At 39.0% G+C, this 72089-nt stretch overlaps 1 protein-coding gene across 1 annotated transcript; it reads right to left on the bottom strand.

Moving 5' to 3' along the window:
• Nucleotides 1-37984: 37984 nt before the first annotated feature.
• On the bottom strand, nt 37985-42183 carry LOC111906380 (leucine-rich repeat receptor-like serine/threonine-protein kinase BAM1). The gene is made up of 2 exons (XM_023902141.3): nt 39478-42183; nt 37985-38671 (listed from the first exon to the last, which is right to left on the bottom strand). Exons 1-2 carry the CDS (start codon nt 42062-42064, stop codon nt 38250-38252), a joined length of 3009 nt encoding a protein of 1002 aa, XP_023757909.1. The 5' UTR covers nt 42065-42183; the 3' UTR covers nt 37985-38249.
• Between the last annotated feature and the right edge of the window lie 29906 nt (nt 42184-72089).

The raw sequence follows: 72089 nt of genomic DNA, 5'->3' as shown, positions 1-72089 counted from the left end.
AATATTAGTCAAGAATTAATAAGAATTAAGTTTGTGACTAAAAGAGATTAATTAAACTTAAGGGACTAGAATTGTAATTATAAGATAATTGCAATTGGGCTATGGATTGACTTATATTATAAGGTTGGACGAATTCTATGGGGAAACCCATTAGAAATTGTCCAAGGCCTTTAAGGAAAGGAGTCCATGGGTTGCTTAGGGCTTAAGCATCCAAATTAGGGATTCCTTGTTAGATAACCCTAATAGCCTCACTATATATAGAGCCCTTATGCTCCAAAAACGTGGTGAACTAAATGTCTAGGGTTTCCACACGTTTTTTAGAGCCTCATTCTTTTTTCTTCTTCATCCTCTTGCTCTTGGTGTTTGTGAACCATTAGAGGAGTGACATTTGTGACTCTAAGCTTTCTAAAGTCAATACAAGGAAGATTTGAGATTGTTATTACTACATAACAATCAAGGTATGATCTAAACCCTAATTATATGTTATATTGATTATCATATGCTAGATATAGGGTTTATAGTCTTGGATAAATTGCATTTACAATAGATAAACATAGATTCAAGCATTAGGGTTTGTATAAGCACATAGAATGTTCTTATGGCTAAAACCCATCACTTACAACTCATTTTTATAGAAAATATCGGATTTTCTAGAAATATACAAACCATTTTTAAACAAAGTAGATACAAATCTTTTCATAAAAATATGCTTTTGAACTCACCAACATTCAATGCTGATGCTTTTCAAAATCACTTGTATTTTCAGGGAACCAGTAAGCAGCCTACGTAAGTCTTTAAGAATTGGATTGCTGCATTTCGGAATTCTTACTTTTTAGTCCTGGTTGTGTAATTTTGAACAAATACAGTTTGGAAACTATGTAAGATTGTATTCTTAATGTATGTTGTTTGGGTTGCTATGGTTCATTTATATTTAATTGTTATGATACTATACAATGACGTCATCCGCCCTTGGACGTTTCCGCCTTCCTGGTTCGGGGGTGTGACCGATTGGTATCAGAGCATTGTTTATAGTGAACTAGTATATCTAACCATACAAGATATACACCTATAAATACAATGGGACTAAAAACACTCTGACTAAAAGTATAATTTAAAAATATAAGTATTTTATAAAATGTATACTAGGGATGAAATTAAGAATCGGAAAACCGAACCGGAACCGGAATCGGACCAGAACCGGAACCGTTAGAACCGGAATATATAGAACCGGTTCCGGTTCCGGGTTTAAAAATTGGCTTTATCCAGGTTTGGGTCCATCGGGTCTGGGTAAACCGGGTCTAAAAACTGGAACCGATGTTTGGAACCGCAACCACTTTTAGGGTCGGAATCGGTTTTTGTGAAACGTTTAAAAGATACATATCTCATCCGTTTCAACTCCGATTGACATGCGGTTTTTTCCAACATGTAGTTTCGAGTTTGTACATGATTTTAGACTCTAAATTTTCCATTTTTAGTATTATATTCGTTGACTTATAGTCCTCCAAAATCGAGATATCAAAGCTGGAGTTTTTAGTTTTTCAGTTTTTTTGTATTCGGTAAAAGTTTTAAAATATGCATATCTAATTCGTTTGAAGTCGGATTGACATGTGGTTTTTTCCAACTTGAAGTTTACAGTTTGTACATGAGTTTAGACTATAATTTTGTCATTTTTGGTTTAACATTCAATGATTTACAACCCTCCGAAGTCGGGATACCAAAACTGAAAATTTTCAACTTTTCGGCTATTTGTTTTTGTACTTTGTATTATGTGAAAATGTTAGCACATGAAAATATCATTCGTTTAAAGTCGGATTGACATGCGGTTATTTCCAGAGTGTATTTTAGAGTTCGTACATGATTGTAGACTGTAATTTTGTTAATTTTGGTTTCATATTCAATGAGTTACAGTCACCCAAAGTCAGGATATCAATATGAAAATTTTCAAAGTTGAACGCACTAAGTAGTAAGTAATTACCAAAAAAATTTGGTTTTTCCGGGTTTTCCTATTATAAACCCACTTTATCCGGTTCCAACCTACCCACTTTGATGTTTCCGGGTTTTCCGGTTCTAGACCAACTTTACTCGGAACCATACCCGGAACCGAACCGGAATCAGTTTCTATATACCGGTCTGGTTTCTGGTTCTACAAAATCCCGTTAACCGGTTCCGGGTTTTCTGGGTCCGGGTCCATCCGGTCCGGGTTTGGACCCACTTTCATCCCTAATGTATACCTACATGTATGCATATTAAGAGTAGTTCCCTAACAAGAAACAAATAAAAAGTATTTAGAAGAGCTAGACATTGTGGCTAAACTTAGACATTTATGTAATCATATCTAGGGTAAATATAGCCTGGTCAACTATATTTATTCAAGATATGACCAACATGTGTTTAAGAGAGTTCGAGGTGGACAACAAATCTAAAACTTACCAACTTTAAACCAAAAGGATCTAAGAACAAAACAAAAAGAAATAAAATAATATAGGGGTATTTTGGCATTTTACGAATTTTTCATATATTTTATTGTGCTTATAATCTCGTACAGACGCCAAGCCAGGTTTACACCATCCGAGAGATCCTTACTTCCCTGAGCAGGGGAACGTAGGATGGATTGAGGAGGATCCTGAGGTTATCCTAGAGGAAGAGGAGGAGGAGGAGGAGGAGGATGAGTCGGACGCGGAGTCTGAAGTCATCGATCCTCCCTACATGGCTAGAGTACCGGAACATCGTTGGGGCTATAATGGCCCTACGCCCCGTTGGGCAGATAACCTCGAGAGGTAGAGCCGACATCAGAGACATCGCCCACCTTATGGTATGGATCGAGGTTTTTACGACCTCTGCCATGGAGGACCCACAGACCGAGCCCTTCCCATTATGATCCGTCGGATCTCAGACATTGGAGATCAGGCTCAGATGACAGCGAATCTAGTTATGGAGATGAGAGTTGTTGTAGAGGTCACAGACACGCGCACTCGAGATCTCGAGAGGGATTACTATCTCATGGACTGACTCATCGAGGACCTTACTACCACGCAAGAGGAGGTAAAGGAATATCAACAGAGGCATGCAGTGCTCGAGGAGAGAGTGCTCGCCGCCAAGCGGAAGTAAGGGAATACCAACTGCAAGCCCAAGCCCTTCAATCGAAGTGAAGGGTTTTGAGAATTCTAATACTCCTATAGTGTACACCTTAGGAGTGTATAATACAGAAAACATAGATCCAAGGTATTTAGGGTTGCATGTACACCTTAGGATTGTTAGAATGCTCAAAACCCAATAGTGGTATCAGAGCCTAGGTTTGTTTTCAATTATAGTTGATGCTACTTGCTTTGAAATGCCTTAAAAATTGATTTTATGTTGTTCTGGACAGTGGACTCGCCGAGTCCAAGTACAAAACATCCCAAATCACCAAGTTTGTTTATACACTCGACGAGTTGGAGCCGCTGACAACAAATTTTTGATGTTTTTGGTTAGAATTGGACTAGGATCATTACCCTAAGTTGTTTTTGAACTTATAAACCTGTTTTTGATGTGGTAATGATCATGCTTATCCAATTTAAAAGATAATTCTCAAAGTTTCATGTTTTGTATTAGTTTATATGGTTAGCCTAACTACATGAAATTTGTTTGATATGAATTGTCTTGTTCTTATGAGTTTAATTTAGATCATAGACAAATTGTTTGATTTTCTTGTTAGAATGTTTTGATCTAAATTATTTTGATGAATTCCATAATTTGTCCTCAAGTTATAGAGAATGAAAGTTTTTCTTTTAAAGAGATCATTAAACTTATAGGTTATGAACTTGAAGAGTCCTTTTCCTATAAATGGTTTTATGATTTCATAACTTGTTCTCTAGTTATGGATTTTCAAGAGCCTTTTCTTTTTAACCTATATTAAACTCATAAGTTATGGATTCCAAAAGTTTTGAAAGTTTCAAAAAATTGCCCTAGTTTTGGAATTTATAAATGTAAAAGTCTAACTTTTGAAACATTTAGTTCCAAATCCTAGAATTTTAAAAGTTTAAATTCAACCCTTATACTATTATAGGTTTAATTTTTATATATATGTATAAGAGTAAAGTCAGTCTTACCGTTAGTATGCCTCATTCACGAAGCCGGTCTATAAGGGGGTATAAGGTTACTACCTAAAAATGGCAGTTTAATGGGTGTCCACTCTCACTCACCGTTTCCTTGACTGGTGGAGGGTCATTAGCCGAACGGGTAGGATAGGACTCTAATTCTCCCTTCATTAAAAGTATAATGATAAATATAAAGTAACTAAACACTTATAAATTCCCAAATCTTAGTTACTTAGGAAAATGTGAATATAGTGCTAACCCATGAAATTGCACTTTGCACCTTGTTAAGCCGTTAGTGGAGCGTGTGTGGTTAACCGGCACACTAATATGGACTAACAGTGTGTGGAAAATGGTAGCTTGATGTTAATCATACATTAATGGAGTGCGTGTGGTTAACCAACACATTGATTAGGTGGTTGTAACATTTGGTGTACCAAGATAATTTACATGGTTATTCACACCTTGTTTGTGATCTTCGACATCTTAGTCACAAACATGAAGGGCACAATCAAGATTTAAACATGCCATTGAATTGTTAAATGAATCTCAAAGGATCTAGGAGTTTCAATTCACTTAAAACCTAAAAAAAATCTTTTTCGTTTTTCATGGTGGAAAATAGTAAATCGTCATTTACCTACCTTCAAATATTTTGCAGTTTGGATTACGGCATCCCTCTTCCAAATGGTAAAATATTGTGTTGGGTCCTAGCCTTAATATTTCATTTGGGTGTTATATTAAGGATTAAATCAACTAACTTGAATTTCTCTCATAGTATATGTCTTGTTCAGAAAACTGTGGTCTTCCCAAATCCTTTGGAACAAGCTTTCCTCTTGAAGATGATGTCCCGCGGTTGGATTGTGGAAATCATACTTCACTTCCTCCACCTCCTCCAATAATTCTCCCTAACCCATAAGTTCAAATACTTGAAAAATTCAAGGTCACTCAAGCGCTACTTGCAATAAAACATCAAGATGGAAGGCATGTGTGTACTCACGTCTTGGAGATGAAGTCGCATATTGACAGGCTGGGAGTATTAGGTGTCGAAGTCTTAAGGAAGTTGGCGGTTGACTTGGTTCTTCAATCACTTCCTGAGTCATATGGGGAGTTCATTAAGGACTACTATATGAAAAACCATGACATGACCCTTATTGATCTTACTTATTTGCTTGTTGTTGCGTAATCAACAATGATTTGGCGCACTGGAAAAGCAAATTTGATTGGAAGATCTACTCCCCAAACTTCCATGGACATTGACAATGGAAACATTGGAAGTCCATAAAAGATTTCTCCTTCCAAGGAAAAGAGAAAGGCTAAGTCTGAGATAGTCCCATGTACCATTCCCAAAGAGTCTATATGTTTCTATTTCCAAGAGAATGGGCATTGGTTGCGAAACTGGCCTGACTACCTAAAAGATCTGACAAAAGGTAGAATCGAAAAGTTTGACTTTGCTTTAGGTAAGTCTACTATCTAACTCTATTAAGTTCCTAATTTTTTTTATTCTTAATATATGATGTTACATGGTTGCATTTTGATGTTTTGTAGGATCATGCAAAGGGAAGGAAGCTTAAAGGAAGAGTATGTTGAATCTGATCGTGAAGATGGATTTCAATCGCATGGTTCGAAGATCGGATTTTTGATCTGCTGCTTAGGAGTTATGATAGATTGTTAGGAAATATGTAATAACATAGTTTTCATTCGTAATTATTGTAAGGAAAAGTTTTTTCAGCATTTTATAAATAAATAAAAATTTTGTTTTATTTTATTATATCTCCTTACAATGACATTTATGAAAAATTGATGTTTGTATGTTTCTATGTTAGCAATATGAATTTGATTCTTTCGTTTGTGGTAGTATCGAGGATTTGCCATATAAGGAAAGATTCTCATCACCCAAGTTTCAATTGGACAGAAACTTGGAATCATGCAAGTTGTATTTCATGATGAATGAGAATTTTCATATTCGGTAAAATAAGACTGATTCCTTGTTCACATCTATATGTGAGTCAATTGAAGGACAAGGGGATTGGGTACATTGGGTGTGTGCTGGTCAAGATCCACCACAAAGATCGATAAGACTATTCGTCATGATTTACTAAAGTTTAGTAAACATGGTTATACTTACAAGATTAAGTATAATTCTGAAACATTGGAAAAGTTTCAATGTATGGCAGAACGAATGAGAAGAATAAAATTAGGTAGGAAGATAAAAGTTTCTTTAATCTGAAAAGATAGGAGACTACTTTAGTATCATGTTTTATGATCGTCTTAATGATTATGGAAAAACCTTATCACAATTGATTCTCTAAAGATGCCTTAGTGCACTTGTATGGATAAGAAGAGCAATCTTGAATTGTTGAAATGGTTAAATCAAGAAGATTAGTCATACTTCGTACCAGAAACAAGTCTTAGAGTCATACTCCAAGATTATGTGTTAAGTGACATTAAATTAGAAAGGTTTAGAACACTTATCAAATGTAGAGTAAAAGTTTTATACTCTTGTACTTTTGAAATTGGTAAGTTGTGATGTTTTGGATAAAACAAAGACCAACTAAGGCCAATTATGTGAAATGTTTGTCTTGATAAGAATTCGCACTAACTCTTGAATATTTTTTTGTCAAGGAATGGATCATGACAAAAGAATCTTATATGTCAAGAGGTCAGCGGGAGTCTTAAAGATCTTGAAAGGTTCAAGAACTAATCAAGAATAAAGCCTATTATTTATCACTAGCACACAAATTGTGGTTTGTAACCTATCGTGTTAACATATTCGTATTTCTGTGCTCAATTCCAGTTAAAATTTGGTTATGTATGTAAGTTCTATGAGTTCTCAGTTGTTTGCGTAACTACTTGGAAGCAATGGTAGGCCCTTGTGCTGCCAAGTGGCAAGAAATTAAGATTGAACAAGTTCAGTCCATATAAGTTTGGATTTGTCACTAACCATGTCTTGTGATTATAGTTATGATAAATTCACATGGATATAAACATATACATCATAAAATCTAAGTGTCATAAGGTTTCCCTCCGATTCATGAAAATGATGGCGAGAAAACGCTTTCACTAAGTAGATTTTAAGGAGATAGAATTATTTGCATTCTCAAATTCAATTATGATTACGACATCCCTTTCATAATTTGAATTATGAGAAATGGAAAAGGGTCTAAACATTACAGATTTATGGTTGTAAATTTTGAAATTGTTTAGACACACATTGAGATATCTAAGGAAAGGTGAATGATTTTGAGAAGCCTAGATAAAGTCTTATTGAACTATCTCGTATCAGAAACTGAACTTTGGTAAGAAATTCAATAAGTATTGATTTCTAGAAGTCCAGCTGATTTCTGAATACATGTCAAAGCTAGTGGGAGCATAAATGTTATGCTATTAATAAAATAATTGTTATGCTAGTGGGAGCATAATTATTATTATTGCAAGTTAGCAATGTTAATTATAGAAAACAGAAGTTTCAATTTCCAAAGATCTATGGTTTCAAAAAGTTGTTTTGCTATAATTAAGGGAGAGGAATTCATAGTTCATTTCAAATCTAAAAGCTTAGATTGAGATTTTAATCAATTTTAGTTATATATATATATATATATATATATATATATATATATATATATATATATATATATATATATACATACATACATATATACATACATATATATATATATATATATATATATATATATATATATGAATGTTATGTTGGAATGGTTCAACATAAGGAAAATTCTATATACGAAAAGGTTAATTGTGTTCTCAAAAAAACTTGGTTATGATTACGGCATCCCTCTTTATAATCTAATTTTTTAGAACATGGCAAATAGAAATATTATAGAAAAAGACTTATTAAAGAATCATGTCTTTATGTTAGACATTATGAATTGTATCCCATATGCTTCGGGTATAGGATCGATTGCATACGCTATAATATTCTCATGTTCTAAATTTTCGAAATGCCTAGCGCATTAAGAGGGGAAAGGAAATAGAACTGGATTTGACTAAAGTGGTTAAACAACTGTTAAGGACAATCTAAGGTTCACTAAAGATTGGTTGCTTAAGGACAGTTAGTAGTATAAAAATGGATGGACCATATTGACATATTCTGAAGAAATGAAACTCTTATTTAGAAGTGAGAGTCAAAATGGGAATATGGAATGTTTTCATATTTGGAGTTGAAGAATAGATGAAAAAGTTAGAAACTTTCATGCAAGAAGTATATTCAAAGGAATGTACTTTGAATTTGAGACTTCAGTTCCATGGAATTGTCTTGTTACAATCTCCCAAAAGAATATTTTGTAATATCATTGGTCAAGTCTCTGTGACTTTTGGCACCTAGACATTACAAAAGAATCATTGCATGATAAGTCTAGAATCTTACACTTGCAATAAGGATTTGGAATTGTGAAATGAGCATCATTGAATGTTTTCAATTGATCTATTTCACAAAGTCAGGACCATAAGAAAAAACATAGTGTGCATGTTTGGTGCATGGCATAACTATTGTTTAAACAAACATAGTGTGCATGCTTGGAGTATGGCATAACTATTATTTTAATTCAAGTATTAAGTTGATTATTCGAAACATTATACAATAAATGATGAGTAATCAATATGGCTCAATAGTTTTGGGGCCATATAGGATTGGTATTATTCTTGTATTTCACTTTGCATGTTTTGACTTCCGGAATAACTAGGTTATTCAAACCATCCATGGTTGATCATACTTTGGAAGTAGGTATTGAGGCTAGACTATCATGAATGGGTCTATAGTTTGTCTGGGGCAAGGTGGCTGCAGTGTTCATGAGTACTCATGTAATAAAATTCGAGTATTGGATCCAACCCACGCTCATTTGAATCACTTCGTGGATTTTATCACGAGTGATCATGAGACGATAATATCTTATATTCTTCAGACAGAGACGTGTGAGTTGTAGTTGCGAGTCGGTTGCACTTTGACATATGTAAACACACCAGTAACTTGGTTGTTATAAAACATATCGTTGTGTGTAATTTGATGAGTAAGTACAAGCGAGCATTTGGGTCGAAGTTTATCCGTTCCTTTTACCCCATGTGGATAAAAGTCATATATGTGGGCCCCTCAATGATTTAGTGATGACATCAGGCCTGGACTGTTTTGATTTGTTTAATTAGTCAGTCGTCATAAATCGGAAATCAGGAAACAACAGATGGACAGAGAGAATGATTATAATCCATGTCTCAGTCCATATGATATCTAGAATGGAGGAATATATGATCCCTTGTCTAATAGGCATGTCATTGACTAGATCAGAGTTCGACAGCGGCTTTTAAGAGCTATGATTGTTAGTCGGGTTGGAGTCATGCTTGCAATAATAGTTATTATACTTATCTAAGTGGGAGACTGTTGGATTAGGTGTCTAAGCCCATAACTATTATTGGTATGTACTTGACCCGAGAGTAGCATGGTCCATTTGGGTTGCATGACATGGGAACAATTTGGATAGACTTTTGTGAGAAGAGGATATTTATGATTTATTAATATATTATAAGTTCTAATATATTAATACGAAATCATATTATTTAATTAGTATCGATCAAGAATTAGTTTGGAATTAATTTTGTGATCAAAAGAGACTAATTAAATAAATGGGGATTGATTTGGTAAATCATTAATTATTATATAGTGGGATTATGATCCATAGTTCTTCATGTTAGGCTAAACCCATTTAGTGACCCATGGATACTCCATGGAGGTTAATGTTGGATAAGGTGTCTAAGTCCATAACTATATTTGGTATGTACTTGACCTGGCTTGGCATGTTCCATTTGGGTTGCATGGCATCTCAACATTTGGATAGACATAAATGAGAATAAGGACACTTATGATTTGTTAATATATTCTAATATATTAATATAAGATCATATTGTTTAATTAGTATTGATCAAGAATTAATTTGGAATTAATTTTGTGATCAAAAGAGACTAATTAAATATATGAGGATTGATTATGTAAATCTTTCATTCTTATATAGTGGGCTTAAGGTCCATGATTCATTAGATTGGCCTTGGACCCATTGGGTGCTCCATGGAGGTTAAAAACCCATGGATCATGGGGGAAATGAAAAGCCATGCACATTAGGGTTTACCCTACATGTGACACACTATATACTGAACCTCATATGGAGCAAAATGGGCACTAAGACAATAAGAGTGAGGGCTAGCCGATTTTGTGATCAAAGTGTTCTTCTCTCAAGTTATTCCAAGTGTTGTGGTGTTGTGTGAAACATTTGATGCATCATATTTGGGGTTCTAGGCTCACAAAGTCTTTAGGAATCCAAGCAACACACAAAGGTATGTAATTCTACTAGTTTTGTTGCAAGTTCCCCATAACATGCTAGTTAGGATGAGAACCTTGGAAAAATCAAATTTCCATGTATAAAAGAGAAAACATAGATCCAAGGTTTCTAGCATTGCATGTACACCCTAGAAGTGTTAGAATGCTCAAAACACATCAGTGGTATCAGAGACTAGGCTTGTTTTCTATATACTTGATGGAAATTGCTTGAAAAAGTCAAATTTCTACTATCTGCACAGTGAACTCGCTGAGTCCATGGGGGGACTCGACGAGTCCAAGTGAAAATGCATCATACTCATCGAGTAGGTTCTTGCACTCAACGAGTAGGAGGCCATGTGTACAGATTTTTGAGTTTTGCTGCTGGAAATGGACTAGGATCATTACCCTAAACTGTTTTGGACTTATAAAACCTGTTTTTGATGTGGTAATGATTATGCTAATCCATTTACAATGGTTATTATCAAAATTTCAAGTTTTATATATGTTTATGTGATTCTTGAAATTGTTGATTTGAATATTCATGCTTATGAGCTTTAGAAGATCATAGGAATTATTTTCAAATTGTTTGTTAGTGTAATTCTTGATCTTAATGCAAATTAATGGACTCCATAACTTGTCCTCAACTTATGGAATTCCAAAAGTCTTTTCTTTAAAGTTATTAAAAACTCATAAGTTATTGAATATGAAAGGTTTTGAATAGTTTCAAAACTTGCCCTCAAGTTTTGGAATTTATAAAGTCACTTTAGAAACTTTAATTCCAAACCCTAGAGTTTTAAAAGTTAAAATCCAACCCTTATACTTTATAGCATTATAAGTTTATATATATATATATATATATATATATATATATATATATATATATATATATATATATATATGTGTGTATATATATATATATATATATATATATATATATATATATAAGAGCAAGTCAGTTTTACCGTTAGTAGCCTCATTCACGAAGCCGGTCTATAAGGAGGGTATAAGGTTGTTGCCTATAAAATGGCAGCTTAGTGGGTGTCCACTCTCACCCACCGCTTCCTTGACTGGTGGAGGGTCGTTAGCCGAATGGGTAGGACAAAGACTATACTTCTCATTAAAAGTATAATGATAAATATAAAGTAACTAAACCTTTTATAAATTCCCAATCTTAGTTACTTTAGGAAAATGTGAATTTAGTGCTAACCCATGAAATTACACTTTGTACCTTACCAAGTCGTTGGTGCAGCGTGTGTGGGTAACCGGCACACTAACATGGACTGGTAAGAGTGGCAAAGGGTGACTTAATGTTTATCATATATCGGTGGAGCGCGTTTGGGTAACCGGCACATCGATTAGGTGATAAAGATTAAGGGTACCAAGTTAATTTGCATGGTTATTCACATCTTGTAAGTGGTCCTCAGCATCCCAGTCACAAACTTGAGAGGGCACAATCGAGATTTAAACATGCCATTGAAAATTTCAATGAATCTCAAAAGATCTAGGAGTTTGAATCCAATTAAAACCTAATATTTTATTTCGTTTTTCATGGTGGAAATTGGTGAATCGTCATTCGCCTACCTTCAAATATTTTATAGTTTGGATTACGACATCCCTCTTCCAAGTTATAAAGTATTGTGTTGGGTCCTAGCCTTAATATTACATTTGGGTGTCTTATTAAGGATTTCATATCTAATCTAAACTTGTCTTTCTTCTTTTCAGATGTCTTCCAACAATGTTGCTTCTAGCTCAAACCCTACCGGCTTCTTCTCTTTCATGAACCTTTTTGGGAGAGTAATCTTTGATGGTTCCAATGTTATGGATTGGATCAGGAACATCGGGATGGTCATGCGTTACGAGGACAAGGAATATATCTTCGAAAAGGAGCTGAAAGAAATTGATGAGTCTACTGCTACTCCTGAGGAGATCGCTGACTTTAGGGCACACGAGAGAGATGCTACCAAAGTGGCATGTATCATGTTAGCCACAATGACAGCTGAACTCCGAAAGTCCTGTGATGACTTTTACCCTTTTGAGACACACATGGATCTGATGGACCGCTACCGTCAGAGTGCTCGTCAAGAGAGGTATGATATCATCTCTTCCATGATAACAACCCGAATGAAGGATGGTGAATCCATCACGAGCCACTTACAGAAAATGCAAAGGTATGTGGTCCATTTGTTGAAGTTGAATGTGAACTTCCCTAAGGAGTTGGCTATTGACATCATACTACACTCCTTACCTACTTGTTATGATAAATTCTGAATGACATATCACATGAACAAGGAGGAAGTTACACTCAGCAAGCTTCAAGGACTTTTGAAGACCGCTGAAAGTGGTCTCAAAGGTAAATCGGTAGTTACTACTCCTATTCCTAACACTGCCCCTGTCTTGGCAATCGGGCAAAGTAGAGGGAAAAAGAGGAAGACCCCTTCGAAGGGTACCAAGGGAAATTCTCTTGATGTCTCCTCTTCAATTCGAACCAAAGGTGGTTCTGTCACTCCTTCCAACCCAAAAGAAGCTCAATGCTTCTATTGTCAGGAAAAAGGGTATTGGAAACGAAACTGCCCCAAGTACCTGCAAGATGTTAAGGATGGGAAGGTCAAACCTAACCATGCAGGTATTTACACTATATTGTCTAATAACTCACCACATACTACTTCTTGGGTTCTTGATACAGGTTGTGGTATTCATATATGTTCTAATTTGCAGGGCCTAAGAAGAAGTGAGGCTGTGGAGCATGGAAAGATAAAATTGATCATGGGGAATAGGAAAGCTTCACCTGTCACCAAGATTGGAGTATATTCTTTGTTGCTAAGTAGTGGGTTAGAATTAGATTTGAATAAGTGTTGTTACTCATCTGAAATGGTGAGAAATGTTATTTCTTTTCATGTCTTGTATAAACAAGGTTTTACTTTTTCATTTGATAATGAAATCGGTGCTATGAATGTTTTTTTACAATGATGTATTTTACTTTAAAGCATTACCTTGTAATGGTGTGTATGAAGTTGTGAATGTTGTAGACAACTTAGGAAATAATGTTTTACACATTGATTCTTCCACTAGTTTGGATAAAGCTGATGGGTTTTGAGCATTCTAACACTCATATGTTGTACATGCAACCCTATAAACCTTGGATCTATGTTTTCTCTATTATACATGCAAATATTCCATATTCCAAGGTTTCATCCTAACTAGCATACTATGAAGCAACTATACTATAAGAATCTAGTAGAATGACATACCTTTTGATGGAGCTTGAAGTCTTGAACCTTTAAGAGTTGAGTGCCTCAAGTGTTGCACCTCAAATGGTTCACACAACACCAAGACCCTCTTGGAATAACTAGAGAATAAGGATACTTGCACCAAATCGGTTTTCCCTCTTGTGTATACATACTAGTGCCCATTTAATGAACCAAGTACTTCTTTATATAGTGTGGAGGATTAGGGTTACATGTTGGAATAGTGTCTAAGGCTGCAACTATATTAGGCAAGTATTTGACCCGGTTGTGCATGGTCCTTTTGGGTTGCCTTCACCATAGCAACTTGATAGGATGATTTATTAAGAGAGAGCAAATATTATTAGTATATTATGAGAATAATATAAAGAATAATATATTTTTATTTGATTAATATAAGTCATAGAATTAATTGGAATTAATTTGGTGACTTAAAGAGATTAATTAAATAAGAGGGTATAAACTGTCAATTGTTTGATAGTTAAACTTTAGACTGTAAATCCATATAGATATGTATTGGACGGATTCTAGAAGCTTGGGATACCTTCAAATCGTCCAAGGGGTTATCTAAGGAATGGATTTGGATAGCTTTAAGAGAAGATTATCCAATTAGGGTTTAGGTTGTAACCCTTAAGGAGTCTACATGTATAAATAGACCCTATGGCATAAGAAAATCGAAAATTCATCTAAAGTATAGAAACCCTGGTCGATTTCCTCCCCTCTCCTCTCTCCCAAATCATCCTCCTTGCTATTTGGTGTTTGTAAGCCATTAGAGGAGTGAAAATTGTGACTCTAGAAGCTCCAAGACAACAAGATCAAACAAGGAATTAAAAGGTATGATTCTAGATCTGTTTCAATATTGTTATTACACCTAAATAGTCATTAGAAGTCTTGGATTCAAAGCATGTTTAATTAGAAAGCCTAGATCCAAGCATTAGGGTTTTGCATGCGCACATAGGAAACTTCTTATGGCTAAAACCCATTAGTGGTTTCAGAGCCTAGCTTGGTTTTCATTAAATTGTTGCTTATTTGTTTGAAACTTAACTGCAAAATTCGATTTTGTGTTTTTGGGTCATGGACTCGGCAAGTTCCATAGTGGACTCGGCGAGTTGGCCTGACTCGACGAGTCCCTTGGTGCACTCGGCGAGTCCAAGCGTCAGGAATGGCCAGATTCAGGATTTCTTCATGATTATCTTATGGAAACTTACCTTAATCATATTAGATCAACCCTAATCCGATTTTTTGATATATATATGACTATAATCTTGATCTAATTAAAGATATTTATCAACTAATAAAATATTTAATTTCCTTATATGATAATTAATTAATTATTTTGATTAACTTGGTAATTATCTTGTAAGAAATCTTGAATAAATCAAATATAGATAATTAGGAAATTAATTGTTAATTAAAATTATTTGTTATTTGATCCTCCATGTTTTAAATGTTTAAAACTTGTCCTCAAGTTTTGAAATTTATATTTTGTGATTAAAAGTTTTAATTTAGACAATTTAAATTTCAAACCCTAGATTTTAAAATGTTTAAAATACAACCCTATACTAATATAATATTACAAGATTAATATATATATATATATATATATATATATGTGTGTGTGTGTGTGTGTGTATATGTATAACTAAAATGCTAGTCTTACCGTTAGTAGGCCTCATTCATGAAGCCGATCTATAAGGTGGGTATAAGATTGCGGCCTATAAAATGGCGCTTAATGGGTGTACACTCACACCCATCGCTTGCTTGATCGGTGGAGGGTCGTTAGCCGAACGGGTAGGATAGGGCAACCTCATCCTCTCATTAAAAGTATAATAAGTAATACAAAGTAACTATATTTTTTTAAATTTCCCAATCTTAGTTACTTTAGGAAAAGTGAATTGATGCAATCCCATGAAATTACACTTTGCACCCTTGCTAAGAAGTTAGTGGAGCGTGTGTGGTTTACCGGCACACTAATTGGTTCTAAGCAAAGGTGGCAAAGGGTGATTCATTGTTTATCATAGTTCGATGGAGCGTGTGTGGTTTACCGGCACATCGAATAGGTGATCGTTACAATGAAGGCAACATGTGAATTTGCATGGTAATTCACACCCGCTTTGTGATCCTCGGTATCCCAGTCACAAACAAGAGGGTCATATCGAGATTTAAACATGACATTGAATAGTTTCAATGAATCTCATCCGATCCTAGGAATTCTCAATACATTTAGGACTAATAGTTAGGTTTTATGGTGGAGAATTAGTGAATCATCATTCACTTACCTTTAATTTATTTGCATGTTAGATTACGGCATCCCTTTTCTAATATGTAAATGTTGTTGTTGGATCCTAGCCCTAATTTTTCTTATTGGGTGATAATTAGGGATTCATATTCTAATCTATCTTTGTCCTTTCTATTTGTAGATGTCAAATGCAAACAACGCTGCTGCTAGTTCTTTCACGTTGATGAGCCTTTGCCAAAAGGTCACCTTCGATGGAACGAACTTTAGCGAATGGATAAGATATATTCGCACCATTGCTCGCTATGAGGATGAGGAGTATGTCCTCGATGAGAAGCTCGAGAAAATCAACCCTGAAATTGCTACTCCGGCTGAAATTACCGCTTTTGAAACTCATGAGCGAGATGCAACGAAGGTACATTGGATCATGATAGCCACCATGAACTCCGAATTCCAAAAGTCCTACGAGGACATGTACCCATATGAGATGCATCAAGACTTATTGGAGAGATACCACCAGAACGCGAGACAAGAGCGTTATGAGATTTTCACTAACATGATTTCCGCTAAGATGGGTCATGGAGAGTCTCTTACCGTGCACCTGTAAAAGATGCAAAGGTATGTCGACCGCCTTCGCAAGTTAAATGTTGACTTTGGGGAAGACTTGGCGATCGACATGGTACTTCACTCTTTACCTCCGATGTACAATCAATTTAGGACGACCTACCACATGAACAAAGAGGAGGTCACCCTAAGCAAACTCCAAGGTTTCTTGAGGGTCGCTGAGAGAAACTTCAAAGACAAGTCTGTTGCACCAACTCCCAATCCACCTGCTGCTCCTGTCTTGGCTATTGGTCAAGGGAAGGGAAAGAAGAGGAAGGCTTCGTCTAAGAACTATCGCAAGGTTAAAGCCCGAGATGGTGCCTCTTCTAGTGGGACCAAAGTTGATCCCGCTAAGCCCTACCCTAACCCTAAGGAGGCAGAGTGCCACCACTGCCACAAGATAGGACATTGGAAGAGAAGCTGCCCAGAGTACCTGCAAGCCATCAAGGAAGGAAAGATCAAGCCATCTTTCGCAGGTATATACACAATTAAATCTAATGATTCTAATCGTGCTATTTCTTGGGTTCTTGATACCGATTGTGGTTACCACATTTGTTCTAATGTGCAGGGACTAAGAAGAACTAGGGATGTGGAGCAAGGAAGAATCAATCTAATCATGGGGAACAGAAGATCGTCGCCTGTGACCAAGATTGGAGTTTATTCTTTAGTGCTTAGGAATAATTTATGTTTAGATTTGAACAATTGTTGCTATTCGCCAGAAATGGCTAGAAACATCATTTCATTTCATGGTTTGTTTAGACAAGGTTTTAGATTTTCTTTTAATAATGAGAATGGTTCTATTTTGGCTTATCTAAATGGTGTCTTTTACTTTGAAGCTATACCATGTAATGGAATTTATAAAACTATTATGATCGTTGATAACTTAGGAAATGATGTTTTGAATATAGATTCTTCCACTAGTATGGATAAAGCATCCTTGTGGCATTGTCGTCTTGGACATGTCAACAAGAAACGCATAGCCCAACTCCAAAAGGATGGAGTGTTGGAGTCATTCGACCATAGGGAAGATGACACGTGCGAGTCTTGTTTGCTTGGAAAGATGACTAAGTCACCCTTCACGAGTACGTGTGCAAGGGGTGAGGGTCTATTGGACCTAATACATACCGATGTATGTGGACCGTTTAGATCAACCACGAAGGATGGGAACCGCTTCTACGTGACTTTTACCGATGACTATAGTAGATATGGGTATATCTATTTGATCAAACAAAAGTCAGAAACTTTTGAAAAGTTCAAAGAGTTCAAGAATGAAGTGGAGAATCAAATGGGCAGGAAAATCAAGATGCTTCGATCCGATCGAGGAGGAGAGTACCTAAGTCTTGAATTCCACGATTATCTCAAGGAGTGTGGAATAGTTTCACAATTGACGCCTCCTAGGACACCGCAGTTGAATGGTGTGGCAGAAAGGCGTAATCGAACCCTATTAGATATGGCTCGCTCTATGATGAGTCGTGCTTCACTACCTATCTCTTTTTGGGGGTATGCCTTAGAGACTGCCGCCCATATCCTTAACCGAGTCCCTACTAAGAAGGTTGCCAAAACACCTCACGAGATGTGGACAGGGAAAGTTCCCTCGTTGGCACATATCAAGGTTTGGGGTTGCGAGGCTTTCGTAAGACGAGATACTCATGACAAGCTCGAACCTTGAAGTGGGCGATGTATTTTCATCGGCTACCCGCAGAAATCCTTTGGATATCTCTTCTATAAACCAAAGGACAATGTTGTCTTTGTTGCGAGAAGAGGAGTTTTCCGAGAGCGAGAACTCATAAGCCAAGGAGACAGTGGGAGGCAAATCGAACTTGAAGAGATTCAAGAGTCGATAGATGAAGGAACCTCTACCGCTGGCACTCAACCCGAGGAGGAAACTCCGGTTGAACCGATTGACGAATCCTTACCTCTTAGACGTTCCGATAGAGTTAGAGTTCTACCCCAGTTTTATGGTTTTCATATTACTACCGAAGGGGACACGTATATTAGTGATGGTACACTAATAAATCTCGATGAACCTAATAGCTATAAGGAAGCCATGGCAGGCCCGGAGTCTGCGAAATGGAAAGAGGCAATGGATAGCGAGATCCAATCCATGTATGATAACCAAGTTTGGAATTTGGTTGATAATGTGCCCGGACGTAAGACCGTTGGGTGTAAATGGATCTTCAAGAAGAAGACAAACGTGGATGGGAACGTACACACATATAAAGCGCGATTGGTTGCGAAGGGCTTTACTCAAACTCCCGGAGTTGACTATGATGAGACCTTCTCACCAGTTGCGAAGATAAAATCTATTAGAGTGATGCTAGCGATTGACGCATTTCATGATTATGAGATTTAGCAAATGGATGTCAAGACTGCTTTCCTTAACGGAAAGTTGGCTGAGGATGTTTACATGGCTCAGCCAAAGGGGTTTGTCGATCTGAAGCATCCGAATAGAGTGTGTAAGCTTGAGAAGTCCATTTATGGACTTAAGCAAACGTCTCGCAGATGGAATCTTTGCTTAGATGAGAAAGTCAAAGAGTTTGGATTTGTACGAAGCGAAGATGAATCATGTGTATATGTCAAAGCCAGTGGGAGTATAGTAAGCTTCCTCGTTCTATATGTCGATGACATATTACTCATAGGAAACGACATCCCGACTCTGCAGGAAGTTAAGTCCTGGCTCGGGAAGTGCTTTGCTATGAAGGACCTCGGAGAGGCTTCTTACATTTTGGGAATAAGGATAGTAAGAGAAAGAAGTAAGAGACTAATTGGACTTAGTCAGAACACTTACTTAGAGAAGGTACTAAAACGTTTTAGTATGGAAAACTCAAAGAAGGGAGAATTACCGATACAAAGTAATGCCAAATTGAGTAAGACTCAAAGTCTGAGTACCGAAGCTGAAATAGCAGAAATGAGCCGAGTACCATACGCTTCCGCAGTTGGCTCAATCATGTACGCTATGACTTGTACTCGCCCTGATGTAGCCTTCGCTTTGAGCATGGTTAGCAGATATCAAGGGAATCCTGGCAGAGCACATTGGATTGCGGTGAAGAATATCCTTAAGTACCTTCGGAGGACGAAGGAATGGTTTTTAGTCCTCGGAGGGAGTGATGACTTGAAGGTGCGAGGGTATAGTGACGGCAGCTTTCCTACCGACAGGGACAACTACCATTCGTAGTCGGGCTGGGTCTTTACCCTAAATGGAGGAGCAGTGACATGGAAAAGTTCCAAGCAGGAAACCGTAGCTGATTCAACGTGCGAATCAGAGTACATTGCAGCGAGCGAAGCGTCAAAGGAGGCAATATGGCTAAAGAACTTCATCGGTGATCTTGGAGTTGTACCTGCCATAAAGGAGCCCATGGAGATTTTCCGTGATAACGAAGGAGCGGTTGCCTTGACCAAGGAACCGAGGGATCATGGTAGATCACGACATATCGACAGAAAATATCACTTCATTAGACATCATGTAGAAGAAGGACAACTCGTAGTAAAGAGGATATCATCAGAAGATAACCCAGCAGATCCGCCTACGAAGGGACTGAGTAGGGTTAAGCACTTGCAGCATGCTAGGAGTATTGGGCTGAAGGATGATATTAGCATAGATTAGATAGTATAAGAAACGTGTAATAGATAAATGTAATTAACATTTGATGATTAAATAAAGGAGTTTTATTTATGAGTAATGTTACTATCTTATGTTAATTGTTTAGCTATTATTTCACTTTGCATGTTTTGACTTCCAGAATAATTGAGTTTATTAGGAATAATCGAATTGTTCAAATTGTCCACAATCGTTCATATGTTGGAAGTAGATATGAATGAAGATTGTCATGAATTGGTGTGTAGATTGTCTAAATGGTGTTAGACATAGCAAAGGGTTGCTGCAACATTCATGAGTGCTTATGAACTAGTTTTGAGCATTGGAACAAACCCGCGCTTGCTGGAATCACCTTATGGAATACGATATAAAAGGGTGATCGCAAGACGATAATATCATATAGTCTTAAAACCTAGATATGTGGTTTGTTATTTGTTAATTGATTGTACATTGATAATGCGAAAACGCATCAGTAACTCGGTGTTATAAAACGCATTGTTGTGTATAGTTGGTTAATGAATAAGTAAATGCATATAAGTCGAAGTTTATCTGTAACTTTTATCTAAGAAGGTAAAAGCGATATCTCGGCCGCTCGATGATTTGCTTTGACTTATGTGCCAGGCCCGGTCAGAACAGAATTGATGTGTTCGATTAAGTTCTATGTCGAATAAATCAGAGATCGAGAAACCTAAATGCTTGACTAACCATTCCATAGGATTGTCAGCATGATATCTAATAGAGGACTGTACGATCCCTTATCTAAAGGACAAGATTGATTAGATCAGAGTTTGACAGCGTCTTTGAGAGCTACGATTGCAAATCGAATTGTACTTGTGCATATAGTTACTAGACTTATCCAAGTGGGAGACTGTTGGAATAGTGTCTAAGGCTGCAACTATATTAGGCAAGTATTTGACCCGGTTGTGCATGGTCCTTTTAGGTTGCCTTTACCATAGCAACTTGATAGGATGATTTATTAAGAGAGAGTAAATATTATTAGTATATTATGAGAATAATATAAAGAATAATATATTGTTATTTGATTAATATAAGTCATAGAATTAATTGGAATTAATTTGGTGACTTAAAGAGATTAATTAAATAAGAGGGTATAAACTGTCAATTGTTTGATAGTTAAACTTTAGACTGTAAATCCATATAGATATGTATTGGACGGATTCTAGAAGCTTGGGATAGCTTCAAATTGTCCAAGGGGTTATCTAAGGAATGGATTTGGATAGCTTTAAGAGAAGATTATCCAATTAGGGTTTAGGTTGTAACCCTTAAGGAGTCTACAAGTATAAATAGACCCTATGGCATAAGGAAATCGAAACTTCATCTAAAGTATAGAAACCCTGGCCGATTTCCTCCCCTCTCCTCTCTCCCAAATCATCCTCCTTGCTATTTGGTGTTTGTAAGCCATTAGAGGAGTGAAAATTGTGACTCTAGAAGCTCCAAGACAACAAGATCAAACAAGGAATTAAAAGGTATGATTCTAGATCTGTTTCAATATTGTTATTACACCTAAATAGTCATTAGAAGTCTTGGATTCAAAGCATGTTTAGTTAGAAAGCCTAGATCCAAGCATTAGGGTTTTGCATGCGCACATAGGAAAGTTCTTATGGCTAAAACCCATCATTACATTCATGTAAACCCTAATACCCATGATTGTCCTTAGATTTTGTATACCTGAGCAACCAATCTTAGGAAGAGAATTATACGTAGCAGTGTGGGATTTGTGACTCTGTTTTTGGGTAGGAACCCTAGGATATTAGCAGTTGAGTAGCCAATTGGGGAGTTAAGTGTAATGAATTCGGCAATGATCCAGTGTGGGTGGTCTGTCAAAGAGCCAGACCATCTCGAGACTTTGGATTTTGGATTGAGTAAATGTGATCATATAGCAAAAAATTCATCTTCAGAATTTAGAACCTTAGCGAGGGTTGGTTACGATTGCCTTGGAAAGGCTGGGGTTATGATCGGGGTTATGGCCGTGTTATTCAAGTTGACTGGTGTGTAAAGGATGATAAGAAACGATTTCGAGGAAGAAATCAAATTTAAGTGAGGGAGAGTTGTAACATCCTGTTTTAAATAGAATAATTAAAATAATAGACCCGGGACCCCGAGAAGTAATTTTATTATTGTATTAAATTATTATAGCCCAAAATTAAATAATAATTAGTGGGGTGTTGGTTCCGGGAAGCCAAACGACAATAATTGAATCTGTGAGAATTAAAGTGTAATTTTGAGACTTCAGTTGTAAAGATTTTCATAAGTCAAGGGGCATTTGGTATCATTTGAACTTAATATGAAAGGTTTTTGAATGGCTAGGGAAAAAAGGGTAAATTATGTACCTAATATGAAATGAATTTGTCATGGAGGGGTCAAATGGTAAATTTAGGATTTATATTGAAAGAAAATAAGGAAGGAGGGACTAAGAGTGTCATTATGGACCAAATTTTGGGATGTAGCCGGTATATAATGTAGTGACCAGTGAACCCTAACCCTAAAGGCTCTAACCATCCAGCCGCCACCTCCTTCGTCTAGCCGCCTCTCCCATCAGCTTCTTCCTGTTTCGAGCAACCAAAGGCAGTCGAGACCCTTGCTGCCGGCGACAAGGACCATCGGTATCCGTATTTCTATGCAACTACCACTTATCTCCATTCCATTCCAACGTGACATCCATGCTACCACCTTATTGGAACCGTCACTCCCACTGTAGAGGTTGTAAACCAACCACCATTGTCGCCGCGGGAACTGCTGATGAAGACGAGGACCACCAGTAGGTCCGCTCCTTGGCTGTTGTTGCTATTATTCAAAGCAGCCTTTGACGTGGGGGAAGTTCTGCTATCACTAGCCATTGTTGGCCGCCGCCTATCGCCACGGAGTGGCTGTGTATGGTGCGTGGTTTATTTTAGATTGACGTTTGGGTGGATTCTTTGGTAGCGAGATGTCATTCTGTGGAATGCTCGCCGGAGATCGAGGAAAGGAACTACCATTGCTGCCGCTTGCTGTCATGTTTCCATCGCCACCAGCCACCATGGAAGGTGACTATGTGTGTGTGATTTTTTGTATTTATTAGGTGGGTGTATTGTAGTGTGTGTTGCAGTGAGTGGGTGTGAAACCTTTGGCCGGAAACTGGAAAAGAAGCCACCACCACCACCATGAGGTGGTGGCTGCCACCATGAACAGCCGTCTGCTGCCATTAGGCGGCTATGTTGTGTGTGTGTGTATTTTTTTAGATTGTATTGTAATTTGTAATCAACCGGAATAAGGAAATGAAACCGTAACCGCAACTGTCCGTCGTGTCGGGTGGCGGTGTGCTTTGATTGCGTTTGGACCTCGTTAGGGGGATGTTTGGACAATATGGAACCAATGGAACCCTAATGGGCCCAAAGAAACCCTAGTGGGCCCAATGGAACCCTAATGGGTCAATAAGGCCCAATGTGACCTAAAAGCCCAACCAATGGACTAATGAACTAGTATTGGGTTAGAAAACCCTAAGGGCATAAAACCCTAACTTGTGGAAATTGATCGAGACACACACACGGGAATTATTTAATAAACTTGAAATATTAAATAATAATCATTAGCAAACTAACTGAAGGAAATAATGGACTTAATGGGTTAAGTAAGAAACACTTAACCCTAATCATCATTTCATATGAAAACCCTCATTTTAGGATTATGGGCTTGGACTTAGCGGGACTCATATTTGGGCCATCGGAATGGAATCGGGGTATTAAGCCCAATCACACCATATGACTTATTTAGTAAAGTGAAGGATTTAATGGATTAAGTCCTTAATGGGTTAAGTGAAAAACACTTAACCCTAATTGTCATTTTATGTAAAACCCTAATTTCACTTGAGCTTTGTGTTGGGCCTTTCCATTGGTCTTTGGTAATTGGATTATTAATAGACCATCCCAGAATGATCATATGGACTAGAATATGTTGATGGGTTTTATGGTAAGGCCCATATGAGGGGTTAGGCCCAATTTGGAAAATTGGGCCATAGTTTGGGCCTTTATGATTATGTTATATTGGACCATGGGAATACCAAGAGTTGGACCATAATAATTGGATGGGCCTTAAGGAAATACCATGTAGAGGTATCGGCCCAATTTGGAAATTTGGGCCATATGTTGGGCTTTAGCCCATTATTTGATTATTGGGTCTTTGGAGTTTGAGTTGGACCTTGGGCTTGGAACCCAATTATTAATTGGGTATTGTTTGATGTTGACAGTTCGGAAATCTGTTAACCAGCAGCTGAAGTTTTAACCGTAGGACTTCAGCAATGTCAGGTGAGTTATCCTCACTATACTCAAGGGTCTAAGGCACCAAGGTCGTCCCTTTGGATTGTTATCTGGTTATGTTATGATAGTATGATCTGTTAGATCGGTATCCTAGAGGATAGGATAACATTATGTAGTATGTGGTATGATCTGTTAGATCGGTATCCTTGTAGATAGGATGGTATTATGTGCTATGTGGTATGATCCATTAGATCAGTTGTTGTCTATAAATTGTTATGTGATTATCTGTTATATATATATATATATATATATATATATATATATATATATATATATATGCACATATTTATTTGGCGGTTGAGGCTTATCTGCTTTGTGTGAAAGCCAATAGACCTGGGCATTCCAACCTGTTGGTTGTGGGCCGTGAGTATTCCATCCCGATCATGATTGGAATCATAGTGTGTGGGCATTCCAACCTGTTGGTTGTGGGCCTGGGGTATTCCAACCTGATGGTTTATTTGACCCATAGTGTGTTGGGATTCCAACTTGTTGGTTGAGGGCCTTGGGTATTCCATCCCGAGGATGATTGGACCCACAATATGTTGGCATTCCAACCTGTTGGTTGTGGGTCAGGGGTATTCCAACCCGATGGTTGACTGGACCCATAGTATGTTGTTTATGATTATATGTGTATTGTTGTGGGTATGGGTATGTTGGGGGAACTCACTAAACTTTGTGCTTACGGTTTCAGTTTAATGTTTCAAGTGCTTCAGATGACTTGGCAAGGCAAAGGCGTGACCGTACACATCCTCGTGTTTTGGACTTATGGTTTCTGGGATACTCTGATATTAAACTATTTTGAAAACATTTTGTAATAACTAATGGTTTTTGGATGTTTGAAAAGTTTTAAATTGGCTTGATTTTTATGGGTGTTACATTTTGTATGCTAGTTAGGGTAATACCTTGGAAAGTTCAAGTTTGCATGTATAATAGAGAAAACATAGATCCAAGGTATTTAGTGTTGCATGTACATGTTAGGAGTGTTAGAATGCTCAAAACCCAACATGATCGGTACCCAATTATTGCTCACTAACTTGTTTCTATCAGTCACACAAGAGAATCAAAGGGGCAATGAGTTATCGGGATCTGTTATTCGAGGAGCGAATAACATGGTAATATCTTGAGAGGGCGGTCTGGCAGTGAGACAGGCAACTAGAGTTTCCAGATTCAAGAAAGTCAGATCGGGTATCGTAGCGGCAGAGGGGTCTGTCCTTTTTTCAGGTTTGAGAGTTCCTGTTTGGATTTAGGTGTCCCTGGAGGAAGATAGTTGTGTGGTATGAGATCCTTTCGGTGGTGCTTTTTGGGTTGTTGGGTTCGATCTATGTGATGTTGAGGAGCGATTTCGAGGGCAAAATCTAATTCAAGTGGGGGAGAATTGTAACATCTGGACTCCCAGGTATATTATTCACGTGTTTAATGTTGATGTTTATTGAGTGACTCGACGAGTTGTGAGTCCAACTCGAAGAGTACAGTCGAGTTGACCAAGTAAGATTAATGAATGAACTCGACGAGTCAGAGATTCGACTTGCAGAGTTGATGTTGGGCAGAGAAACCCTAATTTACCAGGGTTGGGGCCTATATAAGAGAACTTATGCCCTCATTTCTGCCTCCCCAGCTGCTTAACCTTCCTGTGTAAAACCCTAAACGTGTGTAGTGAGCTATGAGAGTCTTAGAAGCTAAACTTGGAGTAACCTAGTGCATGTCTTGAGGAGAAGAGGAGATTATTCATCAAGGCAGCTGTAACAACTCAAATTTTCAAACAAATTTTTTTTTCTTTTTAAAATATATTTATTCCCATTCATAACGAGGCATAAATAGTTTAAGTATTCTGTCAAATACAAATAGTCAAAATCCCAAGATCATAAAAGCAGTCTTCAGTGTGTATCCATCACGCCGGCGCCTTCCCACGGTCCTCGCTAGTACCTGAAATACATGCACAACAACTGTAAGCATAAATGCTTAGTGAGTTCCCCAATATACACTTACGCACATACGCCTTTCCAGGCCCTGACCTTCCGGTCCTCAATACAACGCCTTCCGGCCCATAACATGATCGCCTTCCGGCCCATAACATATTGCCTTCCGGCCCACATAACATACATAGCACACATATAACAAATAACTTACCACGTATAGCATACATATCACATATCATATCTGACCTTCCGGTCACAAAGTCGAACCCTTCCGGGTACAGTATAGTGAGATGACTCACCTCGTAAAAGCTGAACGCTAGCAAATCCCGAAATGACGCGTGCACAACCGACGAGCTACGACCTCCCTATAACATCACATATCTCATTAATACTTATATCTTCTAAGTGTGACTATCCCTAAGAAGTCAGACTTAGGTCAACTCTGGTCAACGGTCAACGGTCAACTCGACCGGACTCGGCGAGTACCATGGCGACTCGGCGAGTCTAGACGTCCTCCAACTTTCTGAGATTCCTTATCTACTCGTCGAGTACCCTCCTCGACCCGACGAGTTACTCCTGGAAGAATCGCGGGGCCACCCCGACTCCACTCGCCGAGTCTGAAGAACAACTCGGCAAGTCCCAGTAAATCTTCAAGCTACTCGCCAAGTCTGAAGAACAACTCGGCGAGTCCACGCCATGCAGACAAGCAACTGCTTCCTGAATTACGTATGGTCCCGAGATATACAATCATGGGACTTTCTGGACTTCTAAGCCTCTCATTACTGGGGTATAAATGTCTGGGCAATGACATAATAATCCATCTAATCACTAAATGGGTTTCATAAACCCTAGATTCGTATACACATCAAGATAACAGAATTGATCCGAGTATTACCTGAAAACGCTCTCTCTGTGTTCCCCAAACCTCAGGACTCGATCCTCCTTGATATTCCTTTGGCCAATTTCTTCTTCTTCTTGCCTAACAAGTTCCTCCAAGTTCCAATAGCTTTCTCTCCTGCTCTAGACGTCCACAACGATTAGGGTTCCTTTCAATCGATCAAAAGACGGAAAATGACGGCCTAAGAGGCGTTATATACGATCCAAAACCAAACGCTTAGGGTTTCTGCTGAACAGCGTCGACTCGCTGAGTCCATATCTGGACTCGTCGAGTCCAGTCGCGGACCCGCGACCAAGTCTGCGATCCTACTCGGCGAGTCTAGGCTCCAACTCGCCGAGTCCCCTCTCAACTCACCCCAAAAACATAATTAAACAATACCTGAGATTTCGGGCTGTTACAACTCTCCCCCACTTGGATTAGACTTCGCCCTCGAAGTCTCACTCTGCAAATAGTTCCGGATGCTGCTCCCGCATCTCGCGTTCCGGTTCCCAAGTCATTTCCGATCCCTTACGGTGTTGCCATTGAACCAACACCAGAGGTACCTCCTTGTTCCTCAGAACCTTGATCTTCCGATCTCTGATAGCCACTGGTCTCTCCGCGTAATTCAGGCTCGCATCCACCTGAATATCCTCCAATGGAACCACTGCCGACTCATCGGCTATGCACTTCCTCAACTGCGACACATGAAAAGTGTCATGGATCTGACCCAACTCCGCTGGCAATTCCAACCGATAGGCTACCCGGCCTATCCTTGCAATCACACGAAATGGCCCAATATACCGGGGCCCCAATTTGCCCCTCTTCCTGAATCGAATCACTCCTTTCCAAGGAGAGACCTTCAGGAGAACGAAGTCGCCGACCTGAAATTCAAGCTCGGATCGGCGCCTGTCTGCATAACTCTTCTGTCGGCTCTGGGCAGTCAATAACCTTTGTCTCACTTGCTGAATCTGCTCTGTCGTCTGGAGCACGATCTCCGTGTTGCCCATCACTCTCTGTCCCACCTCTCCCCAGCAAATGGGGGTCCGACACCTCCTTCCATACAACAGCTCAAAAGGTGGCATACCAATGCTCGAATGATGGCTGTTGTTGTAGGAGAACTCTGCCAATGGTAAGTACGCATCCCAACTACCCCCGAAGTCTAACACACACGCTCGGAGCATGTCCTCCAGCGTCTGAATCGTCCGCTCGCTCTGACCATCTGTCTGGGGATGGTATGCGGTACTAAAATGCAATTTAGTACCCAGCTCCTCATGGAATTTCTTCCAGAATCTGGAGGTAAAGCGCACATCACGGTCTGACACAATCGAGATCGGCACCCCGTGCCGAGATACCACCTCTCTCACATATATCTCCGCCAACTTCTCCGCTGAAGAACTCTCACTGATGGCAAGGAAGTGTGCACTCTTCGTCAACCTATCCACAATCACCCAAATTGTGTCAACTCCCCTACCAGTCCTTGGCAATTTGGTGATAAAATCCATAGTGATCTGTTCCCACTTCCACTCGGGGATCTCCAATGGCTGTAACTTGCCATGCGGTCTCTGGTGCTCAGCCTTAACCCTACGGCAGGTCAAGCACCTCTCAACGAACCATGCAATGTCCCTCTTCATACAGGGCCACCAATACTCTTTCCTCAAGTCCAAATACATCTTCGTAGCTCCGGGATGGATCGAGAATCTCGACCTATGAGCCTCTTCCATCAAAGTAATACGCGTACCGCCCACAAACGGTACCCAAATCTGACCCTGAAACGTCATAAGCCCTCGCCCATCCTTAACGAACTCCGAAATTAACCCCACAACCCGCTCCTTCTTCTGCATTTCCGGTCGCACAGCTTCAGCCTGTGCCCTACGAATAGCATCCAATACAGGAGTCATCACAGTCAGTCTCAAGCATACGTCTCGCAATGGAGTGCTCTCCGCCCTGCGGCTCAATGCATCGGCTACCACATTAGCCTTGCCTGGGTGGTACAGGATCTCACAATCATAATCCTTGACCACATCCAACCACCTCCTCTGACGCATATTTAGGTTGGGCTGATCCATCAAATACTCAAACTCTTATGGTCCGTGTATATCGTACATCGAACCCCATACAAGTAGTGACGCCAAATTTTGAGAGCGAACACTACTGCCCCCAACTCTAAATCATGCGTGGGATATCTCGCCTCATGAGGCTTCAGCTGCCTCGACGCATAAGCTATCACATGACCCCTCTGCATCAACACTGCACCCAGTCCCGAAATCGATGCGTCGCAATATACCACAAAATCTTCCATCCCTTCTGGGAGAGCTAATACCGGGGCTTCGCACAACCTCTGGCGAAGTGTCTCAAAGGAGGTCTGCTGCTCGGGCCCCCATGAGAATGCAACACCCTTCCGGGTCAATCTGGTGAGTGGCACTGCGATCTTGGAGAAATCCTTGATGAATCTCCGATAATACCCTGCCAACCCAAGGAAACTTCTGATCTCAGAGGGTGACTTCGGCACCTCCCAACTCATCACCGCCTCAACCTTGGCCGGATCGACCAATATCCCTTTCTGATTGACAACATGTCCTAGAAATTGGACCTCTCGCAGCCAGAAGTCACATTTGGAGAACTTTGCATAAAGCTTCTCCGACCTCAATACCCCAAGGACCTCCCTCAAATGCTCCTCATGTTGCTCTCTAGATCTAGAATACACCAGAATGTCGTCGATGAATACAATCACTGATCGATCCAACATCGGTCTGCATACCCTGTTCATGAGATCCATGAACACAGCCGGGGCATTGGTGAGCCCGAAAGGCATCACCACAAACTCATAATGCCCATATCGCATCCTAAACGCTGTCTTCTGGACATCCTCATCCCGCACTCTCACCTGATGGTACCCTGACCTCAGATCGATCTTGGAAAACCAAGATGCTCCCTGCAACTGATCGAATAGATCATCGATCCTCGGTAACGGGTAACGGTTCTTGACCGTCAACTTGTTCAACTCCCGGTAATCAATGCACATCCGGTGTGAACCATCCTTCTTCTTGACGAATAGAATAGGTGCTCCCCACGGCGAGCTGCTCGGCCGAATGAATCCCTTCCCCAGCAACTCCTGGAGCTGCGAGGACAACTCTTGCATCTCTGGAGGTGCAAGACGATAAGGCACTTTAGCCACAGGCGCGGCCCCCGGAACCAGGTCAATACCAAACTCTACTTGCCTCACAGGAGGTACTCCCGGCAGCTCCTCGGGAAAAACATCTGAAAACTCACGCACCACAGGGACCTCCTCAACTGACTTCGGTCTCTCGGAATCCTCCCGCGTATCCATCACATACGCCACAAAACCCATACAGCCTTGCTGTAGACACTGTCTCGCCCTAGCGGCCGAACAGAAAGCTGATCCCGAACGGGTACCCTCACCGTACACCGAAAGAACTCCCCCACTATGGTCTCGTATGGTCACCCACTGACGCTCACAGTCGATGACAGCGCCGAATCGGCTCAACCAGTCCATGCCTACGATGACACAGACATCGCCCATCGCAATAGGAATCAGGTCAATCGGGAATTCGACCCCGAAAATATCTAGCACGCATCCCCGAAAAACCTCCGTGGCACAAATCACTTTCTCGTCAGCTATAGAAACTCTCAAAGGTCGACCCAACGACTCACGACTAGCACTGATATGCTGACTAAAAGCTAAGGACACAAAGGACCTACTCGCACCCGAGTCAAATAACACTAAGGCAGGCACAGAGTTCACAAGGAAAGTACCTACGCATATAATAACATAAGCACAACATTTCGACATTAAAATAAATACATGAATTACAACATACCTGCCACAACATCGGGCGCAGCGCGGACCTCCTCCGCAGTCAGCTGAAAGGCTCTCCCACGAGCCCTCGGGACCTCGACCTTCACCGGTCGAGCCTCAGTAGTTCTGGCAATAGGTGCAGATCCCTGACGAAGCTGCGGACACTCGGCCTTCCGATGGCCGGTCTGGTTGCAATGAAAGCAAACCGTAAACCCCTTGGGGCACTCCCTAGCAATGTGCCCCTCCTTGCCGCACTTGTAGCAAGCACCGGCTCGACACGCCCCATCGTGACCCTTGCCGCACTTTCCGCAAGTGCGGCTCTTCGGACCTCCCGTCCTCGAATCGGCGGACTTGATCCGCTTGGCTGCTGGCTGAGACTGAGCCGGCCGCCGGTCTGTCTGCTGAGACTCGGCCTCCTCCCTAGCCTGAGTCTCCAACTCGATCTCACGCTTCCTGGCATTCGCCTGAAGCTCCGTAAAAGTATGGTAAGTGGAGTTTGACACAAACTCCCGGATCTCCCTCCTCAGAACACCCAAGTACCGGCTCATCCGAGCCTGCTCTGTGGCCACCAGCTCGGGGCAAAACATCGCCCTCTCATGAAACTTCCGCGTGATCGCCGCCACCGAGTCAGTACCCTGCTTGAGGGTTAAGAACTCCTGGACCAATCGTTCTCTCTCCACCGGGGGAACGTACTCTTCTCTGAACATAGCAGTAAACCCCTCCCATGTCACCGTTGTAGTCTCTGCCAAAGTGAAGTTCGCCGTCACGAACTTCCACCAGTCCTTCGCTCCCAGACGGAGCTGGTTCAAAGCGAACCGTACCCTCAGGTGCTCCGGGCATGAACAAGTGTAGAAGCACCCCTCTATGTCCGCGATCCACCTCATCGCCGCAATCGGATCCTGCGTCCCATCGAACTCTGGTGGCTTCGTGTTGCTGAACTCTCGGAACAGCAACGAGTCACCCCCCTGTGGCCTAGCAGCGGCCACAGCTGCGGTAGCTGCAGCGGTTGCAGCCTCAGTCAACGCGGCGTACCGCTCATCGAATGTCTCCATCAGGGTGGTCTTAATAGACCCAAACATCTCCGGGATCTCAGCCCGGATCGCCGCCGCCACCTCATCGTGAATCATCTGACGAATATCCTCGTCACTCACACCGCTCGTACTCGCTCCATGGCGTGGTCTAACCATGATGTCTCTGAAATACAACATAAAACTATCAGAGACTCCATCAAGTGTAATCGCACTCGATAACGCAACCCTACCCCGTCCCCGATATCCAGGGATTCTTACTTGGGTCTCCCACTGACCCGGTGTCCTCGGTAGTACGGGCCCAATACTACCGACCACACCGCATCAGCGTTCATCCCAAGTCCTCCTCCCCAAACTCCGGATAGTGAGTACTCTACTTCTGATATGCACTATCTACCCGCATTCTAGCAACGCATCTCATATAGGCAAGTTTCCCTAGACTAAGGCATCACCAATCAGGCCACTCTAGTCCTATCATGAATACCTAGTCTTCTAACATGCATAACAATTCATATCATATAATATTGTAAGGTATTTTGGGGATCTTTACCGTTCGGGCGCTGACTGATCGTACACACTGCTTCTTTCTTGCTTACCACGAAACCATTTACAAAAGTTTATGCCTTTATTTAAAAAGTTTTCCTCAAATCCTCGGTTTGAGTCCAGCTACTCCCGAAGGTGCACCCGAATCCCTCAAACCAAGGCTCTGATACTAATTGTAACAACTCAAATTTTCAAACAATTTTTTTTTCTTTTTAAAATATATTTATTCCCATTCATAACGAGGCATAAATAGTTTAAGTATTCTATCAAATACAAATAGTCAAAATCCCAAGATCATAAAAGCAGTCTTCAGTGTGTATCGATCACGCCGGCGCCTTCCCACGGTCCTCGCTAGTACCTGAAATACATGCACAACAACTGTAAGCATAAATGCTTAGTGAGTTCCCCAATATACACTTACACACATACGCCTTTCCAGGCCCTGACCTTCCGGTCCTCAATACAACGCCTTCCGGCCCATAACATGATCGCCTTCCGGCCCATAACATATTGCCTTCCGGCCCACATAACATACATAGCACACATATAACAAATAACTTACCACGTATAGCATACATATCACATATCATATCTGACCTTCCGGTCACAAAGTCGAACCCTTCCGGGTACAGTATAGTGAGATGACTCACCTCGTAAAAGCTGAACGCTAGCAAATCCCGAAATGACGCGTGCACAACCGACGAGCTACGACCTCCCTATAACATCACATATCTCATTAATACTTATATCTTCTAAGTGTGACTATCCCTAAGAAGTCAGACTTAGGTCAACTCTGGTCAACGGTCAACGGTCAACTCGACCGGACTCGGCGAGTACCATGGCGACTCGGCGAGTCTAGACGTCCTCCAACTTTCTGAGATTCCTTATCTACTCGTCGAGTACCCTCCTCGACCCGACGAGTTACTCCTGGAAGAATCGCGGGGCCACCCCGACTCCACTCGCCGAGTCTGAAGAACAACTCGGCAAGTCCCAGTAAATCTTCAAGCTACTCGCCAAGTCTGAAGAACAACTCGGCGAGTCCACGCCATGCAGACAAGCAACTGCTTCCTGAATTACGTATGGTCCCGAGATATACAATCATGGGACTTTCTGGACTTCTAAGCCTCTCATTACTGGGGTATAAATGTCTGGGCAATGACATAATAATCCATCTAATCACTAAATGGGTTTCATAAACCCTAGATTCGTATACACATCAAGATAACAGAATTGATCCGAGTATTACCTGAAAATGCTCTCTCTGTGTTCCCCAAACCTTAGGACTCGATCCTCCTTGATATTCCTTTGGCCAATTTCTTCTTCTTCTTGCCTAACAAGTTCCTCCAAGTTCCAATAGCTTTCTCTCCTGCTCTAGACGTCCACAACGATTAGGGTTCCTTTCAATCGATCAAAAGACGGAAAATGACGGCCTAAGAGGCGTTATATACGATCCAAAACCAAACGCTTAGGGTTTCTGCTGAACAGCGTCGACTCGCCGAGTCCATATCTGGACTCGTCGAGTCCAGTCGCGGACCCGCGACCAAGTCTGCGATCCTACTCGGCGAGTCTAGGCTCCAACTCGCCGAGTCCCCTCTCAACTCACCCCAAAAACATAATTAAACAATACCTGAGATTTCGGGCTGTTACAGCAGCAAGAGAATCGATTGGATATGGTGTATCTTCATGCAAGGGCTTCAGTGGGAGGTAAAAGCTTGCACCTTTCTCATTTATTTGCCTAGATCTCATTTCTATGGAAGATTAGGGTTTCTTCCACCTTTTGATGGGACTTCGAGCATATAGAGTTATCTTGGGGTTTAAACCTTAGATCTGGATCTTGTGAGGTCCCTAGAGTCCAAAGGTCCCAAATTTATTCATCCATATGAGGGTTATTGTGCTTAACACCTTGTGAGAGCATGTTTTGGTATGTTGGAGCAAAATTACCATGCATGAACGTAAAGATCGAAGCTTTACATGACAACTGAGTCGTGAGATGCTAGATCTAGTGTTTGGAGTGGTAGATCTGCTTAGAATCGTCTGAATGAGGTATGAGTTTGAATGGACTCGTCGAGTCGATGAGCTGACTCGATGAGTCAGTGTGGGTTTGTCCCGATGAGCTTGATCATGTGATAACTCGGTGAGTTGGAGGTCAACTCGACGAGCTGAGTGCGACCTTCACGAGACTTATGAGGAAATGAGTAGACTCGACGAGTCACATGGGTGCACTCGGCGAGTCAGGTCAAACATGGACGGTTGACTCAAGTTTGACTTCTGTTGACTTTAGGGTTTGGTCAAGCATGAGTAATGGAGACCATGGAGGGGTAAAATGGCCTTTTATCCACTTCAAGAGTTAGAGAGAGAAAGAATAGCCTCCGGTTATTAGAGTCGTGAAAAGAGTATTAATTAGAGATATTCATCATTTATGTTAGGCGGAGGCTGGTCCGAGATTCGAGTGCGTGGTTATTTCTTTGTGATTTTTCTTTGTGACCGAAAGGTCTTATGGGCTTATATTTGTATTGTGATATCGTGCATTATTTCTTTGTGATTTATGTTGTGTATTATTCTGAGCTAACAGAGTTAGGACCAGAGGGTCCATCAGAGTTGTGGAACCGGAGGGTCCCACTAAGACACATCGAACGGAGGGTCTTACTGTGTTATAGCCTCGAGTGGATAATGAGTTGTATGTGGTATTTTAGGGAACTCATTAAGTCTCGTGATTACAGTGTTATGTGTTATGTGTTTCAAGTACTTCTTAGGATCACGGGAAGGCACCGGCTTGATTGTACACACATCCGAGATTGAGTTGTGATTGAGACGATCCTGGAGTTTTGATATATACAGTTTTGATTATGAGATTTGATGATCTGACATTGTGACATTTTGAGATTTTATTATTGTGATAAATGTGTTTTTAAATTGAAAAATTTTGGTTTGAAAATTTACGTTGTTACACTACTTTAAGGGTATATGTGTGAACAATTTCATTTAATAACTATAAAGTAAATATATTATTTGATATAATATAAATCACTTTATACCTGTTAAACTCATCCAAATCAAAGACGGATGAAAGATATTTATCCTTAACCGGACATCGAGGATATCTGACACAAAATCCTTATTCTAAGATATACAGTAGGTTGGCTCACACATCGTTTGTATCTTGTAATTGATGAAGTGGGTTATTGAACACCTAAATAATGTCAATAACTTTCACTAGCTCTGAAGGAAAGATAAATGGCAATACACATTTTTTGAACTGCGTCAGAGATGAAGTATCGGTAGTTATGTACGGGTATTCTATTTCCAATACACAACTACCGGGTATTCTATTTCCAGTACATAACTACCGGGTATTCTTTGTACCAAGAAATATTCCCCTGCAAGTCAATTACATGGCACAAAGCTCTATTGCCAAAGAATACTCGGTAGTTGTGTATCGAAAATAGAAGCTCCTCCAAATCAACCCAAGAATAAGTACTAACTTCTTTGCATAGAAGATAAATGCATAGTAAATTGTGGAATTCAACACCCATCAAGATGTTAACAAAAGCACCACAACATGATGTCCTAAACATTACATGTGCTGGTGTATGTAAACGAGCAATGATTTCCCTGCTGAGTTTAGGTCTGCAGATTGTAGTGACAACTGCGTTGTATGTCCTATCATGCTAAAATGAAAGGAATTATAGTTAGGCAGTTGTTGCATGTTCCGAACTAAAATAACTATGTTACGGTTAAAATTTCAGAACAATATCCTAGAGTACAATGTGTGTTTCTGACAAACGTATTCCGGAATACCATGCCAGAATAGTTCTTCATATTTCAGAGTTGTTCTACAAATTCCAGACATGTTCGTTGTATTTCGGAGTCGTTTCGGACAGGTTCAAAATTATGTTTTTTTAAGATTAGATGTTCTAGTGCACACATAAACTCATATATAATCCTACAATAGTCTAAAACTAATAAAATTCAAAGTAACGATAAATACCTATTTAATGGCATCAATTCATACAAAAAAACAAAAATATCTACTTTTTAACATATATTCGCTAATAAAAACATATAATTATAGCAATAATAGATACATAAAAATAAAAACCGAATCTCTTCATTGTTAAAAGAAGACATTATTTAAGTTTGATATTGTTCGGAATGAAAGTGAGTTTGAAATGAAGTCTGAAATGAAAATTAGTTCAAAATGTTATATAAATGAGGAACCATGTTCTCGGGTCGGATCATTTTACCCGTTTATCCATTTCGGAATTCAGGTTCGAAATGGACATTCCGAACCGAATTGTTATTTTTCAAATGAAAAAATAGTCATTTTTTGAAAAAAAAAATCCACCGATTAGATTACTCAATTTCCTAAAATCAATTCCCCCAACAGAAAATATAACATAAATTAACTAAGATTTTTTCTAAAATAATACAATTGAATATTATAATATAAAGAGCAACAAAGGTAAGTAATCAATTTTCCTGATCAATGGACCAAAGTTTCACCTCTTTTTTCTTTTTTGGGTGAACATGCAAGATCTATTCATTATGTCACAAAGCTTTAATTATTATACATCAAACACTATCCGAATAAGGTATGTACTAGGGGTGAGCAAAAATCGAACCGACTAAAGAAAAACCGGTAAAACCGCAATAAACCGCAACCGAAAAACCGAAACCGATGTAAAAACCAGTGGTGCGGATTTAATTTTTGCAAAAACCGAAGGTCAACGGTGCGGTGCGGTTTTTATCCAAAAAACCGGTCCACAAAAACCGAACCGAACCGCAAGCATGTATATTAATAAATTAGTTAATATATATTATATACATGCTATTTAAAATACTTATAAACGATAATATATTTATTATATGTTTACTTTGTGTTTGTGTAAGACTATATGGGGTGCAAAACAAATTTTCTATTGTTAACCAAACGTACTAATCGATATGTGTAATAAGATTGTAACAAATTAAGACAAAGTTAACGAACCTTCGATTATTAATTAGTTTGTGAGAGTAGTCACATGTTCTTACGCTTTTGAAAAAACGTACCAATAAACATAAAAAATTACATCAAAGTTTAGACATGGTTTAAAACCGAAACCGCACCGATACAAACCGAAACCGTATTTAAAAACCGTAAAACCGAACCGTTGCAAAACCGCACCCAACGGTTTTAAAAATGTAAAAACCGCACCATACGGTTTGCGGTTCGGTTTGGCCTTAAAACCGCACCAAACCGCACCATGTTCACCCTAATATGTACATGTATGTAAAAAATAACAATTCATTAACTAATGCAAACATTCAAACAAGAATATAATAATAAAAAGGTAATAGGTTTATGTAGCAATATGGTAGTCACATATTTATAACTTCTCAATAATTCATAGAACATATATTGATCTTCACATTACTTCACTTATCAAACACCATACCATATTCATATGATTTTAATTAACTTAATGATCATGAAAATACACCTCCAATTCTAACATTAACTCAAACCCCCCAACCAATGCTCCTATACATAAATCACCTCCAAACCACTCTTAAACACTTCAACAACAATAAACCATAATTTAACCCCAAAATAAATATATAATAAATAAAACAAACCTAAATTACCCAATTACTTTAATCCATAAAACTTAAGCAACAAACACTTAAATTCCACATCCCCAATTTCACAAACTTAAAAGGTCACCCAACTTGTCTTCCCCTTTCTTCTCCACCTCCACATCCACCGGAGATGATGGATCCGTGGAGGAGGCAGTGGTGGCGGCAGATGGTGGTGGTTTTGGAAGCTCCGTCAAGATCTGAACAACCTCTCTCATAGTCGGGCGTTCCACCGCCTGTTCTTCAACACACAACATGGCGGCGTAAAACACATGCATCACTTCATGAATCGGGACAGTTGATAATCTTGTATCCATGATTTTTAAAACACCTTCTTTGTTGCCATCGGTCATCTTTCTTACCCATTGAACAATATCGACCCCATCACCAAATTCACCAACTGGTTTTTTACCGGTTACTAGTTCCAAAAGAACCACACCAAAACTATACACATCACTCTTTTCATCAACCTTTAGCGTGTATGCGTACTCTACAAAAAAGGTAAAATGAAAAATAACCGTTATTCAAAAATGAAATAATAATCACAAAAATAATCCGTAACAAAAATGACCAAAGTAAATGGTCTAATTTAGTTGCACATTTACTTTTATCGACAAAAGGCTGCAAACTTGTATTTCGTCGACCTTTGTCAGTTTTTTGCAGCCTTTTGTCAGTAAAAAAAATTTTAAGTTTTTAATTTCTTTTTTGTGGCAAGCCAATTGCAAAACTATTTGTTATGCAAGACCATCATTTTGGTTATTTTTGAGATAATATATAAGAAGGAAATTACCAAAATAACCAAAATGGATTGGGTCATTTTGTTAAATGCCCACCTTTTTTGTACTTATAAAAAAATGCCCACCGACTTATATAATGCAAATTACATTTTAAAAATAAGGTTTTATGTAGAAAAGTTCCATTATTTTAGGAAGAATTTTGATAAAGTCCTAAAAAAAATTTACTAGAAGTCCCGATTATTTAATTTTACATGATAATCTGTCATTTCTAGTTAAAATAAAATTAAGGATTTTTTAGTTAATTTTGACAAAATATTAAATAATCAGGACTTAATAGTTATAAAAAATTAAAAATTTATCAAAAAAAAGACATGATTTTTCTTGGAATTTTGTTTTTGAAGGTTTTTATGGTCAAAAGACAATTTTCAACTTTTAATAAGCCTATATAAAAATGGTAGTCATTTTGTGAAAAGTATCAAAAAGATGGTAATTTTGTAATTTTTCATAATCTAAAAGCTATAATCATAATTAATTAGGTTGATAATAATATAATATATACCTGGTGCGATATATCCATAAGAACCGGCAATGGCGGACATGCATTCGGAGGTGCCGGAATCCTGTAAGAACTTTGCGAGCCCAAAATCGGCGACATGTGCTTCAAAATTGGAATCCAAGAGTATGTTGTTGGATTTGACATCACGATGGAGGATTAATGGCGAGCAATCATGGTGGAGATAGCAGAGACCCTTTGCTGCTTCCAATGCGATTTTATATCTCGTGTCCCAATGCAAATGGCCACCTTTTTTGCCATGAAGCATTTCTCCTAAACTTCCATTAGGCATATACTCGTAAACCAGAAGATTCGTTTCATGATTTGAGCAAAACCCTAGTAATCTCACGATATGGCGATGTCGGATTCTACCTAGGGTTTGGATTTCAGCGTTGAATCCATGGTCGTGAGCTGAACCACGGCTCATGACGGGTAACCGTTTGACAGCGACGTGTTCGTTGTTTGGCATGACGCCTTTGTAAACGACTCCGGCGCCTCCTTTTCCGATGATGTTGTCTTCTTTCAGGCTATCGAGAACGTCATCACAGGTGAAGTCAAGGCGTTGGAAGGTTGTGAGCTTCCATGCTCGAGCTTCGTTTCCTTTTTTGATGGATCGAGCTTTGAGAATGGCCGCAATGGCAAATGCGATAGAGCAGAGGAGTAATCCGATGACGAGAAGAAGCTTGACGGAAGATGAGAGTGGTCCTTTTGAATGTTTTTGATGAGTGTTGTTCATGGCGCCATCTTTACATGGACCTAAATAAGGTCCACACAGATCGGGATTCCCCAAAAATGAAGTGTAATTGAAGTAACTGAACTGACCGGTGCCGGGAACAAGGCCGGAGAGATTGTTGTAGGAGAAATCGACGGAGGTCAAGCTTTGCATTAATGATATGGAGGTTGGAATTGTCCCCACGAGAAGATTTCGGGAGAGATTCAAGTAATTGAGGATATGCATACCTGTGATTTGAGTCGGGATTTCACCGGAGAACTGATTCCGGCTAAGATCGACATATGTCAAAAGCTTACACTTACTGATGTCCGGTGTAATCTCGCCGGAGAAACTATTGTGACTGAAATCAATCTTCGACAACTGCTGGAGTTGACCTATTTCTGGTGGAATGGCTCCGGTGAACTTATTGCCATCAAGCAGAAGCTTCTGGACGCCGGTCAAGTTACTAATGGAAGCCGGTAATTGACCGGTGAGGTGGTTGTTGGACAGGCTAACCTGACCGAGACTGCCCGAAACAAAATCTGTCACCGGAAACTCACCGGAGAGGAGATTGTCTTGAAGTTCGACCTGTGACAATTGGGGCAAACTAAAAAGCCCTTTCGGAATCGAACCATTTAGATAATTCTCTCCCATTCGGATTCGACTTAACGATTGACATTCACCCAGAGATTCTGGAATAGGCCCAAACAAGAAGTTCCCTAAAGTGATTAGGGTTTCGAGTTTATTACCTGTACACAAATTAACAGGAAGCGAACCAGTTAATTTGTTCGAAGACACATCGAGAATCTGTAGGTTCCCGTTCTTGCCAAGCTCTTGAGGAATGCTGCCGGTGAAATTGTTTTCCCAAAGCTGCAACACCTCTAACTCCGGCAGCTCTCCGATGTACTCCGGTATAGAACCGTGGAGTTTGTTTCGAAAAAGGTTGAGAAGAGTTAGGTTGGCGAGCTCTTTGAATGACTCCGGTATCTCTCCGGTGAACATATTGTTCGATAGATCCATTGATTTTAAGCTGATTAAAGTCCCAAGCTCTTTCGTTAGAGATCCAGAAAGTCCGTTTACTTGTAAAAATAACGTGTCTAGGTTTTTAAGATTCCCGATTGCAGGAGGAACTTCACCGGAGAGACCGCAGTTGGCGGCGTCGAAACGGATTAGGTTAGACAAGTTACCGATTTCCGGAGGAATACCACCGGAGTAACCATTGTAATAACCGAGGTATAGCTGTTTAAGAGTAGTTATGTTTCCGATTTCCGGCGGAATAGTACCGGTGAGCTCGTTCCCGGATACGGCCAAATATTCAAGTGACGGAAACCGGCCGTACTCCGGTGGAATAACACCGGAAAAGTAGTTTCCGCCGAGGTGAAGATGACGAAGTGACGCCATTTCGGAAACGCCAACAGGAAGGTCACCGGTGAGATTGTTGTTGTAAAGGTCAAGCACTTCAAGAAGCTTAAGGGTTGCGAGCTCCGGCGGGAAGGTTTCATTAAAGATATTGTTTGACAGATTAAGAACACGAAGACCAGAGATTAACGAAATCTCCGGTGGGATAGGTCCGATAAAGTTGTTAGCAGCGACAGTGAGATTAACGAGGTTGCGGAGGCTACCAATGTCAGAGGAAAGAGCGCCGGTGATGTTGACACCGGAGATTTCTAAGGCGGTGACGCGACGTCGAGAGTCGCAGGTAACGCCAAACCAAGTACAGTGGCTAGTGGAGATGTTCCATGAGGAAAGAGAAGACTGTGGGTCGTCTGTAATGGAGGTTTTCAGGGAAAGCAGAGCTCGAAACTCCGGCAAGCGGCCTGATTTAATGGCGGAGGAAGTGGCTAGTAATTGTAACAGGAGGGAGAGAAGAAAGACCCTCATTTTGGGTTCTCGATCACACACACACACTGTGTGTTCCGATGATTGAAGGGGAGTGGGTGAAGTTAAAGTAGTCAGTGAAGGGGGGTTGAGGTGTGGATAAAGATTTTCTATTTTTGAGTTTAAAATTATGAATAGTGAACTGAGGGAAAAGGGAGGGTACTTTTGGAAAGGAATAGGGGGTCGAGGTTAAAAAGGTCTTTTTAGTTGACATGTCCTTTTGGTTTTCTTGTCATTCATTAGTGCCTTAGTGGACATATTTTCTGTGAATTGTTTTTTTCGAGCAATGAGAAACCATGGCATCGAGGAGTTTGATTTCAAGAAAGAAGAACATGACTTGCTCTAGTTTTAAGAAAATTTAATGAGTAGTTTTTGTTTTTTTCTTAATTATTAAAGTAATGATATATATTTGATGATAATAAAAATATGGATAGGATTATAGACGACTTAATTTTGCTATTTGATTACCTATATTAGACTATATAATCTTTTGTCTTAAAATTAAAATTATAGTTCATCTTTCCTTTTTGGTTTGTTTCAAAATAATAGTAAATTTCTAAAAATAAATAACATTTTTATCAAAATATCCCTTTATTATTACTTAACCAACTAAGCATTTAATAGAACATTAAATACAAAATAAGGATAAAACTGTCATTTTATTAAACAAAGTTAGTGATAATTAATGTTTTTCTTAATATGTGTGTTTTTTGTCTGTGAACAATAATATTGGAACGGATGAAGTATTAGATTATAGGGTGTGGTAAAACCACTACGACACTGTTCAGTCAGTCTTAAAAAATTAGAAAATTCAAAAATTTTGGTACCAATAAGATCTTTTCCAATAACCACATACAACCATAGTATGTTGGTATACCTAAAATTATATATTACAATATATTTATTTTTTTATCGTTTAAATGAAAAAATAATTAATTAAATATAGATAAATGTAAAGAGTGATGGAGAGAGAAAAAAATGTGATTGGTTGTGGTTAATTGTGGTGGTGATCACATTTCACTTGGGGTGAGCAAAACCTAACCCGAAAACCAAAAACTAACAAATTTGAAACCTAAAAATTGAAACGGTAATAGAAACTAACGGTTTAGGTTTGATTTAAAAAAAAACAGAAATACTGGGTCGGTTTGGTTTGGGATATATACATTAAATTCCTAATATTTTCATCGATTCGACAAAAAAAGTCTTAAACTTTATATTTTTTGACAGTAAAGTCCAAATTACCGGTATTTTTTGACACTTTTACCTTTTTTTCCGGTTAACCAGTAATTATGACTTTTTTGTAAAAAAATAAAGTTTATTACTTTCTTGTCAAATCGTCAATTAGGACTTTACTGTCAAGAAAATAAAGTTTAGGATTTTTTTGTCAAATCGTTGAAAATATTGGGACTTTAATGTATATATCCCTTTTTTGGTTAGAAATTTAATGGTATGAAACTCTTTAAGCATAAGAGTTATTAAAACTTTCCCTAGTCAGCTAGATCCTATTGAAATCATTAACGTTTGCTTCTTGTTAAATCATTTTTTTACTCAACAAACCGACATTAAAAAAAATTGAGATAATCAAGAAAGAAAGAAAAAAAGAATCAGGGTTGTGTTGGTTATTTGCAGTCCCAAAAATGGAGAAATAAGAAACCGAAAAAAAAATGAAATTACCCTTCTTTCCCTTCTCCACATTCACACCTTTTTGGTTAGGCATGTGTTGTGTGTGTTTGCATAATCTGTTCCCCATTTTTTAGTTCAAGATTTGTTGGCGAAGCAAGAAGAAAGTTTTACAAGTCTTTTCACCCTTTCTCGCTCTCTCTTTTGCATATGTTTCTCGTGATCGTGATTGTGTCAAGGTAAAAATGATGATGATAAGAAAAATAGTGGTGCTGCAACAAAAGTCACAATTAAATGTTTCTTGGGTTACGAAAATACACTAAAGTCTCAATATTTTCAACGATTTGACAAGAATGTCCTAAACTTTATTTTTTTGACAGTAAAGTCTTAATTGATGATTTGACAAGAAAGTCCTAAACTTTATTTTTTTGACAAAAAAGTCACAATTACCGGCTAACCAGAAAAAAAGGATAAAAGTGTCAAAAACTGTCAGTAATTTAGACTTTTACTGTAAAAAAAAATTAGGATTTTTTTTGTCAAATCGATAAAAATATTGTGATTTTACTGTATATATCTCATTTGGTTTTATAAAATATAAAAACCAAGAAAAAACAAACGGAAACAAAATTTATGAAATATATATTTTAGGAATTATATATATATATATATATATATATATATATATATATATATATATATATATATATATATATATATATATATATATATATATATATATATATATATATATATATATATATATATATATATATATCTTCAAAATTATTTATCACAATACAATGAATCAAAAGAAAAACGGACAAGAAGCTCTCATTCAAATATTTCAAGAAACCTCATGTTCTTTATTTTATTCTCTACATTCTCAAGATTATTATTGTTTTTTTTAAATTCTGATTTTTAAAGTTCCGCTCTTAGTTTATTATTATTCGGGCTTGAAGATAATTTCTTAACATTCACAAATACTATGTTTGGTGCAGAGGTAAGTTGTAGGGTAAACATGGTCCTTTAGTTAAAGAAGGATAAGGAAATCAAAATTATTGTTCCAAATTTATTACCTTTTGTGTCCATACCGACCCGTCACAAACCCTTTATGGAAAACCACTCAAGTTTTGATATGCGACTCCTTTATCGAAATTTACTCCTCAACAATTTGATTCTCATCGCCATGTTAAGTTTTCAACCTATAGTTTTACTTATATTAATATGGAATATTTCAACTCCAAAAATCTTGAAAGGCCCAAAAATCATTTGATATTTATATTTTCCGACATATTTATAAATATCATGGTTACAAGGTATTTTGGGTGTATAAAATGTGACTGGACAATAGGGTTGATAAATGCCAGCAAATTGATGTGTTGACTGAACGGCATGGTAGATAGGGGTCCCCAATATAAGAAGGTCTCCCATTACCTCTTTTCATTTCAAATTATCAAAACACTCCTCTTCATTGTGAAGGTGTGAAATTACCATTTTCTTTTTGTAACCTTGGTGTGTAACACATTTTACTCGATTAGTTTACAAAATCTACATTAATTTCTTCACATGGTTAAAAAAGAGGAATTTACACTTTCAAGCTAAGGTAGTAAGGTTGTAAATGAATCGTCAAATGATGTATCCATAATATGATTGAAATGTCTCTTTCATGTATTTAAGGGTACTTCGATATATATATATATATATATATATATATATATATATATATATATATATATATATATATATATATATATATATATATATATATATATATATATATATATATATATATATATATAGGTTCAAATGTTTCTCACATCTATTATGTGCTAGAATGCTCCAATAAGAATTGAGTAAACATTAAATATATATTAAATGATATCCATATTTATAATTCTTTTTTATGGAAACTAATTTAATTCGTCATTAATGTCAATAATAATATTTTTTCAGAATGAATTCATATATAAAATAATAAGAGTGTATTCTAGGAGAACGAGAGTATATTTTACTAGAATACACTCTCATTCTTCATATTCTATACAACTTTATTGTATTTTAAGTGAGTGAGTCCTGAAATAATATTATTACTGACATAAAAACCTAGATACGAATTCATTCTGAAAGAATGTTATTGTTGACATTAATGACGAATTTAATTAATTTTCATAAAGAGAAAAATTATAATTATGGATATCATTTAATATCAATACAATTATGGAAACCATTTAATATCTATCATTATTTAATTAAATAATAATATAATTTTACTAAATTCCTATTGGTGCATTCTAGCACACAATAAATGTAAAAAACACTTTAACCTAGCCATATATATATATATATATATATATATATATATATATATATATATATATATATATATATATATATATATATTGAAAGAGAAAAATTAGAAGGTTCTCAATAAAAAAACGAAAAATATTAAGGCTACACAGAAGAAAATGGAGAATAAATACTAATTAAGACCAAACCTTAATGGGCTAAAGCCTAAAGGGCCCATGAACATGTGGGTTAACAGCATATAGACTAACATCCCCATCAAACTCACAATGTCAAAGAAATAAGCATTGAAAGTTTGTCACACAAGAAACGAAACTGAGATGTCGATAGAGCCTTCGTAAAAATATTCGCAAGCTGCAACGTTGATGAAACAAATGGAAGCGATATGGTTTTGAGCTGTAAGTGACGATGGGTGAAGTGACAATCAATATCTATGTGCTTCGTCCGCTCATGGAAAACATAATTCTTCGCAATTTGTATCACATTTTTGTTATCACAATGAAGAGGGGTAGGTGAAGAAATGTGAACCCCTATATCTGCAAGAAGCCACTATAATCAAATAATCTCACATGTAATCACAACCATAGCACGATACTCAGCCTCCATGGAAGATCTAGAGACAACGTCATGTTTCTTGTTCTTCCATGAATTGAGAGATTCTTAAAGAAATACGCAAAATCTGGTGGTGGATTTACAATCATGACGATCCCCATCCCATTCAGCATCACTATAGGCACGTAACTCAAGAGAAGACGTTGAGGGAAACAAGAGTGTTTGAAACTGAGTGCCACAAAGATATCTCAGAATACGGAATACAAATCCCCAATGAACAGAGGTATGAGCAGTAACAAACTAACTGACAACATAAACATCATGAGCAATATCCAAACGACTAACTCCGAGATAAACCAAACTTCCCACAACAATGTCATAAAGATTCAGATCAGACTAAGGAACACCATCAGTAGGAGAGTCCCATGCATTGGTTTCTAGAGGAGTATCAATAATCTGATTGTTAGAAAGGCCCGCCCATGTAAACAAGTCAAATATATATTTAGTCTAAGAAGAAGATACCCTTTTTTAGACTGGGCTGCCTAAATACCAAAAAAATAACGCAACAAGTCCAAATCATTCATAGAAAATTGATGAGCTAGATCATGCTTCAAAGACTGAATACCACCATGGTCATCACGAGTAATAATCATGTCATCCTCATATAAGGACACAAGAATCCGTCCTGCACTGAAGCATCTAACAAAAAAAAGTCGAATCATGATTAGTCTGGAATAATCCAAGAGAGGTAATCACTGTGGAGAATTTCTCAAACCAAACACGAGGTGCTTGCTTGAGATCATACAAAGCTTTGCGAAGCTGAAAAACCTCAAACGGTTGGTGCTGAATTTATGGGGGATGAGACATATAAACCTCTACATGGAGGTCGCAGTTCAAAAAATCATTCTTGACGTCCATTTGAATGATCTTCCACTGTAGAACTGATGCAACTGCATTCATAGTATGGACTATCGTCATCTTTGCCACCGGGAAAAAGGTTTCCTCATAGCCAAAACCGTGTTGTTGGGAATACCCTTTTGTTACAAGTCTAGCCTTCTACTACTCAACAGACTTATCGACTTTTGTTTTTATCTTGTACACCCAACGACAACCAATCATATGTTTCCCAGGAGGAAGGGAAACCAAATCCCATGTATAAGTTTGATGAAGAGCAGTAAGTTCCTAAGTCATAACATTCTACCAAACAAGATCTAATACAACTTCTCTATACGATTCAGGTTCATACAAATGATGAATGCTCGTTATAAATGAAGAAAATGGTCATGAGTATGTAGCGTAAGCAAAATCTGGAAGCTCGGTGGAGTTAATAGGATGAGTAGACCTCCTGAGGGGTGGTGGAGGTGGGTCATCAATCTCAACAGTCGAAGGGGCAGACTCAGGAATAAGAGGAGTCGAGGAACTCTATAAAGAAGTGGGCGATTCATAAACTGGAGGATCAGGCGGCATAGATGGGTCTCAAGCCTCTATATCCTCATCAAAAGGATCAATATCCAGAAGATATAACTTCGTTAAATTTTGGGTTGTAGTAGGAATCGAATAGAAAGGAATATGTTCCAATAAAATTACATGCCCAGAAACATATAACTTCTGAATCACAAGATCATAGCAACGATATCCTTTCTGTTCAACACCATACCCCCAAGAATACATAAATAGTATATTTCGGTCCTAACTTGTTCCTCGAAGCATGAGGATAAAGAACAAAACAAGTACATCCAAAGACTCATAGAGCAGAGAATTTTGGTAGGTGACCATATAGCTTCTCAAAAGGAGACATTCTTGAATTAAATGTAGTATGTATATGATTAATCACATAAACAGTAGTTGAGACTGCTTCTCCCCAAAATGCACTAGGAATCTACGCAGACAAGAGCAATGAGCGGGTTGTTTCAATAATATGACAGTATTTTCGTTCTGCTACACCGTTTTGATGAGGAGTATCAATGCACAATGATTGGTGTATGGTACCATCAGAAGCAAGTAATTGATTAAAATCATTAGAGGTGTATTCACCCCTAAGTCACACCTGAAGCACTTCCTCACAATTGAATGTTGAGTTTTAAAAAGAGCTCTAAAATTGTTATAAATGCCAACAAAATCACATATGTGTTTCATAAGATAAACCATGGTATATCGAGTATAATCATCTATAAAAGATACATAATAGGCGAACCCACCTTTTGTGGATACTGGTGCAGGACCCCACACATCTAAACGAATAATATCAAAAGGAGCAATAGAACAAGACATACTTTTAATGAAATGTAAAGTAGATAATTTTGCTAGTTTGTAACCACTACGATCAGAAATATCACAAGTGTTTAAATGAACCAAAACACCACTAGAGGCTACAATATTCAAACATGATACAAACACATGTCCCAAACGAGAATTCCAAAGATAAAACTGAGACAACAAAGGACTCAAATGAAAAGAAGACAAATCAATGATGGAGGCAGCAACAGTAGATACTTTGAGAACCTCCAAGACATAAAGTTATCCCACCCTACGGTCGATCCTAATCACCTTCTAAGTGTGTTGGTCATGTATAACACATATGAAATCAGAAACAACACCCAATTATCAGACTTACACAACTGGCTGACCAAAACAAGATTCAAAGTGAGTTTGGGAATGTAATAAACATCAGGAAAATACATATGAGAATTAGAAATAGACCCAACACCCCAACTGTCATAGATGTATCACTAGCAAACATAACAAAGACAGATGGCATGCGTAACAAAAAAGTAAATAATGACAAATAAGGAGATGATGGGTTGCACCAGAATCTAAAATCCACAAAGATGAAGGTATACCTAGGGTACTGGATGAAGTAGGATCATAATGAGACATAGATGCATACATGGCAGTAGGATTGGAGGTCAAATACTTTCTGAAACTCTCAAAAACCTTGGGATCCAATGCAGAAGGTGGCATGTTTTCAACTGACTCAATGTCAACTAATGGAGCAGTAGCAGTAGCAATGAACTGTAAAGGGTGAGGTGAACGTGGCTAAAACTTCTGCTAACCAGACCTATTTTGTTGTCCCGACTGAGGCTGACTAGATTTACCCTTGTTGACTAACAATGTGAAGTTGTGTTTACATGTAATAATGCGGAAAATACCTTAAACTCTTAAGGGTACATGCAACCTAATTTGATCTATGTAATAACTCTACTGAAGTAACATTCAATTGAATAACAAAATTCTAAACCCTAATTAAAATCAAAATTCAAAAGGATAACAACATGCCTCTGATTTGTTATTGTAAACAAACCCTTTGATCCAACTAGACCAATCCAATAGTCTCTTGAAAACTAGCTTCAATTGTGTGCAATCCTCTAATGGTTCACACCCACAACACAAGAGCCCTAGAAGATTTAGGAGAGAGGGAAGATGTAGGCAATTTTTGGCTATGGTATATCCAATTGCATTGGCCGAAAATCCTCAAGTATTAGGTCCTATTTATAGCTGACTAGGAAACACCTAGAAACCCTAATTTGAACATAAACTAATATTATTTCAAATAAGGTAATTATCTAGTTTTTGTTTATCTTGATGAAGGCTTCGAGAAGGCTCCAATAGAAGCCTCCAAACCGTCAATCACATGGAGTTCTAGAACCTACCCTCTACTCAACTTTTGAACAATTAAAACTATAGTCTTTCAACTTTTAATTAATTCTAATTAACCCAAAATTAATTCCAATTTAATTCTAATTAATTATAACTATTTCTAATTAATATATTAATAAACATTTATCTCTCTCTAAAATCAATTTAAGCAACTTCTTGGTTATGAGGGAAAACCAAAAAGGGCTTTACTTTTATTCATCAACATTATACCAATTTGGTTATGACCTTAGTGTGACATCCCCAATTGCACAGCTAAAAAAGATCAATTTGTTAATGCTTTATTTGAAAATCAGAGTATCCTTTTGAAGAATAATGTTGCATAATTTCTTCCCAAAAATATGATAAAGATATTATCAAAGCATTTCCAAAGAAATGTATTTTAATCATATTAAAAATTTTAGGATGTCATTGTCAAGACACTACATAAGCATAAACTGAAATAGTACAGGTCCTACAGATATCTATTATTCTAATGGCCTATAATCAATAGATCTCTCATCAGATCAACACTCATGTGCTCTTTTTCCACTACCTATAATACAAGAAACTAAGTGGGTCAGGGTTGGGAGCCTGGTGAGCACATATGGTTTTTAACCCACAGTAATTAAGTTCTTTAATTTCATCAAATAATTTAACTTGATTACCCGTTCCTGTTATCCTCACTTTTTGTCCCTAAAGTATCTAATTTAAGGGACGTATCCTAAGGATCATCATCAGGATAGACAATACTATTTAGGGGATTCCTCAGCAATATATGTCAGTAAGGCAACCATGAGGGGGATGGAGTACACCGGGTGAACACATCGTTCACAAACACCTACAGGTTGCGAGCCTGCTAACATTCCACTAGACTGTCTAGAATAGTATGTGGCCATCATCCATACTTCGATATATGACTGGGTCAGCTTTCAACATCGAGGCCTCTCATCATCTTTCATCATCTATATCATCTACCCATCTTTACCCAACATATTTATCGGTATAAAATACATATACAATTTAAATCAAGTAAAAAATGTATAAATCGTTCATCCAACATAGATATCAGGAACACGGATAATAGGCACATATAGCACGTAATTTATAATAAATACTTCATATCTATGTGTAAGTTGAAAGTAACTATGCACTCACTTGTTAAAGTAATGACTCGAAATTTGGGCAGCGCTTCGCTTCTAACAATATTCTTTTCCTTCGACGAAATATAGTATCATTATTACTATATTTTATTCTAATATTTATTGCAACTAATTATTATTATAGATTCAGAATTAACTCAAAATCTACTTCACGATCTATCAAGTAAGGAACAACCATGTAGGATTATATCGGAGGTAGGATCTGTTTGGTATACGAAGTAGATTGTTTGGAAATCTCACTTTAAACAGCTCACTAAATCACAGCCTAGATATCATCTCTGTAAGTAGATCAATCAGTATAACGACTTTGAATCACTGATAAATCTTTTTTATAGGTTCATAATAACAATAATGAACTTAAACATAAGTTATACTTAAAGTAGGGTAAGTATAACTCACTTACAAGGGGGTTTAGCGAGGTACCGGGTCTGCGCGGGCAAAACTTCTAAGTCGAAAGCTCTTCTTCTCGGGGCCTTATGGCGCTCTGGGACTCACTTCTAGCACTTAGGTAGTGCTAGGTATAGGGGAAGAGGGTTTGGTGGTATTTGGGAGAGAAGTTGAGAAAAGGTGTGAGAAAAACAAGTGATCTGCGCCTCTAATTATAGGCTGGAGCTTGGGCATACACAGGGCGTAATAACCCTGTACGCTGGGAATACTCGATAAGTGGGGCGTACCAAGCTCTACATTGGGCGTACCAGTTCCACGTGTTAGCATCGCATGCGAAGCTGTGGGGAGGAAGGTGTGGCTGAGATGGTGTCACGTATCACCTCCGGAACTTAATAGAAAAATTAATTATCTTCTAAAATCTGTAACTTTTGCATACGAGCTTCATTTTTGACGTACTTTATATCCACGCGTACGTAGCGGCGTGATCTACAACTTTCGTTTAGACTCCTTAGGCTAGTTTTGATGGGTTTTAGACATAAGAACTTTCCTATGTGCACATACAACCCTATAGCTTGGATCTAGGTTTCTCTAATTGAACATGAAATATATCCAAGACTTTCATGGCTAGATCTAACGTAAACTAACAATCAAAACATATGAAAATAGATCTAGAATAATACCTTGAGTTACTTGCTTGAAAACCTTCTTCTTCTTGGAGCTTAGAGTCACAAATGTCACTCCTCTAATGGCTTACAAACACTAACTAGCAAGAAGATGATTTGAGAGAGGTAAGGAAGAGAGAAATCGGCTCTAGGGTTACTCCAATAACAAGGGTGCCGATTTCCACAACCCCAAGGGGCTATTTATACTGTGAGCTCCTAGGGTTTCCCCCTAAAACCCTAATTGGATAACTTAGCCTCAAAGAAATCCAATATCCCTTCTAGATAAGGCCTTGGACGATTTCTAGGTGATCCACATCCCTAAAATCATCCACCCTATATCCATAAGGATTCTTAGCTCAAAATACAACTATCACACATTTGACAGTTTATACCCCTTTCTTCAATTAATCTCTTTAAGTCACCAAATTAATTCCCAATTAATTTATGACTTATATTAATCAAATAATATTATTATTATTCCGTTAACATATTATTCTTATAATACATTAATAATAATATCTCTTCTCTCTATATAAATCATCCTGTCAAGTTGCTATGGTGAAGGCAACCCAAAAGGACCATGCATAATCGGGTCAAGTACTTACCAAATATAGTTACAGCCTTAGACACTAATCCAACAGTCTCCCACTTGGATAAGTCTAGTCACTATAAACGCAAACACAATCTGATTAACAATCGTAGCTCTCAAAGACGCTGTCAACTCTGATCTTATCAGTAACTTGTCCTTTAGATAAGGGATCGTATAGTCCTCTGTTTTGATATCGTGCAGACGATTTCGTGAAACATTGTCATACTTATTGTCCAACAACTATTTTCTCGATCTCAGATTTATTTGACATAGAACTTAATTGAACACATCAATTCAGTCCTGACCGGGCCCATCACATAGTTCAAATTAAATCATCGAGCGGCCGTGATATCGCTTTTACCCTCTTAGGATAAAAGTAACAGATAAACTTCGACTTATATGCATTTACTTATCGACTAATCAACTATACACAACAATGCGTTTTATGACATCAATTTACTGATGCGTTTTCGCATTATCAATGTATAACCAATTAGTAAATAATAAACCATATATCTAGGTTTTAAGACCATATTATATTATCGTCTCGCGATAACTCCAAAGTGATTCCAGCAAGCGCGGGTTTATTCCAATGCTCAAAACTTGTTCATAAGCACTCATGAACGTTGCAACAAACCTTTGCTATGTCTAATACCATTTAGACAATCTACACACCAATTCATGACGATCTTTATTCATACCTACTTCCAACATATGAACGATTGTGGACAGCTTGAATAATGCGATTATTCTTAATAAACACAATTATTCTGGAAGTCAAAACATGCAAAGTGAAACAATAGCTTAACAATTAACATAAAATAGTAACTTTACTTATAAATAATACTCCTTTATTTAATCATCAAATGTCAATTACATTTATCTATTACATGTTTCTAAAACTATCTAATCCAAACTAATATCATCCTTCAGCCCCATACTCCTAGCATGCTGCAAGTGCTTAACCCTGCTCAGTCCCATCGTAAGCGGATCTGCTGGGTTATCTTCTGATGATATCCTCTTAACCATGAGGTGTCCTTCTTCTACTCAATGTCTAATAAAGTGATATTTTCTGTCGATATGTCGAGATCTATCACGATCCCTCGGTTCCTTGGTCAAGGCAACCGCTCCTTCATTATCACAGAAAATTTCCATGGGCTCCTTTATAGCAGGCACAACTCCAAGATCACCAATGAAGTTCTTCAACCATATTGCCTCCTTTGACGCTTCGCTCGCTGCAATGTACTCTGATTCGCACGTTGAATCAGCTATAGTTTCCTGTTTGGAACTTTTCCAAGTTACTGCTCCTCCATTAAGGGTAAAGATCCATCCCGAATGCGAACGGTAGTTGTCCCTGTCGGTCTGGAAACTGGCGTCACTATACACTCGCTCCTTTAAGTCATCACTCCCTCCGAGGACTAGAAACCATTCCTTAGTCCTCTGAAGGTACTTAAGGATGTTCTTGACCGCAATCCAATGCGCTCTACCAGGATTCCCTTGATATCTACTGACCATGCTCAAAGCAAAGGCCACATCAGGACGAGTACAAGTCATAGCATACATGATTGAGCCAACTGCAGAAGCGTAAGGTACTCGACTCATTTAAGCTATCTCGGCTTCGGTACTCGGACTTTGTGTCTTACTCTACTTTGTATTACTTTGTATCGGTAGCTCTCCCTTCTTCGAGTTCTCCATACTAAAACATTTTAGCACTTTATATAAGTAAGTGTTCTGACTAAGTCCTATTAGTCTCTTACTTCTTTCTCACTATCCTTATTCCCAAAATATACGAAGCCTCTTCGAGGTCCTTCATAGCGAAGCACTTCCCGAGCCAGGACTTTACCTCCTGTAGAGTCGGGATGTTGTTTCCTATGAGCAGTATGTCATTGACATACAAAACAAGAAAGCTAACTATGCTCCCATTGGCTTTGACATATACACATGATTCATCTTCGCTTCGTACAAATCCAAACTCTTTGACTTTCTCATCAAAGCAAAGATTCCATCTGCGAGATGCTTGCTTAAGTCTATAAATGGACTTCTCAAGCTTGCACACTCTATTTGGATGCTTCGGATCGACAAAACCCTCTGACTGAGCCATGTAAACATCCTCAGCCAACTTCCCATTAAGGAAAGAGGTCTTGACATCCATTTGCCATATCTCATAATCATGAAATACGGCAATGGCTAGCATCACCTTAATAGATTTTATCTTAGCAACTGGTGAGAAGGTCTCATCATAGTCAACTCTGGGAGTTTGAGTAAAGCCCTTTGCCACTAGTCGTGCCTTATACGTGTGCACATTCCCATCCATGTTGGTCTTCTTCTTGAAGATCCATTTTCACCCAACCATCTTACGTCTGGGCACATTGTCAACCAAATTCCAAACTTGGTTGTCATACATGGACTGAATCTCGCTGTCCATCACCTCTTTCCATTTTGCTGACTCCGGGCCTGCCATGGCTTCCTTATAGCAATTAGGTTCATCTAGATTTATTAGTGTACTATCACTAATATACGTTCTCCTTTGGTAGTAATATGAAAACCATACAACTGGGGTGAACTCTAACTCTTTCGGAACGTCTAAGAGGTAAGGAGTCGTCAATTGGTTCAACCGGAGTTTCCTCCTTGGGTTGAGCACCAATGGTAGAGGTTCCTTCATCACTCGACTCTTGAATCTCTTCAAGATCGATCTGCCTCCCACTGTTTCCTTGGCTTATGAGTTCTCTCTCTCGGAAAACCCCTCTCCTCGCAACGAAGACAACATTGTCACTCGGTCTATAGAAGAGATATCCAAAGGATTTATGCGGGTAGCCGATGAAAATACATCGCTCACTACGAGGTTCGAGCTTGTCATGAGTTTCTCGTCTTACGAAAACTTCACAACCCCAAACCTTGATATGTGCCAACGAGGGAGATTTCCCTGTCCACATCTCGTGAGGTGTTTTGGCAACCTTCTTTGTAGGGACTCGGTTAAGGATATGGGCGGCAGTCTCTAAGGCATACCCCCAAAATGAGATAGGTAGTGAAGCACGACTCATCATAGAACGAACCATGTCTAACAAGGTTCGATTGCGCCTTTCTGCCACACCATTTAACTACGGTGTCCTAGGTGGCGTCAATTGCAAAACTATTCCGCATTCCTTGAGATTGTCGTGGAATTCAAGACTTAGGTACTCTCCTCCTCGATCAGATCAAAGTATCTTGATTTTCCTGCCCAATTGATTCTCCACTTCATTCTTGAACTCTTTGAACTTTTCAAACGTTTCAGACTTGTGCTTGATTAAGTAAATATACCCATATCTACTATAATCATCGGTGAAAATCAAGTAGAAGCGGTTTCCATCCTTTGTGGTGGATCTAAAGGGCCCACATACATCGGTATGTATGAGATCCAATAAACCCTCACCCCTCTCACAAGTGTTAGTGAAGGGTGACTTGGTCATCTTTCCAAGTAAACAAGATTCGCACGTGTCATCTTCCCTAAGGTCGAATGACTCCAACACTCCATCCTTTTGGAGTTGGGCTATGCGTTTCTTGTTGACATGTCCAAGACGACAATGCCACAAAGATGCTTTATCCATACTATTGGAAGAATCCATACACAACACATCATTTCCTAAGTTATCTACAACCATAACAGTTTCATAAATTCCATTACAAGGCATTGCTTCAAAATATAAAACACCATTTAGATAAGCATAAATCAAACCATTCTCATTATTAAACGAATATCTAAATCCTTGTTTAAACAAACCATGAAAAGAAATGATGTTTCTTGCCATATCTGGCGAGTAGCAACAATTATTTAAATCTAAATTTAATCCATTACTAAGCACTAAAGAATACACTCCAATCTTGGTAACAGGCGATGATCTTCTATTCCCCATGATTAGATTTATTCTTCCAAGCTCCACATCCCTATTTCTTCCTAGTCCCTGCAAATCAGAACAAATGTGGTAACCACACCCTGTATCAAGAACCCAAGAAATAGCATGGGATGAATCATTAGATTTAATTGTGTATATACCTGCAAAAGACAGCTTGATCTTTCCATCCTTGATGGCTTGCAGATATTCCGGGCAGCTTCTCTTCCAATGCCCTATTTTGTGGCAATGATGGCACTCTACCTCTTTTGGGTTAGGGTTAGGCTTAGCAGGATCAACCTTGGTCCCACTTGAAGAGGAACCATCTTGGTACTTTCCCTTGCGGTGGTTGTTTGAAGAAACCTTCCTCTTCTTGCTCCTACCCTGCCCTATAGCCAAAACAGGAGCAGCGGTTGGTGCTGGAGTTGGTGCAACAGACTTGTCCTTTAGGTTGCTCTCAGCAGTCCTTAGGAGTCCTTGGAGTTTGCTTAGGGTGACCTCTTCCTTGTTCATATGGTAGGTCATCCTAAATTGGTTGTAGCATGAAGGCAAGGAGTGAAGAACAATGTCGATGGCCAAATCCTCCCCAAAGTTAACATTTAACTTGCAAAGATGATCAACATATCTTTGCATCTTTTGCAAGTGCACGGTTAACGATTCTCCATTTCCCATCTTGGCGGTGATCATGTTGGTGATGATCTCATAGCGCTCTTGCCTCGCGCTTTGGTGGTACCTCTCCATCGAGTCTTGATGCATTTCATAGGGATACATGTCCTCATAGGACTTTTGGAATTCTTGGTTCATAGTGGCTATCATGATGCTATGGACTTTCATTGCATCACGTTCATGTGTCTCAAAGACAGCCATCTCTTCGGGAGTAGCGATTTCCGGGTTGACCTTCTCGAGCTTTTCGTCGAGGACATACTCTTTGTCCTCGTAGCGTGGAATGGTGCGAATGTATCTTATCCATTCGCTAAAGTTCGTACCATCGAAGGTCACCTTTTGGCAAAGACTCATTAAGGTGAATGAGTTAGCAGCAGCGTTGTTTGCGTTCGACATCTACAATTAGAAAGGACAAAGTTTGATTAGAATTGGATCCCTAATAAAACACCCAAATGAAAAATTAGGGCTAGGACCCAAAAACATTATTTACATACTAGAAAAGGGATACCGTAATCCAATATGCAAATAATTTGGAGGTAAGTGAATGACGATTCACTAATTCTTCACCACGAAAACATAACCTTAAGTTTTATTGAGAGTTCCTAGATTTTCTTTGAGATTCATTGAACCTTTCAATGGCATGTTTAAATCTCGATATGCCCCTTTAGTTTGTGACTGGGATACCGAGGATCACAAAGCGGGTGTGAATAACCATGCAAATCTACACGGTGCCTTCATTGTTACAATCACCCATTCAATGTGCCGGTAAACCACACACGCTCCATCGAACTATGATAAACAATGAATCACCCTTTGCCACCTTTGCTTAGAACCAATTAGTGTGTCGGTAAACCACACACGCTCCACTAACTTCTTAGAAAGGGTGCAAAGTGTAATTTCATGGGATTGCATCAATTCACTTTTCCTAAAGTAGCTAAGATTGGGAATTTTATAAAATAGTTTAGTTACTTTATAGATTCATTATACTTATTAATGAGGAGAGAGAGTTGCCCTATCCTACCCATTCGGATAACGACCCTCCACCGGTCAAGCAAGCGGTGGGTGTGAGTGTACACCCATTAAGCGCCATTTTATAGGCACCAACCTTATACCCACCTTATAGACCGGCTTTGTGAATGAGGCCTACTAACGGTAAGACTATCATTTTAATTTTACTTATATATTTATTAAGCCTTTAATAATATAATAGTATAGGGTTGAATATTAAACTTGTAAAATTCTAGGGGTTGAAATTTAAATTCTTCTAAATTAAACTATTAATCACAAAATTCAAATTTCAAAACTTTGGGATAAATTTTGAACTTTTCAAAAACAATAAGGATCAAATAACAAATAATTCAAATTAAACAATTAATTTCATAATTATCTATATTTGACCTAATCCAATTTTAGTCATTAGATAATTACCAAATAATCTTAAATAGTCCATATTTATCATATAAATAATTAATATTTCAAATATTTGAAATTATCTATTGTTATGTCAAGGATAATCATTAAATTAGGTTAAAATTCGGATTTTTACATAATAAAACGATTTTGGTATCAATCCAAGACAAAACAACAACAAAATCCCGAATTATCCTCTGTCTGACGCTCGGACTCGTCGAGTAGGGCCAACTCGCCGAGTCCAAACACTGACTCGTCGAGTTGGGTCGGACAGAGGGCAAGAAAAACGATTTTTAGCAAGCAAAACAGTTAAGCATCATATTCAATTGAAACCAATCATGGCTTTGATACCACTGATGGGTTTTAGACATATGAACTTTCCTATGTGCACATACAACCCTATAGCTTGGATCTAGGTTTCTCTAATTGAACATGCAATACATCCAAGAATTTCATGGCTAGATTTAATGTAAACTAACAATCAAAACATATGAAAACAGATCTAGAATAATACCTTGAGCTACTTGCTTGAAAACCTTTTTCTTCTTGGAGCTTAGAGTCACAAATGTCACTCCTCTAATGGCTTACAAACACCAACTAGCAAGTAGATGATTTGAGAAAGGTAAGGAAGAGAGAAATCGGCTCTAGGGTTACTCCAATAACAAGGGTGCTGATTTCCACAACCCCAAGGGGCTATTTATACTGTGAGCTCCTAGGGTTTCCCCCTAAAACCCTAATTGGATAACTTAGCCTCAAAGAAATCCAATATCCCTTCTAGATTAGGCCTTGGACGATTTCTAGGTGATCCACATCCCTAAAATCGTCCACCCTATATCCATAAGGATTCTTAGCTCAAAATACAACTATCACACATTTGACAGTTTATACCCTTTTCTTCAATTAATCTCTTTAAGTCACCAAATTAATTCCTAATTAATTTATGACTTATATTAATCAAATAATATTATTGTTCCGTTAACATATTATTCTTATAATACATTAATAATAATATCTCTTCTCTCTATATAAATCATCCTATCAAGTTGCTATGGTGAAGGCAACCCAAAAGGACCATGCACAATCGGGTCAAGTACTTACCAAATATAGTTACAGCCTTAGACACTAATCCAACAGTTGACTTTATTTTTAAAGTTATATTTTAGCAGACTTAGACAATTAAAGTCCGTTAAAAATTCATAACTTTGTCGTACGTCCGATTTTGACTGTCTGTATATCGTTGAGCTCTTATTAATGACATCGTCAATTCTCATTTAGGTTGTGTTGGCTAAAAATCGATCGATCTAAAATTCGATTTTTGGGCTGCATACTACTATTCTAAATCTTAGAAAAATCAGAACTTCTCTAACAAGGTTAGATTTGGATTTTCTTTTTATGTACGTTCTTGATTTAGCATATACTAAGACTTTCATTTATATTGCTAAGGATAAAAAGTAGTTCATCAAAAAATCACTTTTTTCGATAAATGACGCCGTGTCGGTTTAGTCGTACAACTTCGACGAGTCATAACTTATTCGTTATAAGTCGGATTTCAGCGTTCCTTATATCCCCAAAATCCTTGTTACGACTACTTCAAGTTTCTTCATAGATATTGGGTCTATATATTGTTTTATTTTTTATGCATATTTTGATGCGTATTTTATTTTATCATTATAAGCACATATATTGCACATATATCAGATAATACTCAAATACTTCTTCTTTATTACTTCAAAATAGGTTACAATTATTGACCCTAGCTATTAAATAATTATAATAATTTTTGCCAGAACCGTGGGCGTTATAATTCTCTCCTCCTTATGTAACATCCGGACTTCCAGGTATACGGTTTATTTATTTATTTTTGAGGACTATGGAGCAACTCGACGAGTCGGTGCTACAACTCATCGAGTAGAGTCGCGTTGTGCCACATAGGATTAATAATCTACTCGACGAGTAAGAGAGTTGACTCGCCGAGTAGACGCTGTGAAGTGAAACCCTAAATCCCTAGGTAGCACTTATAGCCTCATTTGTGGCTCATCAGCTTCTTAACCTTTCTGCGTGAAACCCTAAACGAGTGTAGTGAGCTAAGAGAGTCTCCAAGCTAACCTTGAAGGATTTTTAATGCATCTTTGAGGAGGAAGAGGAGTTTGTTCAACAAGGAATACGAAGGAGTTGTTGGGGTTCATGCCATTTCGTCCAGATTTTCAAGAGGAAGGTAAAAAGCTTGAATATTTCCCCTTTATTTGGTTAGATCTCATGAGTTGAGAAATTAGGGTTTTCATCACATTTTATTTTGGGACTTAGAGCATACTAAGTTATAAGTGGTTTAAACCTCAGATTTGGACCTTGTGAGGTCCCTAGAGCCCAAAGGTCCCAACTTTATTCATCCATATGAGGAGTATGGTGTTTAACACCTTGTGAGAACATGTATTGGTAGATGGGAGCCAAAACCACCATGCATGAGTGTAAAGATTGAATCTTTACGTGACAATCGAGCTTTAGGATGGTAGATCTACTGTTTGGAGTTATAGATCTGCCTTAAAACGTCTGAATGAGAAATCAGATCGAAGAGACTCGCCGAGTCCATGAGCTGACTCGACGAGTCGATTAGGATTTGTCCCGATGAGTTGAACCATGCGATAGCTCGACGAGTTAGGGGTTAACTCGACGAGCTAGACCTTCATAAGACTCATGAGGAACGAGTGGACTCAACAAGTCACATGAGTGTACTCGGAGTGTCAGGTCAAACCTGGACTGTTGACTCGAGTTTGACTTCTGTTGACTTTAGGGTTTGGTCAACATGAGTAATGGAGACCATGGAGGGGTAAAATGTTCTTTTACCCATTCCAAGAGTTAGAGAGAAAAAGAAAACAACCTTTGGTATATTTGAGTATGAGTAGAGTATTAATTAGAGATGACTATCCAACGTGTTAGGCGGAGGCTAGTTCGAGATTTCTGAGTACGAGACTTTTATTCGCTAGCTTACGAGGTGAGTCTTCTCATTATACTTACCATGAGTGGTATATTTGTGTGACTGATATGTCTTATGTTCTTATTTGTGTATTGCGATATTCTACATTATGTCTTTGTGATTTATGTTAAGTATTATTATTATGAGCTTATGGAGTTAGGACCGGAGGGTCCACCCGATTTGTGGGACCGGAGGGTCTCCACTGGAACACATCGACCGGAGGGTCGTATTGAGCTAGCCTCGAGTGGATAATGCAATGTGTGTGGTATTTTGGGGAACTCATTAAGCTTCGTGCTTACCGTGTTATGTGTTTTAGGTACTTCCGAGGATCGTGGGATGGCCCCGACTTGATTGTACACACACTCGCATTGGAGATATGTTTGTGGAGGATTATGGATCTGTGATAAACAATTTTTGAAAAAGTGCATTGATATTTGATATTTGAGATTTTTGAGAAATATGACATGTGTTTATATGTGTTTGAAAATGAAAAATTTTGGTATGCAATTTACGTCGTTACACCTTAGGATGATTCCGTCCCGGAATCATGCATCAACAAACAAATGTGGATAGCGACTCATCATGTCACTCTCTATTTCCCATGTGAGGTTCAGCCCATTCAAATGTTTCCATCGCACAAGCTATAGTTCGACCATCTTGCGTCGCAACTTCTTTGTCTTAAGGTCAACAATTGCTTCAGGCTCTTCGACTAACCTCTTTTCTTCATCAATCCTTATTTTTGAAAGTGGAATTATATCGGTAACTTCGAACTTCCTCAAATAAAACACATGGAAAGTGTGATGAATACCATCTAGTTCTTCAGGAAATTCCAACTTGTAAGCTTTATTCCCAATCATCTGAAGAACCTTGAATGGCCCAATAAATCTTGGACTTAACTTTCCTTTCTTTCCAAATCTTATAAGTCCATTCCACGGTGAGACATTGAGCAATACCGGATCTCCAACTTCAAATGTTATTGGTCTTCGCTTCTTGTCAGCATAGCTCTTTTGGCGATCTTGATCTGCTAACATCCTTTCTCTAATCACTTTTAACTTTTTAGCAGTCTGATGGACTATTTCGGGACCCATAAACTGCTTTTCTCTGACCTCAATCCAACAAGAGGGCGTACGACACTTCTGTCCATACAAGGTTTGATAAGGTTCCATCTTAATGCTCAAATGGTAACTATTGTCGTAGGAAAACTCTACCAGGGGTAAATGCTCATCCCAGTTACCTTGAAATTCTAGGGTACATGCTCTTAACATATCTTCCAGTGTTTGAATTGTTCTTTCGCTCTTACCATCAGTCTATGGATGGTAGGTTGTACTTAAACACAACTTCGTACTCTTTTCCTCTTATAGACTATTCCAAAATCTTGATATGAAATGACTGTCACGATCCGATACAATCGTTAAAGGTATACTGTGAAGTCTTACTATCTCCTTCACGTAAGCAATTGCAAGCTTATCTATAGACCACCTCTCATTGGCTATTATGAAGTGTGCGGTTTTTGTAAAACAATCCACAACTACCCAAATCATATCGTGACCATTCTTCGTCCTGTGTAGTTTAGTCACAAAATCCATGGTGATGTCTTCTCATTTACCCGTCAGTACAGGTAAAGGTTCTAAACTCCCATATGGTTTATGGTGTTGCGCTTTTACTCTCGCACATGTCTTCCTATTTACCCATCAGTACAGGTAAAGGTTCTAATCATATCGTGACCATTCTTCGTCCTGTGTAGTTTAGTCACAAAATCCATGGTGATATCTTCCCATTTACCCATCAGTACAGGTAAAGGTTCTAAACTCCCATACGTTTTATGGTATTGCACTTTTACTCTCGCACATGTTACACATTCTGCCACATACTTTGCGACATCGAGCTTCATCATTGGCCACCAGTAGTAAGGTTTCAAATCCCTATACATCTTAGTGCTGCCTGGATGAATCGAGTACATGGTCCTGTGAGCTTCTTCCATCAGAATATCCCCTTATTCATCCCATCTTAGGCACCCAAATCCTATCTTGGAATACATTCAATCCTTGACTATTTGTATTGAATACCAACGTTTTGCCTAAACTTTCTTCCTTTCGGTCATTTTGCTCTAAAGCTTCTTCCTGAGCTTTCTTAATGTTTTCCAAAAGTGTAGAGACAACTTCTATTCTTAACGCTCGTGGACCTTTTCTTTCCAAGTTTACTTTTCGACTTAGAGCATCAGCTATGACATTTGCTTTACCAGGGTGGTAAAGTATCCCACAGTCGTAATCCTTGAGTAATTCTACTCAGTTTCGTTGCCTCATAATTAATTCTTTTTTATCTAAGAGATACTAGAGACTTTTATGATCAGTGAAAAGTTTGCACTTTGTACCATAAAGATAATGCCTCCATATCTTTAATGTCAATACTACCGCTGCCAACTCCAGATCATGAGTGGGGTAATTCTTCTTGTGCTCTTTCAATTGTCAGGATGAATATGCTATTACTTTATCTCTCTGGGTCAGAACACAACCTAAACCAACTCTAGATGCATTGCTATAGACGGCGAAGTCTTCAACTCCGACAGTTACAGAAGGAATCGGTTCTTCACACAACTTCTTCTTTAATTTCTCGAATGCTTCTTCATGTTTTGTCACTCCATGTATATGTAGCTCCTTTATGGGTCAAAGCTGTCAATGGAGCAGCTATCTAAGAAAAACCTTGGATAAACCTTCGATTATATCCAACGAATCCCAAAAATCTTCGAATCTCAGTGGGATTTTTGGTCGTTCCCATTTCATCACAGCTTCAATCTTTGTTGGATCAACCATTATTCCTTCTGTTTAACCACATGACCCAATAATTGGACTTCTCAAATCCAAAAATCACATTTAGAGAACCTTGTGTACAACCTCTCCTTCTTCGAAACTTCTAATACTTTTCGCAGATGCTTACCATGCTCATGATGTCTCTTTAAGTAAACTAGAATGTCATCTATGAACAGTATTAAAGATTTATCGAGGAATGGTTTACAAACCATGTTCATCAAATCCATAAATGCAGTTGGATCATTGGTTAGTCTAAATGACATGACCAAGAACTCATAGTGTCCGTATCTTGTTCTGAATGCGGTCTTCTCGATATCTTGCTCTCACCTTCAGCTGATCATATCTTGACCTAAGATAGATCTTTGAGAAATAGTTCGAACCTTGTAGCTGATCGAATAGGTCGTCAATCCTTGGCAATGTATACTTGTTCTTTACCGTTGCCTTGTTCAGCTCTATATAGTCTATGCACATCCTCATGCTCTCATTCTTCTTCTTTATGAATAACACCGAAGCTCCATAAGGTGATGAACTAGGTCTAATGAAACCGTTGCCTAACAACTCCTGAAGTTGTATCATAAGCTCTTTCATCTATGTTGGTGCTAATCGGTATGGTGGTTTAGCTATTGACGTAGATCCTCAAAACTGGTCTATTCAAAACTCTACTTGTCTATTAGGGGAAATCCAGGAAGATCTTCGATAAAGACTTCCGGATAGTCACACACCATTGATATTATTTGCATCTCTTTCTTTTCCTTCTTTGCATAGATCACAAATACCAAGTATGATGTGCATCCTTTGGACAAAGATTTTCTGGCTTTCATCAGGGAAATGATTCCAGAATTTACTATATGTTTATCCCCGTACACCATAAACGACTCATTTCCAGGTGGGTTTACTCTCACCATCTTCTTCCTGCATAGTATCTCAGCATCGTTCTCGCTAATCTAATCCATTCCAAATACGATGTTGAAACCGTTCAACTCAATGGGCAACAACTCCTCGTGGAATTTATTCCCGTTCAAGTCGATGGCGATGTTTTTAATGCAATCGCTAACTGGTGTGAATTTTCCACTAGCAACTTCTACAACCAAAGCATTATCAAGTTTATCCACAGACAATGCTAGTCTTCCACCAAATTTATGCGATTTAAAGGAGTACTTTGCTCGAGAGTCAAACAATATACTGGCAGACAATCCATTTACAAGAAAGGTACCTGAAGCGACATTTGCTTCATCCCTTGCTGCTTCTAGGGTCATTTGGAATGCTCTTGCTTTTGGCATTGGCAAAACATTAGGCCTTGCCTTCTTCTTCTTCTTCTTCTTCGGGCACTCCTTAGATATATTCCTTTCTTCATTACATCCGAAACACACCTTCTTGTTGAATGTGCACTCATTGGCGTAATTCACAGACTTTCCACACTTGAAACAAGTCACCTCCTCGCCACATTTTCCAAAGTGATTATTTTTGCACTTTTCACACCATTTTGCTTCACCCCCCTCCTCCAAACTTCTTTAAACATCCCAAAAATATGGTCCAAAATTTTCATTTTAACTCATTAATAAAAACCATAAGTATCATTCATCATATAAAAGTCAACAATCATGTATCTCAAAAATATCATAACATCTATCAATATATCAAAATCATATGTCAAAACATCATAATGAATCCTCCCAGCCTAAAAGTTGTAGTTTGTGCAATGTAGTCATCCCGAGATCTTCCCCTTACTAGCGGAAATACCTGAAACCAAAACTGAAAACGATAAGCACGAAGCTTAGTGATTCTCCCCAAACTACCACATACCATACACATATTCTCATAATCGCATATAACATACATTAGGCCTCGCCCTGCTACATCGGGCACTGCCTGACATCGGCCTTGTCCAAGATTGGGCGCCCTCCGGGCATCGAGCAAAACTCGGAATACATATGAGCATAACTACTAATCCACATAACATGAGCATAACCACCTAATCATAGACATATAAACATTCCTCAGTCCCCGCCCGACATCGTACCTAAATCCGAAAGCATATAAGCATTCCTCGGGAACCACCCCAGCATTGGACCATAGTCCGGAAACATACAAAATAACAAACACATGCAAGAATCACAGAGACATCAAGCATACTAACATTCTTCGGGTACCGCCCTGACATCAGAGCGAAATCCAGAAAAACATATAAACCTACATCGGGCCCCACCCGACATGGAATCTTAATTCGGAACATACTAACATACATAAACGGGCTGGCCTTGGTGCCTTCGACCTGTTCCTACTAGAGGAAAACTCACCTCAAATGTCGAGTGAAGTAGCTAAATGTCTCTGCTCTCGCAACGACTCTACTCACTCCCTATACAAAACAACCCCTTAGATATTATTCCTCACTTCAAGACCCCTTCATGGGTCAACCTTGGTCAAATTCAATGTCCAAGTCCAAGTCAAAGTCAACAATCCGACTTAACTCAACTCGTCGAGTCATCCCCCTGACTCGCCGAGTTCTCTTCTTACTCATAGTTGTGATAACACGAGCCAACTCGTCGAGTCCCTTCACAAACTCATCGAGTTCTTTCTTGTATAGAATCGGGAAAAATTGACTCAACCCGTCAAGTCCCTCCCTGGGCTCGCCGAGTTCCTTAATCTGTTTGGGCCATCTTAATAGATTAAGCCCTAACTCTTCAGATCTAAGCTTCTTGTCTCTCATACACACTGAAAACGTCCTTTTAAGGGTAAATTTTCCAACTTTACCCATTAATACCATCATTTGACGGGTTTGGCTCAAACCCTAACTCTCTAGAACTTAGATCTTGGTCCACAAGTCATCCATACTCCAAACTAAATCATATAAACAGAGATCTAGGCCTTAGACATCATTTGAACATGTAAAGCTTCTGCATTTTCCTCCATGCATGGACTTTTGGGACTTAAAAGGCCAAGATGACATCTTAGAGCTTGCATGGGGGCTCCAATGGCATAAAGTTTGCACCTTTATGCCCTAACAACTCGTAATGATTCCAGATCTGATGGTTCACTCACTTGGGACGTCCATATCCCAAGGTTCAAGCTTCTTGGACCAAAAATCCAATAAAGAGAAAATAAGTAGATCTAAGAAACTACTAAGCATGTTAGAGACTTGATTACCAGAAAATGATGAGGATGAAAGGAAGTCTCCGGATCTACTATCTTCTACTTGAATCCTCAAGCTTCTCCTCTTCTTTACAAGCTTCAAAATACACAAAGATCACTCAAAATGGGTCACAAGCTCACAAAGCATTAGGGTTTCTGAAGCTAGGGTTTGGGACTTGGAAGTGGGAAATGAGGACAACAAGTGGGGATTAGGATGCTTAAATAGGGTGCAAAACCCCGAAATTAGGGTTTCATCCTGGTAGCTCTACTCGTCGAGTCAAGGCTCTCTACTCGTCGAGTAGGTGACTTAAAATCCCACGTTCATTCTTGTTTCTACTCGACGAGTTTGGGGCTCCTAACTCATTTAGTAGCTCTACAAAAGTGAATAAATTATAATTAAATGCATACCAAGAACCAGACGTTACAATTCTCCCCCACTTGTCTTACACTTCATCCTCGAAGTCTGCTGCGTTGGGAAACAACTTCGGGTAGTGCTCTCTCATCTCCTCCTCGGGCTCCCAAGTCATCTCTGAACCCTTGTGGTGCTGCCACTGCACCTTCACCAGCTCAACCCTCTTGTTCCTCGATTCCTTCTTCTTCTTGTCGAGAATAACTACTGGTCTATCGATGTAATTCAGACTATCATCAACCTGAATATCCTTTAGAAACACAACCGCTAAGTCATCCACTAAGCACTTCCATAGGTGAGAAACATGGAAAGTGTTGTGGTTAAAACTGAGCTCTGCTGGAAGATCCAAACGGTAAGCAACTCGGCCTACCCGAGCCAACACCCTAAACGGACCGATGTATCTGGAGCCCAGCTTTCGGTGCTTCCCAAACCGAATGACACCTTTCCAAGGTGACACCTTCAGGAGAACCATGTCGCCCACCTGAAACTCAAAGTCTGAACGCCTCTTGTCAGCATAGCTTTTCTGCCGACTCTGAGCAGTCTGGGGCCTGCTTCGAACCTGTTGGATCCTCTCAGTGGTCTTGAGTACTAGCTCAATACTCCTCATGACCCTCTAACTGACCTCTCCCCAACATATTAGGGTCCTACATTTCCTCCCGTAGAGCATCTCGAAGGGAGGTCGGTCTATGTTGGTGTGGTAACTATTGTTATACGAAAATTCCGCTAACGGAAGATACGTATCCCAACTACCACCGAAATCCAAGAAACATGCACATAGCATGTCCTCGAGAGTCTGTATCGTACTCTCGCTCTTTCCACCGATCTGAGGGTGGAAAGTGGTGTTGAAGTGGAGACGAGTACCCATCTCGTCGTGAAAGCGCTTCCAAGACCTGGAAGCGAGACGGACATCTCGATCTAACACCACCGAAACGGGCACTCCATGACGTGACACTCCTGGTCAACCGATCCATGATGACCCATATCTAATCTACTCCATGTGCGGTCCTGGGAAAGCTTGGTGATGAAATCCTGGTTGTATCCTCCCATTTCCACTTGGGAATATCTAACGGCTACATCTTGTCGTGGGGTCGCTGGTGCTCGGCCTTGACCTTCCTGCAGGTCAAGCACCGCTCCACATACCATGCTACATCCCGCTTCATGCAGGGACACCAGTAATCAGGGCGAAGATCCCGATACATCTTCGTCACCCCGAGATGGATAGATAACCTCGAATTATGAGCCTTATCCATCAGAACCTGTCGTACTCCGCCCCAGTATGGAACCCAAACCCTCCATGCATGGTCAACAAACCACAATTGTCATAATCAAAGAAGGCCACCTAGCCTATGATCCGCTCGCACTTTCGGCGCTCCTCCTTCAGGCCCTCGACCCACACCTCCTGCATTTGCTCTGGAAATGGATTAATCACCGTCATCCTCATACATATGTCTCAAATCGAATCCCCCACCGTCTTGCGGCCAAGAGAATCGGCCACCACATTAGCCTTGATCGGGTTGTAAAGGACATCTAGCCATCGACGCTGCCTCATGTTCAGATTCGGCTGATCTTTGAGGTAACTCAAACTCTTATGGTTCGTGTAAATGGTATAACGGACCCCATAGAGGTAATCCCGCCAAATCTTGAGGGCGAAACCACATCCTCCAGCTCTAAATCATGCGCCGGATAGTTTGCCTCGTGAGGCTTCAAGCGCCTCGAAGCGTAAGCTATCACGTGACCCCGCTGCATCAATACCGCACCCATGCATGTGATCAAAGTGTAACAGTAAGCCACGAAGTCATCGACTCCATCCGACAAAGTCAAAATTGGTGCCTCGCATAACCACTGTCTGAGAGTCTCGGACACTGCCTGCTGCTCAGGCCCCCAGCGGAATGTCACCGACTTCTTGGTTAGTTGGGTTAAAGCAACAACGATCTTGGAGAAATCCTGGATGAATCTCTGTCAATAAACCGATAGACCAATAAAGCTCCGAATCTTAGTTGGAGACTTCAGAACCTCCCACTGCATCACGGCCTCTTTCTTGGCCGGATCGACCAGAATACCCTTCTGGTTGACAAGGTGCCCTAGAAATTGCACCTCACGCAACCAGAACTCACACTTGGAGAACTTTGCAAAAAGTCTCTCCATCCTCAGTGTCTCTAGTACGTCCCTCAGGTGCTCTTCATGTTGGAACTTTGCTATATAAAATTACAATGTGGGACTTATCCCACATTGGTGGAAGAGAAAACTTTTTCCCACCTTATAAGGCTTGTCCCACTCATTTATTTAAATGGACCAAGTAATGGAGTAAGCAAATTGGGTTTGGGTTGTGGTGTTGAACTAGTCAAATTGGGTTAGTAGTAGGCTTGGATTATTAAGTATTAATGGTCAAAGATAGGGCCTTGGGCCTTGGGGGTTTGGGCTCTTCTTGACTAAATAATACTTTTGATATATAATCCAAAACTAATTAGTCATTAATTAATTATTTATTTATTTATTACAAAACATATTCTATCAAATAAAGGATTAATTGCAGTCAGTTTTTAGCAGTTAATTTCCGTTGGTGGTTTACAACCACTATTGCAAGCCTATAAATGGAGGAATTCAGACATAATTTGAAGGCTAATGAACCACATACACTTTCTCTCAAAAATCGTCCTTGGTATCCAAAAGGGGTCACGGTGAATTTCGACAGATTCAAGATCTGTTCTTGAATTGGTTGTTGTACCCTCAAGACAGACTCATTCCATGGAAATTTCTGTCTTAGGACACTGCAAAAGCAGGCCTCAATCTGTATAATTTCATGATTTTATTTTCTTTGTAGTCAACATTCAAGTATGTTTTATGTAATCTAATTCTTGTATATTACATATATTTGAATTTCGTTTGTTTTCTTTCTATTGGTTTTGTTGATTGTATACTGCTGTCATAACACCTCATATTGCTCCTAAGTCATGGAGTAAACCCAGATGTCATCAATGAAGACTATTACATATCGGTCCAGCATCGGTCTGCACATGTGGTTTATGAGGTCCATGAACGTGGCTAGAGCATTGGTGAGCCCAAACGACATCACCACAAACTCATAGTGACCATAGTGAGTCTTGAATGTTGTCTTCTGCGCATCCTCGTCTCTGACTTGCATCTGGTAATAACCCAATCGTAGATTAGGCTTGGAGAACCAAGATGTGCCCTGTAGCTGGTCAAACAAATCATCAATCATCGAGAGAGGATAACAGTTCTTAACCGTTACCTTATTCGGCTCCCGGTAGTCTATGCACATCTGATGTGAATTGTCCTTCTTCACAAACAGGATCGGGGCTCCCCATGGTGAACTACTCGGCCTGATAAATCCCTTGTCTAGCAGATCTTGTAGCTATGTAGACAACTCCTACATCTTGGGAGGAGCCAACCGATATGGTTCCTTGGCTATCGGAGCCGCACCAGGGACTTGGTCAATCCGAAACTCAACCTGTCTCTCCGGATGTATCCCAGGCAAATCCTTTAGGAACACGTCTGGGTACTCCCATACGATTAGTACATCATCTACTGTCATCTTACCCTTTCCCGAGTATCCATAACATAGGCGACATAACCTGCGCAACCCTGATGAAGGTAGCGCCTTGTCGTCGCTAGTGTGCATGCTTGGAGCATGGGATAACTATTGTTCTATTTCAAGTATTAAGTTGAATAATCGAAACATTATACAATGAATAATGTGTAATCAATATGGTGATTAAATAAAATGTGTTTTAGTTATATTCATAAGTTCTGAGACCATATTTGATTCGATTATTCTTGTGTTTCACTTGACATGTTTTGACTTCCCGAATAACTAGGTTATTCAAACCATCCATTCGATCATA

The sequence above is a fragment of the Lactuca sativa genome, chromosome 4 (genome assembly GCF_002870075.4).
Source record: "Lactuca sativa cultivar Salinas chromosome 4, Lsat_Salinas_v11, whole genome shotgun sequence".
Taxonomy (NCBI): domain Eukaryota; kingdom Viridiplantae; phylum Streptophyta; class Magnoliopsida; order Asterales; family Asteraceae; genus Lactuca; species Lactuca sativa.
Note: the sequence above shows the minus strand (reverse complement) of the source record. Positions and strands in the feature narration are given on the sequence as shown.

Excerpts from the sequence above, each read along its gene's own strand:
- LOC111906380 (XM_023902141.3), bottom strand. The coding sequence starts at position 42,064 with ATGAGGGTCTTTCTTCTCTCCCTCCTGTTACAATTACTAGCCACTTCC. Across the intron at positions 38,672-39,477 it reads TTATGGATATATCGCACCAG|AGTACGCATACACGCTAAAG; the intron begins GTATATATTATA and ends CCTTTTTTGTAG.